Genomic DNA, 50,919 nt, shown 5'->3' on the forward strand with positions numbered 1-50,919 from the left:
TTTGAGTATATCTTTTTATAGGACAACACTGATAAAATGCCACTTTGACACAATGAAAAGTTGTCTGTGTACACCTTATACACTGCTCAAAAAAAATAAAGGGAACACTTAAACAACACAATATAACTCCAAGTAAATCAAACTTCTGTGAAATCAAACTGTCCACTTAGGAAGCAACACTGATTGACAATCAATTTCACCTGCTGTTGTGCAAATGGAATAGACAACAGGTGGAAATTATTGGCAATTAGCAAGACACACTCAATAAAGGAGTGGTTCTGCAGTTGGGACCACAGACCTCTTCTCAGTACCTATGCTGTCTGGCTGATGTTTTGGTCAGTTTTGAATGTTGGTGGTGCTTTCACACTCGTGGTAGCATGAGACGGACTCCACGACCCACACAAGTGGCTCAGGTAGTGCAGCTCATCCAGGATGGCACATCAATGTGAGCTGTGGCAAGAAGGTTTGCTGTGTCTGTCAGCGTAGTGTCCAGAGGCTGGAGGCGCTACCAGGAGACAGGCCAGTACACCAGGAGACGTGGAGGAGGCCGTAGGAGGGCAACAACCCAGCAGCAGGACCGCTACCTCTGCCTTTGTGCAAGAAGGAACAGGAGGAGCACTGCCAGAGCCCTGCAAAATGACCTCCAGCAGGCCACAAATGTGCATGTGTCTGCACAAACGGTTAGAAACCGACTCCATGAGGATGGTATGAGGGCCCGACGTCCACAGATGGGGGTTGTGCTCACAGCCCAACACCGTGCAGGACGCTTGGCATTTGCCAGAGAACACCAGGATTGGCAAATTCGCCACTGGCGCCTTGTGCTCTTCACAGATGAAAGCAGGTTCACACTGAGCACATGTGACAGAGTCTGGAGACGCCGTGGAGAGCGGTCTGCTGCCTGCAACATCCTTCAGCATGACCGGTTTGGCAGTGGGGTCAGTAATGGTGTGGGGTGGCATTTCTTTGGAGGGCCGCACAGCCCTCCATGTGCTCACCAGAGGTAGCCTGACTGCCATTAGGTACCGAGATGAGATCCTCAGACCCCTTGTGAGACCATATGCTGGTGCGGTTGGCCCTGGGTTCCTCCTAATGCAGGACAATGCTAGACCTCATGTGGCTGGAGTGTGTCAGCAGTTTCTGCAAGATGAAGGCATTGAAGCTATGGACTGGCCAGCCCGTTCCCCAGACCTGAATCCGATTGAGCACATCTGGGCCATCATGTCTCGCTTCATCCACCAACGTCACGTTGCACCACAGACTGTCCAGGAGTTGGCGGATGCTTTAGTCCAGGTCTGGGAGGAGATCCCTCAGGAGACCATCCGCCACCTCATCAGGAGCATGCCCAGGCGTTGTAGGGAGGTCATACAGGCACGTGGAGGCCACACACAATACTGAGCCTCATTTTGACTTGTTTTAAGGACATTACATTAAAGTTGGATCAGCGTGTAGTGTTATTTCACTTTAATTTTGTGTGTGGCTCCAAATCCAGGCCTCAATTGGTTAATAAATTTGATTTCCATTGATGATTTTTGTGTGATTTTGTTGTCAGCACATTCAACTTTGTACAGAACAAAGTATTCAATGAGAATATTTCTTTCATTCAGATCTAGGATGTGTTATTTGAGTGTTCCCTTTATTTTTTTGAGCAGTGTATAACAGTGCAAATTTATTCTTCCCTGAAAATAACTCTATATACAGTCATTAATCTCTAAACCACCAGCAACAAAAGTGAGTACAGCCCTAAGAGACTATACCCCTAAATGACCAAACTGAGCACTGCTTGTCATTTTCCCTCCAAAATGTCATGTGACTAGTTAGTGTTATTAGTTCTAAGGTCTGAATAGAGAGCAGGTGTGTTGGATTTTGTAGTGTAGCTCTCATACTCTCTTACTGAAGGTCCAACACGGCACCTCATGGCAAAGAACTCTCTGAGTATCTTAAAAGACAAATAGTTGTGCTACATGAAGATGACCAAACTTAGCTGCAGCACAGTGGCCAAGATCATTCTAAAAAATAGGAATAAGGTCCACTCAGAACAGACATCGCGTTGGTCGTCCGAAGAAGCTGAGTGCACGTGCTCAGCGTCACATCCAAATGCTGTCTTTGAAAGAAAAGTGAGGAAGGTTTGAGGGGAAGTAAGGGGAGATGAGGAGGGGTGCAACTAACAGCATACTTGGATTCAAAATTGATTAGACACTGGTCCTCAAGGCAAGCTGACCTGCATGTTTTCAATTAAGCAAAACCCTGTCAATCAGCCATCAATTAAAACCATGTGCTGAATTAGGGAAATATCTAAAACTTGCAGGGCAGTGTGCTTGGAGGACCAGAGTTGAAAAAACTGGATTATACATTGGCATTTCAATCAATGCCAATGTTTGTTGCCTTGCAGCAAGAAGGTCCTGGGTTTGATTCCCAGCCCAGGGTCTTTCTACACAGAGTTTGCATGTTCTCCCTGTGCATGTTGGGTTCTCCGGCTTCCTCCCACAGTCCAAAAACATGACTGTCAGGTTAATTGGTCTCTGTAAATTCTCCCTAGGTTTGAGTGTGTGTGTGTGAGAGCATGGTTGTTTGTCCTGTCTGTCTCTATGTTGCCCTGTGACAGACTGGTGACCTGTCCAGGTGACCTCGCCTCTCGCCAGGAATGTAACTGGAGAGGCAGCAGCATCTCCTGACCCCTCTGGGGACAAGGGTGTACAGAAAATGGATGGATGGATTTCAATCATTAGAGTTCGACCAGAAAACAACATTGATTCAATGACACATTTTCAACATTGTTTACTTGAATAGAATTGGATGATTTTTTGATTGTTGATACACCATCAGCTGTCGACCTCAACCAAAAATCAACCATTCTGACTATAATTCAACGCTGAATTACTGTCGTGTGCTATCTTGGGAGAATTTCCTCATTTGATTATTTATGTTCTTGTAATGGTAAAAGCAGAATCAGCCAGAACCCAAAATGCAGTCACAACAAGAGGATGGTTAACCAAAAAGTTTTATTACTAAAGTAAATGGTGTAGTGTGGTCACACTAGTGGGTCAGGGATGAGGAATCCACAGGGGTCAGGAGTCCAGCCGGGGGAGGGGAGGGTGAATGACAAGGGGAGATCTGTGGGGGTCTCAGGGGACAAACAGACGACAGGGACAAAATCCACCAACCAGAGGCTGAGTCGTGAAACGGTCCAGGGTCATGCACGGGAGGGTCTCAGGCAGTGAAAATCCAGAATCCAGAAGGCAGGAGGCAGGGTCAGAAACAGGCAGGGTTCAGCAACAGGACTTTCAACAGCAGAAGGATTAGGCAAAAATCTGTGGTCAAAAACAGGCAGGATCAGAAAAAGCTTTGAAACATGAGACAAGGCTTGAAAGCTGTGACAGTGGCAACAGACGATCTTGCACTGAGCTGGTGATGAGCAGCTGTTTAAATAGGGCCCAGCTCAGTGCAGGTGAGGGCAATGAGCAATCAGCACAGCCAAGGCAGAGCTGAAGGGCTGGAATCATGACAGTTCTTGTATATTTTATAGATAAATTAAATTTAAAAATTCTGAACCAGATGCTTTGCTTATTTCGGTCTTAGGATTATTTAGCCGCATAGCTCTTCAGATGCACTTAGTGTGTCAATGGAAATGCTTTCTTTCTTTCTTTCTTTCTTTCTTTCTTTCTTTCTTTCTTTCTTTCTTTCTTTCTTTCTTTCTTTCTTTCAAGCCTTAACCCTAACCACTTCCTGTGCTTTAGTTACTGTTGCCAAGGGCCTTTTATGCCTTGGCACCACGTGTTCATTTTAATAAAAATTTCATTTTAATTACTCCGTTAGTTGAAAAAATTAATTTGTATTTTAATTTATCTGGGATCTGACTTGTGCTGAACATTTTTGTCAATAAAGTTTTAAAAATATAACAGGGGTGGCCACTGTCGCTTTCCGTATTTGCATCACTAAATCTGAGATCGATTTAGTGGTCTGCAAAACAGATAACCGTAAGGCCCGTATGGACCCTCAAGTACACCTCTGAGTCTGAGTCAGACAGAAATTTTAATCTCCGACATCATCGATCGTCTTATGAGCGGATGGGACCGATAGCACACGCCGAGCACTACGTTGCCAAAAGTTTCAGTGTTGGAATGATTTTATCAAAATCTAGATAACCCCCCTGAGATTAAAAATGACAGATTACGTCGAGGAGCAAAGGAATGAACTTGAAGCCATAGAATCAATCTATCCCGACTCCTTTACAGGTTTGAGTTGATTTAAAATAGTAACTAGCTTACAGCTAGCATCGCAGTAAGCCTTATTTATCTGACTGGGTTGGAACTGCTTCATTTTGTGTGATAGTTGTGATGACTTCTAGTCAATGAAAGCTAACGAGACAGTAAGTGCTGTGGCCTTTGGCCACATCCAGCATGCTCACAACGGGTTTTATAGCTAAAACAGACTAGTTTAAATCCGGGATAAACTAATAGTCTTGTAGGAGTTTGGTTTTACCATGAAAAGCAGGAATAGTTGTATAGTTTAAATGGGCTGCTACAGTGACAGCCATGGAAAACTGTCTGGACAATAGTGCACTAGTGATCCTGGTGTTCTAATGCAAATTTGCAGAAATGATCTGTTATTCATGTGGGCTTGCAGTGCTGTCAGAAGAACCCACCAGTTTCACTATTACCGTTACGTCAGATGCAGGAGAAAACGGGGAAAGTGAGTATATTCAATTTATAAATGTGTTATATTCTGACATTTCCTTATTTTTGACACCTTCTATAATGACAATGATTTATCTGAGTTAATGTATGGTTTGAAGTTACCGAATAAAGATGGTCTCAATTCAATGAGAATGAATTATTCTCATTTAACTTTCTTCTCTCATTCCAGCTGTTGAGGCAACTTTAAAGTTTACATATGTAGCAGAATATCCAGATGAGCCTCCACTGTGGGAGATCTACTCTCAAGAAAATCTGGAAGATGGCGACCTGGAGAACATTCTCACCCTGTTGAAGCAGCAGGTGTGTTCATTTATCTGAGAATAAATAGTGTTTAATTTCTTCTGCTTTGTTCATTATTTCTGAACTTTTTTTCTGGGGAAAGTGTTCTCAGCAGACTTTAGGACACAGGTGTCAAACTCCAGTCTTGGAGGGCTGCTGTCCTGCAACTTTTAGATGTGCCTCTGCTGCACCACCTGATCAGAATAATTAGGTCATTAAGGTTCTGTAGAACTGATCTACACAAGGAGGGGGTCATTAAGTCATTTCATTCCAGTGTTTTGTACCTGAGGCACATCTAAAAACTGCAGGACTGCGGCCCTCAAGGACTAGAGTTTGACACCCCTGCTTTAGGATATTTCCATACACTCAATATAAACTGACCAAAGAGCCATATTTAGTCTTGGCACTGCCTTGTGGAAGCCCATCACTCAAATATCAATGGTTTTAGGAGCTGTTGAGGCATGCAGTAAAGTTTGGTCAAAAAAACATTGAATGTGAACTGGAACACATATTGGCACAAACATTTAATGAATTGAGTCCATGCAGTTATGGTCCTCTGTCATGTCACCAAGCGGCTCACAAGATATGTTTTTTTTTTTTTCTTCCTTTAATGAAACAGTAGAGCTTTATTTTGTGCTGTGGCCTCAAGCTGCAGCAGGCAGTGTGGAAATGTTCTGGTGGGCATCCCTCTCTGCTGAGGCTCATCAGTACTGCAATGATCACTGTGGTAAACTGCAGCAAATGGCCATATTTAGAATCATGTTGAACATGACAAAACTGCAGTTCACAACATTATTTCATTTTTGGATGCTAATTTGAATCCAATAAAAATTTGTAGGGAATTGCTCCATGGAATAAGTTTCCAACCACCCCAATCAAAACACTTGCATAAAGCAGAAGAAAATTTTAGGCTACTCACCACTGATTCCTTGTTGCAAATGTTTTGTTTGGGGCTTAATGGTCTTAAACTTTTGATCAGCTGCTCAATTGCCAGAGTTTAAAAGTTAAAAATGATATAATCTTTTTTGATGCTTTATAGAGCTCTGCAAAGGCAAAGGGCAGCACCTGGGGCAGTGGGTGGGCTTTTTGGTCTTACAATAGTCCCACACTAACTGAAAACATATTCATTACATTTTTCCAATTTTCATTTGCACTTAAAGGAGAGAACAGATCACTTAGAAAAGATTTTTCCTCTGTGCACAACCTGGCTCTAAATTAGCGGTGGTTCTTGTTCAAGAACCAAATGTAACTCCGTAAACTGAAGCCACTTGTTTTATGCTGTTTATTTTCTATTACCAACATGTGTATGTGATAATCATGCAGGCTGAAGAAAACCTGGGTATGGTGATGATCTTCACCCTGGTGACAGCTGTTCAGGAGAAACTTAATGAAATTGTGGATGCAATGAAAAACAGACGAGAAGAGGAAAAACTCCGGAAAGAAAAGGAGGCAGAGGAAGCAGAAAAGGTAATTGGAAGTCTGTCTGAAGTCCAGTTTGACTTTTGATGGGTTTGCCTCTTCTATGTCCTCATTTCTGTAGAGGCTTAGGTGATATGCTCAGATTCCCTTAGATTTGTTAAGGAGATGAAGGCAGTATGTATGGACAAGTACTCAGTGAAGGATGCTTGTGTTTGGCAGGTGAAGTTCCAGGGTACAGTTGTAACAATTGAAAACTTTCTGGCATGGAAAGCCAAGTTTGAGCTGGAGATGGCTGAGTTCAGACGAAAAAAACAGAAAGAGGAGGAGCAGGCTGGAAAACCCAGACTCACTGGTAAATCAGTTTCACTGTTATGTCAAAGCCTTGGAAGCTGCTTGCAAAATAAAGTGTTATTTTTTCCTCTTTAGGTAAACAGCTGTTTGAGAGAGATCATAACCTTGACACATCGGACATTCAGTTCCTAGAAGATGGTAAGTAATGCTCTACAATAAACAGATCCTGTTGTTTAATATTATATTTAAAAAAACCTTTTTTCTCAAACTGGAGGGATTTTTCTCATAATTTCAATCAGTTTCAAGTGATAACTCCAGCTAAATTAACTTAAATGTGTCTTGTGTTTGAAGCGGACTTGCCAGAGTACCAGACTTGTTTTTACTACCTTCAGTTGGGAACCACTCACTGGAAACCAAGACTACTGGGAGTTGGAGTTTGTTTAGATTCTTCTATGTAACATCTCTATGATGTGAGGATCTGACACAAGAGCCAACTCTTACCAGAGCAGGGTGCTTCTGCTTCTCTTTAAACAGTGCTGGCCAATCGTTACATTAATGTCCTTGTTTTTTTCTCTATTCCACAATAACAATGTTTGGCCTTTCGTTTTCACAGTTAAAGCTAAACTGTTTGGAATCACAGGGCCTTGGATGGGATGCATCTTGAACAGTGATTTGTTCACTACCTTCTTCTAAAGTCTTGTTTGTTCTTCTCAGCTGGAAACAACGTTGAAGTGGACGAGTCCCTATTCCAGGACATTGAGGACTTGGATTTGGATGAAGACGATCCAAACTTTGACCCGTTAGACATGGACAGTGATGAAGACTAAAGCTGAACAAAACAACAGACAGTTAAAACCCCTGGCAGACCACTGATTCACTCATAGTTCCACCCAATTATGGCATTTTTGAAGACTCTTGGAGAAAATAGGAAAAATCTTAGTTTACTACAACAGAAGACGTTAAAAAAAATTTAATTTGAAATTTCCAAAATAAATCTTGCTCTTTATTAAATACTGACCTTCGAAAAACTATGGTGAATAATATTTCAGTTTCTAAACTCCACTTTTGTCCTGATTCAGAAAAATTTGGAGATGGACACATGCTACCAGATCTGACACCGCAGATAAAACCAACTTCTCACCTGGTGAGAACAGAACTGTTCCAACTTATTTAGCAACATTAAACTGCTGAGTTTGTAGAAAACTATAGAGAATCCAGGTCAATTGCAACATTACATCATTACACAACATTGTTGAATAAATATGTTAACTATGGGTCATCTTAAATTTCCATCTCCACTTTTGATGGTTATTTCAAATTTTGTGTAATTATTGTTGGTCATATTTTTCATTTTCCCTCATGAATCTAAGGTAATTTTTTGCTAACCCTTTTTAAGTGATGACTTGTTACAGCTTGAGACACGGTAGATACAGACGTTTTAGCATCTTCTGTAGGGATCCCTGATTAGTTGTAACAGTAGATTTTATTTTTGAAATATATATTTTACATTTAAAAACAGTTTTTTTTTTTAATTTCATCCAACAGTGACACAGTGTGGCATTATCTAAAATTACCAGTCTAACGTAATATGATAAACAATAACTCTGTTAAAGTTAGCCTTCCTGTGTTTACTCTGTACCTTCCAGTACAGAACAGAACCAACCGGGTCGTCAACCCAGCATGCATTGCACAGGTGAAAAAATGGTGACCTCTATGGGTGAAAATATAATGAAAAATATTACATTTTTGAAGTAATGATGAATCGTTACATATCACAAACAGCAATAGAAAAAGTGCAACATATTTAGGTCAACATTTTCAACTAATCTTGGATTCCTTTAAAATACATGCAAATAACCTGATTTTAAAAGGATTCAATATTTTGTATAGTTATGCACTCTTAAAAGATAACTACCACAGACTAAAAACAGGACATCATGAAAGTAAGACTGCAAAAAATCAAACTGTTTATTTAGAAAGTTTAAAATTGGATATACATTTTGTAGTATATCAATTATAGTATATAAAAAATCATTTGCATTCATGGAGTCCTTTCAGCAGATAATGTTCTGGAGTTGAAGATTCTTATCTGTGAAAACAAAGCAAGCAGAAAAGAAGGCTGATCATAGAGAACAAGTCCTTCTTACCAGGATCACTTCCTAAGTACTTTGAACTAAAATTGGTTCAAATTTAGTTTCATGACTCAGATTCTGTCGACATGCTGTGCTTTGTGTTTGAAACACATCTCACCTGCTTCTCTTCAGGAGACAACACGCCTTGTACTGCTATGAGCTGGTACTGTTTGTGCTTTAGATTTCTGGGGAACTTCCTGACAAACTGAACAGCAGTCAGGCGCGTCTCCCTGCTCAGCAGCTTCCTGGTGTCAGATGATGAAGAGCCAGGATCCAAAAGCAGGAGGCACAGGCTGCCATTCTTCCTCTGTTCCAAACCAACTACTGTTCGGCTGTGACCTAAAGGAGAGGACACAGGGATTAAAATGTGCCACATGCTGGTCTACTGTGATTTCTAAACTGCAATATGAACAGAGAGTATCCAGTATAGCACATATTCAAGAGACATGGACATCACATCATACAATATAGAATAGAATAGAATAGATAGAAGTACTTTATTCATCCCAGCAGGGAAATTACTTCGCAGTTACAGCATAGAGACAAGACAATAACTACCACTGAGTAGTAGTTGTAGATAAAATAAAAATAAAATATAAAATGCTATAAATTGTAAAAATATGAATGCTGTTAATATAACAGCAACTTAAGAGCAGTCCTTGCAAAGATTTAAAAAAAAATGCAGATATGTATATGTAAATATACTGTATGTACAGCAAGTGTGCCACAGTGCATTGTGCAAAATCGGACTGATTAGTGCAGAACAATGATTTAGCTTTTATTGTACAGTGAGATGGCCTGTGGCAGGAAGGATTTCCTGTATCTGTCCCTACGACCGCGGAGCTGGAGCAGCCTATGTGAGAAGGTGCTCCGCTGTCTGTCCACTATGTGGTGGAGAGGGTGCTGTTTATTGTCCATAATAGACAGAACCTTCTTCAGTGTCCTCCTCTCCACCACAGTTTCCAGGGACTCCAGCCTTAGTCCCAGGATTGGAAGCCATGAAAAAAAAACTGAATGACCTCTGGGAACATTTGATGACTACATTGTACACACTGCATATAAGTTATAGTTTCTAGGGAGAATTAGACATGAAAATGATAATGCAACCTACTAAGCTATTTAGGTATATGCATGTGTCCTGGGTAATCTAATATTAAGTCAAGTCTAGTTGCACATTCCAGCAACAAGGCAGTTCAAAGTGCTTTACATGATAAAAACACACCATTTACAAAAAAGACACATTACATTACAGTACCAGAATAAAGATAAGTAATGAAAAGTTGTAATCCATACAAGAATTAAACTGTTTTCCATTTATTAGTCAAAGGTAACTGAACCAGTGGCACTTTGGCCTTGATCTAAAGGAACTCTGTGTTTCAGCTGTTTTGCAATTTTCTCGAAGTTTGTTCCAGATTAGAGGAGCTTAGAAGCTGAATATTGCTTCGCCATGTTTGGTTCTCATTCTGGGAATGAAGAGTAAACTAGAACCAGAAGACCTTAGAGGACTGGAAGGTTGACACAAGAACAACAGGTCTGCTGGGCTGGTCAGTAATTTGCAAATTAAATATTTTAAAGTCTATTCTCTGAGCTCCAGGGAGCCAGTGTATTGACTTTAGAACTGGTGTTATGTGCTCCATCTTTCTGGTTTTAGTAGAACACGAACAGCAGCATTCTGGATCAGCTGCAGCTGGAGGATTGACTTTTTGGACAGACCTGAGAAGACACTGTTGCAGTAATCAATACATTTAAAGATAAACACATGGATGAGTTTCTCTAGATCTTGCTGAGACATAAGTCCTCTCATCCTGGGAATGTTCTTCAGGTGATAGAAGGCCAACTTTGTAACTGTCTTTAAGTGGTTCAGAAAGTTCAGGTCAGAGTCCATCACTACTCCCAGGTTCCAAGCCTGATCTCTGGTTTCTAGCTAATAACTGAAGCTGTGCATTGACTCTACATCGCCCCTCTTTAGGTACAAAGATATCCTCAGTTGTTTTTCTGTTCTGCTGGAGAACGTTATGGCACATCCCCACATGTATCTGTTCAGTGCTTGGATGAGTTCGAAGTCACCTGGTGACATTTGCCCCTTTTCCACCGGCTCGGCCCGGCTCTACTCGACTCGTTTTCAGAGCTTTTCCACCGTCTTTTTTTTTAGGCTGGCCCTGCTTTTCAGGTCCCTGCTTTGGTGGGTGACGCAAGCATCGCTTCTGTTCACTGATTGGCTGTCGCCGTCATCGGACGGCGCAGCAAAGAGAGAAGAAAAACAAAGGTGCAACGTTTCAAATTCGCTGCAACACGGAAGTGATGGAAGATACAAACAAGCGGTGAACTAAAAGATGCCGGTCTTGTGCGAAATCCTGTTCCCCTGTGAAAATCTGTTCCCTCTGTGTCGGGAGCGCGCACTGCAGCCAGAGAGGCGGACCTGGCAGATCTGACCATTTTCACGGCGCTTCTGATCGATTTCTCGGTAAAACAACTCATATGATCATGTCAAGGTTGCAACATTCAGTTTAATCGGCAGCTGTTGTTTAAAAAAGAAGCAAAAACAAAATTATAAAATAAATAAATAAATGAGGTCTTCTTAGGCTTTTTGTGTTATTATTCTAAACGCCAAGACAATCGGTCTTTTTCCAATTTTTGTCACTTAAGCCTGACAAATAAAAGTCAGTCACTAAACACAGGTTTCCTACACATTGTGTGTATTTATAATTTTTCATTGCTGATATAAGAGGATGGAAACTGGCTGATAGCAGGGCACAAAGATTAAGACTTCCTGAATAGCTGTCCGAAATAACCTATTCTTTGTGGGGGGAACAGATTATTTCAGGCAGCTAAAATATATGGTTCCTCCCCCATAACTTTGGGAAATAAACAGCAACTGTTTCCAAATTCTCAAAAATTGTTATGTGTGATAGCATGCAGTATACTACAAATTTCCATCTTCTTCCGCTTATCTGGGGTCGGGTCGCGGGGGTAGCAGCTTCAGAAGGGAGGCCCAGACTTCCCTCTCCGAGGGCCACTTCTTCCAGCTCTTCCAGGGGAATCCCAAGGCGTTCCCAGGCCAGCCGAGAGACATAGTCCCTCCAGCGTGTCCTGGGTCTTCCCCGGGGCCTCCTCCCGGTGGGATGTGCCCGGAACACCTCACCAGGGAGGCGTCCAGGAGGCATCCTGACCAGATGCCCGAGCCACCTCAACTGGCTCCTCTCGATGTGAAGGAGCAGCGGCTCTACTCTGAGTCCCTCCCGGATGACTGAGCTTCTCACCCTATCTCTAAGGGAGAGCCCAGACACCCTACGGAGAAAACCCATTTCGGCTGCTTGTATCCGCGATCTCGTTCTTTCGGTCATGACCCAAAGCTCATGACCATAGATGAGGGTGGGAACGTAGATAGACCGGTAAATCGAGAGCTTCGATTTCCTTAATCCAGTAATCTGTGATATTTTACATTAGAACGGGATTTACCAGAAAGTCTACACTCTCATCTTTTCAGGAAGTATTCATCTTTGTGAAAAGGCCCTGAAGACCTCATTTATTTATTTATTTACACTCCCGACACAGAGGGAACAGATTTTCACAGAGGGAACAGAGTTTCACACAAGACCGGCTTTTCTTCAGCATATAGATATTAAATAAGGTGGTCCTTAAGGGGGTGCCTCAGGTTTGAACCTTGAGGCACCCCACATGTGACTTCTGTCTTCTCTGATGTCAAGTTACCTTTTGACTCAAAGAAGTTCCCGTTCTTTAGGTCAAACTGGAACCAAGAGCGTGCTGAACTCCTCAAAATTATCGATTCTGCTCTCTGACAAAAACCACAGCAGCTGGAAGTGGAAGTTGTGTTCCTTCTAAACAAACACACCCACAAAATTATGATCCTTCAAACAATAGTTTTGCATGAAAAAAGAGACGAAAAGTTTGACAAGGGATTTGTATCGAGGAGGGATGTGATTTTCATCACAAAACCACGACAATCAGAACCAATTATGGCACTTCAGCTTGATTATGCAGAGTCGCTAAGTAACCTCATATTATTTTAAAAGTTCATGTGAGGGTCCTCCATCTGGAAGGTTGAATTGTTTCAAAGCCATATTAGGCTATGATCTGCAGCAATCAGTATGAGGGTACAGAACAACGTGCTTGGATTCTGAGACAACCATCAGAAAAATGTTCATCTTAACAAGCTCAATCAGCTCATCAATCAGAAAGATACGTTCATGCATCGTGTACCTTGATGTTGTAGGTAAAGTGGGGGTAGGTGGGTCAGGATGAGTCGGGGGGACAGACTGCTGCTCTTACTGGACTGACAGAAGTACTGCTTGACCCAGTCAAACAAATGGGGATGGGTATTCTTGCTGCCAGTTGGCTGGTGGAAATCTATGATGCGAGCACTGCAGAAAAATCAGAGAATGTTACTAGACTTTTTTTTGTACTCTATAAGGTTACAGCTGGCGATCAAACACAAAGGACTTCATTTTCAGCTTTAAAAAATAATGACATCCATCCCATCCTCCCTCCATCATCTTCCATTTATTCAATGATGGAGGGACATTGACATTGACCAATGCCCTGAAGGGACATTTGTGTCATGGCAACATAAATGCAGCATGTCACCATGACAGCCCCACAATTCCAGTGCAACTAGCCCTAGTGCCTGGTTGCTGGGAAGCAGAGGACATAGGAACAGTAAGAAGATCCTTAATGTGCACATCCATGGCCCAGCAATATTTTCTATCTGGGGCCACAGACAATTAAAATATGCCTCATTGCTTTTCACACAGCTCAGTAAGCACAACCTACATTTTAAGCTTTGTATCAAACTAAATGCACTTTAACAAAATGTCAACTCTTTGAATCTGGAACACTGCAAAGGTGCATAAAAATCATTCTACAGCAATGTCACACCATGCAGCAAGAGATTACTTCAGAACAGTAGCAACAACACAGAGAAGCTTTCCCACCTGATTCCAAGTGAGGTGAGGAGGACGTACATCTCTGTGCCTCCAATCCAAGCCTGGGTTCTCTGCAGCCGCTTACTGAAGTGTGATGCTCCTTGGGGATCAAGCCCTTCCTTCCAGGCTTCTTCAATCATTCTCTGCACCCGAGGAATACAAGGTATTGTCTTTTCTGATGGAGAAGGACAATGCAAGGTGAACAAAACTGGAATCTATATCACTGCCAGTAAAAATAATATATTATATTTCATTAAGTTAACGTTAGGTTCCTTTGGCGTATAAAACAGCAGAAAGAGGCTTCCTGTTTTAACAGCTCTAACGTCTTGATAACAGTCAGGTCATAAGTCTCCCAACTGTACAAAACTGGGCATTAACAACAAATACACATCTGTTTAAATGAGCAAGTATACATATCTCATTCATTGTGAAGTAATGTTAGCAATTGGCATCAAGATATGCATGTAATTCTGACAAGCACTACAATATGTCAAGCAGGTGTTTTAAAATAGGACTTGTAAAAAAAAAAAGGTAATTTACATATACAGTTTTAAGGGTCAAGACTGGTTATTATCAAACTGATTTAATAGTTTCCAGGCTTTAAAACCCTGTAAACACCTGAGAACAACCACCACATGTCACATTAACCATATTGGTTGTACTTCCGAAAGGAAAGTATTTGTCTCTCTGCACACATTAAAAGCAGGACTTCATGTCTTTCTTCTCAAAACTTCTGCTCTCCTTAAAATATTCACTGTGTTTTCTCAAACCTTTCTCCTCGCGCTCAAAACCTTTCTATGTTCAGATCAAATCTCAGCTTGCAAACCTCTCTGCTGACTTACGAATTATTTTGAATCCCCGTTTAGAGGCAAATGCTCAATACATGAGTCTTCAACAAGAGGACTGATTTCTTCTCTAAACACATCCTGTTCATATTTTTTTTATTAGGAAAAAAGAGGCATTACAACAGGAATCCTTCCTACTTATGACACACAGGCCAGTTTCTCCATGACAGATCCAGATGAAGGAACTCAATTTCAAACAAAGTGTTGTGTGTACCGATGAAACTATGTATATAGTCCACCTGCTATGAGATTAGATTTTTTACATATATATATAAAATATATACAAACAAAGTGAAAACATAAATAAAATAAAAACTAGGAAAAATAAAGAGAAGAGAGGGAATAAAGAAGGGGGTTTTGGGGGACCCTCTCAATCCAGGAGCAGAGAGGGTCTTTTTAAAGATCAGGCTCTAAGTACAGAGTCAAAGTAGTCACAAAGTGGCTTAAGAACAAGATCAATGTTTTGGGGTGTCCATTGCAAAGGTGTGATCTCATCCTATAGACGTTTATAGAGAAACTCTTTGACCTAGATTTTAGTTAGCAATTTCACAGTAAAGGGGCTAAATAAATAATTAGACTTTTAGGATTTTTGTAATTCTCCCACTTAATAATTTTCCACTACATTGTGTTCATCTCTCACATTAAATTTCCCAGAAAATTATTGGATCTTCAGGTTGAAATTAGACAAAGTGTCAAAATTATAATTTTTGTCAGCTATTTTTGTGGCCTGCACTTGTCAGTTATCAGAAAGAACAGTGGGTTGTGAGAACGGGGGAAGACATGCGACAAAGGTCACCAAGGTCGTCAAGCCCACACTTGAACTTGCTACAGCCACATCAGGGTGGGCACTCCTGGTCCTCGAGGGCCGGTGTCCTGCAACTTTTAGATGCATCTCTACTTCAACACACCTGAGTCAAATAATGAGGTCGTTAACAGGACTCTGGAGAACTTGACTGCACTTAGGAGGAGATTCAGCTGTTGGATTCAGGTGTGTTGGACCAGGGAGACATCTAAGAGTTGCAGGACACCGGCCCTCGAGGACCAGGAGTGCCCACCCCTGGAAGGCCTCCTTTTCTATGGTTCGTGCTTTACCCCTGTGCCACTGCTATTCCTCTAAAATTTGAGAGGCATGGATACTCCTGATCCTTTTAGAGACAGACATAAGGTAACTTGTTGTGCACCTTGTAGAACTGAAGAATATGCGTCTATTCTGTGCAGGGATGACAGGAGCATCTGGAAATTTCTGTATCCACAGCCCCAGCCCTTATCGCCTGCAGATGAGCTGTAGTGGTCAGTGTCAACAGCCAGCCACACTTGAACACTGTCTCTGCATTCAGTTTGGTAATAATCTCCCAATGCCCTGATGACCCCTGGGAAAAAGTGATGAGAGGGTTAATGGTTCAGGTGTTGGGAACAACATAAAAGGCAACAGCAAACCTTAAAAAGCTACATACTGTAGTTATAAACAGCACCATTCATTCAGCACAATTAATAAGCACTACTATTTTTATTTTTCCAACATTCAATACACTGTTCATAGTTCCTTGCACCACAGTCTTTAATAGGTAAAAAACAAACATTTCATTATGTAAATCTGTTTCAGAGAATATTATTTGCACACATATTTAGTTTCTGGGTAACTAATAACACATACTGTTCTATAAAAGTACAAATTCAACACTATGATAGCAGCGCTATAATGAGGTACCCAACAACTTAGGATATGAATGAAGAAGAAGCTAGTTAGAAAACAGTTCCTAGCATACAGTATATAACATACGCTGCATAAACAACGCAGCATAAATAAGGTTGAACATTACAAATAAATTCAATGTGGAGTATGTCCATAGTTGCTTTTAAGAATTGTCATGAGATGTGCATGATGATAGATTTAAAGAAGACACACAAGGTGTTCCATCAGGAGGCTGGACAAAAGGACCTCTATCAGTGAGGTAAGTTATTTTCAGCTGATTTTGTCCATCATAACAAGAAAAACGTTTGGTCTGTTCATCTGTGCTGTGAGGACATTTTGTCTGATGATGGAGCTGATTATCTACTTCTAACAGGGATATTTTGTGAACTTACTGATGTTGTCTTTCTGGGAAAAAAGTGATAGAGCTTGTTATTGTTCATATGATGTTTTTCTGAATTAATATAAAAAATATAAAACCTGCTGAAGAAAAACATTGAAGTAATGGAACTCCTGGATTGTCCATTGCAAAATACAAATATGCACTATGCTTCATTAGACAGAATGAGCAAACCATGAGGGCTGATTCCTTGGCAAAAAATCTTTTAGGTAAGGATACAAAAACCTTTTGGAAAGAGGTTAAAACTATCAATAACAGTAAATCCTCCCTCCCTTTCACTGTCGATGGTGTTTCTGGGGTGAACATGATTGTGAATTTTTGGCAACACCACTACAGCAAGTTATTCACCTGTGTACAGGGTGAACCCTTCCAGGTTGACAAGGTTAGTAGTGTAGAAACTATCAAAACACACGAGGTCTATCAAGCAATTAAAGAACTGTCTGTAAATAAATGTAAAAAAAATCCATAAAAGTTATGGATCTTATTTCAGCTGAACATCTCAAATTTGCCAGTTCAAGGGTCGTCCCTCTTCTTGCCTTGTGTTTCACTGGTTTTATTATGCATGGTTTTATTCCTGAAACCTTGATGAATGTTCTTCTACTTCCTGTGATTAAAAACAAAGCTGGTAAAATTGGCAGCTCTGATAACTATAGACCTATAGCCCTAGCTAGTACACTGTCTAAAGTCTTTGAACTAATTCTTTTGCCAAAATTTGCAAAGATAGTTATGTCTAAAAACAATCAATTTGGGTTCAAGTCCAAACATGGCACTGATATATATGGCCTAATATATGTGTATATATGAATAATTATAACAAAAATTCTACGGTTTTTCAGTGTTTTTTAGATGCTGCACAGTGGTGCAGTTGGTAGAGTTGTTGTTCTTTCTGCACAGAGTTTGAATGTTCTCCCTGTGCATGGTGACTTCTCTCCGGGTTCTCCGACTTCCTCCCACAGTCCAAACACATGACTGTCAGGTTAATTGGTCTCTCTAAATTCTCCCTAGGTGTGAGTGTGTGTGTGTGCATGGTTGTTTGTCCTGTCTGTCTCTGTGTTGTCCTGCGACAGACTGGCGACTTGTCCAGGTGACCTTGCCTCTCGCCCGGAAAGTTAGCTGGAGAGGCAGCAGCATCTCCTGACCCCTGTAAGAGACAAGGGTGTACAGAAAATGGATGGATGGACGTCTAAAAGAAACATACCCTGGGTTCTGCTTGAGCCATCATCGACCCCTGAGGCCAGAGACTCCATCATATCAGCTTTCTTCAGATGAAAATCGACTGGCGCCAGATGGCCGCTGGCCACAGCTCTCTCCATGCTCCTCTCCATCTGGCGGCGGTAACCTCCTCTGCCATCCAAACCAAACTGCCTCTGAACATCAAGAAAATAGTGCTTAAAATCAGAAACATTAATCTTTTAAAGTTCTTCTTTGCTACGTTAGATATTTTAAACTAATAAAAAAAATTAATTAACATCCCAAATAGCAAGTGAATTCAATGAATTATGGTAAAAAAAGGTTGAATTCATGGTTAAAGTCGACGACTGACGGTGGGATCAACCATCAAACGATCATCCAATTCTAGCCAATTAACTAATGTAGGAAAGATGTCATAGAATCAATGTTTTATGGGCAATTTCTAATGATTGAAATGACAACAACTGGTCAATGTTGAATCTATGTATTCTGTTTGTCAGACCAATCCCCTCCCATCTTCCTCTTGGAGCTCCAGGTGGGAGATTTTTATTAAAACGTGGGGTTTATCACATTTTAAACCACACAGCCCCTTTTGCTGCTGGATTGTCTGCAACCTGATTCTGAATTGAATTCTATTTTGAGAACTTTTTGCAGAATGTTTGGTGATCTTACTTTGATCTTAACTGTGTTTATTGAAAAATAACTGCATTGTTTTGTGCCTATGCTGCAGCTTCATAGGTAAATGTGATTATATGTCGACTAACATTAAGTTAAATATTCATGAATATTCCTTGGCATGTCCTTATTAATGTAACTGAGTGTATAAATGGACCGTATAGTTTGTGTGTATGTTCTCAGACCTATAACCAGTACACTATTTAATATTTCAATGTGTTTCAAATGTTTATCATCTTTCTAACCGGCGCCTTCCTCACTCTTATTTTTGTGTTTTTCAGCTGCTGCTCAGCAGTTTGACCCAACGCAGACTGACAAAGACTGCAGCATAACTGTAAAGAAGTGGCTTCGTTATGTACCAGAGTGGGAGGGAGGCATCAAGGAACCAAAGTGGCACCAACCAGAGTCAAACTTGGGTTACCCCAACACATACTGTTTGTCTGGTTCATACAGTACAAGGTTTATCCTCATGGACGCTGTTCTTCCTGTTGTTCTGACAGTTACAAAGGAGTCAAATATGTTTACAGATCTACGCCTCTTTTCTTAAATAATATGGAATATTAATGCCATATTACATTAACATGTCATTTTTAAGTTTGCATACATACATTTTTGGAAATAAGGTAATGTAAGATAACTTTGAACATCATGATACCCATCATCTGCCAACAAAATTGTGTGTTTAACACCAGTGAAGAAACTTTTAATGGTATGTTATGATGTAGACCCATCAGACCAAAAAATATACGTGAACCAATATACAACCAACACAGATGTAGATTATGGTTGAATCAATATTGATATAGTGTCAGTTATGGTTGAAACCTTAATGTTGATTCAACATGCAAGTCACCGACTACTTTCAATATGGTTTCAATGTCAGGCTTCAACATGGTAAGATGGCGCCGGTGTGTGTGGCTGCGTGTCTGTCATTCTCTCGTTTGATCATGTTGGTACTGTTTCTGACCTGTGTCATCTACGAAACTGAGTCTCTGCTGGTGTATGATCGCAACACACTACTAGACCTCCAACCTTTGGTCCAGGATATGATGTTATTTGATGTTGCTGGCCAACAATCCCTGCCCCCGCTTTTGTCGGAGATTCCGAGTCACCTGTTCCGGGTTCCTGCGCTGCTTCCACGGAGGAGACATCGTCGTGGTAGACGAAGCGGCCGGCTGGTGAAGCTGAAATTTTATCTGACGCACTGCTCTCCTTTTACCCGATCATTGTATGGATCATTTTTAGGCTCTCGGGTGCCTCGGCGTTTCTTGGATCCCGTTGTTGTCTGCTTGGTGCCCGTGGTTGGCGTTGAGGCCCCTCTGCACCGCCGCCCTTGCCTTTCCCGGCTCAACATGCGCCGACAGTGTCTCCAAAACCTGAGACCGCTGTGTCGGTTTTCCTGACTTGTCGAAGCCCATGATCCAGTTCCTGTCAGGATTGGTCTGGTAAACGCCAGGTCGCTTGGGAATAAAACTTTTATTCTTCGGGACTTTTTTAGTCACCAAGACCTGGATTTCCTGTGCGTGACTGAGACGTGGTTGAGTGTTGGTGAGTCCAGTGCTCTATCTGAGCTTTTACCAGCGGACTGTTCTTATTTTAATTCACCACGGGCTTCGGGAAGAGGGGGAGGCACAGCGACTGTTTACAAGCAGGACTACAGATGTAAGCAGTGTTTTCTACAGACGTCTTTCCCCAGCTTTGAGTTTATGGCATTTGAGATGAGACACGTAAACCCAGTTTTCTGTGCTGTCGTCTACCGGCCCCCCAAATATAATAAGGATTTTATAAGCGATTTCTCTGACTTTTTATCTGGGATTATAACTAACTATGAACATGTTCTTATTGTTGGAGACTTCAATATACACGTGTGTTGTCCTGATAAACCTCTGGTAAAGGACTTTTTAAGCCTTCTGGACTTCTTTAATTTGGTGCAGGCTGTATCCAGCCCAACACATGAGCACGGACACGCACTGGACCTGGTCATTTCCTATGGTCTGCCTGTGACTAACCTGGAAATCTGTGACTCCGTGTTCTCGGATCACCTGCCTGTTTTATTCAATGTCAGTTTGACACCTATTGCAGTTAAAACTCGCGCTGCTGCTCGACGCTGTCGGATTATTAACCCTTCCACTGCCACTCAGTTCTCTACTGCTTTTCTTCAGCTCTGTGGATCATCTGACTTTCTCCACTCTGATACAGAAGAGCTCTGGTCCTGGTTCTATTCTTCCTCCCAAACCATTCTGGACTCGGTTGCTCCATTAAAAACCAGGCAGCCAAGGATTAAACCTGAGCCTTGGTTTAATGACAGAACTCGTGCTGCAAGGAAGGAATGTCGTCGTGTTGAACGCAGGTGGAAAAAGGATAAATTGCAGATTACTTTTCAGATTTTAAAAGACTGTTGGCGTCTCTACCAGAGCACGGTTAAAGAGGCAAAAAGGGAATATTTGGCAAATATTATTCTCTCAAACTGCCATACCCAACGTGTTTTATTTAACACCATTGACTCTCTGCTTAATATTCCACAGAATGCCTGTTTGGAAGCGTCTCCTGATGTGTGTGATGATTTTCTGCATTTTTTTATTGAAAAGGTTGGTAGTACCAGGGCTCTTATCACAGCTCCTGACTCTGACCCCTCTGTTTTGGTCCCTCGCTCGGCTGCTTTCGATCAGTTTGTGCCTGTGACTGTCTCACTTTTAGAGGACGCGGTTGGCCATATTAAGCCATCAGGTTCCCCTCGTGATCCTGTCCCTCCACGATTTTTTAAAGATATCTTACCTAGCATAGGGCAGCCTGTTCTTGCAATTATAAATAGCAGTCTGTCATCAGGTGTGGTCCCTGCTAGTTTTAAACATGCAGTAGTGCAACCACTGCTTAAAAAACCTGGCCTTGATCAAACTGTTCTGGCTAATTATCGGCCTATTTCGAAGCTGCCTTTTCTTTCTAAGGTTTTAGAAAAACTTGTGTACTGTCAGCTGAAACAGTTTTTAGATTACAATGGCATTCTGGAGGTTTTCCAGTCAGGTTTTAAAACTCTTCATAGCACAGAATCTGCTTTAATAAGAGTTTTTAATGACATCCTTCTTGCATGTGATTCTGGTAACCATGTTGTTCTGATTTTACTTGACCTAACTGCTGCTTTTGATACAGTAGACCACGACATTTTAATATCGCGATTACACCATGTTGTAGGTATTGGTGGCACTGTTCTTAAATGGTTCAGGTCTTACCTGGAGGAAAGAACAATCTCGGTCAAGATTGGTGACTCTGAATCATCTGCTGCTTCAATGCCTTATGGCGTCCCACAGGGCTCCATTCTGGGCCCACTGCTTTTCTCTCTTTATTTACTGCCTCTGGGTTCTGTCCTCAGAAAACATGGGATTTCGTTTCATTGTTACGCTGATGATTGTCAGATTTATTTGCCCCTGAAGCAAAAGGATGTACATTCTATCAAACATCTCCTGGCATGTCTAGGTGATATTAAAGCTTGGTTGGCCTTGAACCTTTTAAATTTTAATGAAAACAAAACAGAGGTGATGGTGTTTGGACCCAGTGGCTCCTGTGAGTCCTCCTCTGTTGACCTGGGACCCTTGGAGGTCTATTTTAAACCTGTTATTACAGATCTTGGTTTTAAGGTGGACAGTGATTTTAAATTGGATAGCCAAATCAGAGCCGTGGTTAAGTTCAGCTTTTATCATTTAAGGCGATTGGCGTCAGTGAAATCTTTTCTTTCCAGGCAGCATTTTGAAACAGTGATCCGTGCTTTTATTTCAACTTGATTGGATTACTGTAACGCACTTTATCTGGGAGTTAGTCAGTCGCTGCTCTCACGTCTGCAGCTAGTACAGAATGCTGCTGCATGACTGCTGACAGGAACTCGAAAGAGGGAACACGTGACCCCTGTCCTGGCCTCACTTCACTGGCTGCCGGTATATTTTAGGATTCATTTTAAAATTCTTATGTTTGTTTTTAAATCACTACATAATCTTGCCCCGGCTTACCTCTCTGAGCTTCTTCACCCATACATACCTTATCGGTCTCTTAGGTCCGCAGATCAGCTGCTTTTGGAGGTACCGAGATCAAGAAGGAAGCTCAGAGGGGACAGGGCTTTCTCTGTCATGGGCCCCAAATTATGGAACAACTTGCCTTTGCAGGTCAGGGAGGCCCCTTCACTGTCCACTTTTAAAGCTCGTCTTAAAACCCATCTATTTTATTTGGCTTTCAACTCTAGCGGGATCTAGTTTTAAATTGTATGTTTTTGTTTTTAAACTGTAAGTTTTTATTTTATGCTTTTTATTGTTATGTTGTGTTTTGATGTACAGCACTTTGTATCAGCTGTGGTTGTTTTAAAGTGCTTTATAAATAAAGTTGGTATAGTATGGTATGGATTCAATATTTCTACATAACCATATTTCAACATTAATTCACTCACAGTTTGCTGTCTGGGAAAGCATTAGGTAGTGGATGTTCACATGAAACCTGCGTGACATCAGGTAGAACACTTAAAAATGATAACGACTGAATGCCTGTTATAGCTTTAGACATACATTTGTCTAAAGCTAAAACATCCATCCATCCATCTTCTTCCACTTATCTGGGGTCGGGTCGCGGGGGTAGCAGCTTCAGAAGGGAGGCCCAGACTTCCCTCTCCCAGGGCCACTTGTTCCAGCTCTTCCGGGGGAATCCCGAGGTATTCCCAGGCCAGCCGAGAGACATAGTCCCTCCAGCGTTTCCTGGGTCTTCCCCGGGGCCTCCTCCTGGTGGGACATCTGAGGAGGCCCACACAATGAGGTGCCCGGAACACCTCACCAGGGAGGCGTCCAGGAGGCATCCTGACCAGATGCCTGAGCCACCTCAACTGGCTCCTCTTGATGTGAAGGAGCAGCAGCTCTACTCTGAGTCCCTCCCGGATGACTGAGCTTCTCACCCTATCTCTAAGGGAGAGCCCAGGCACCCTACGGAGAAAAGCCATTTTGGCCGCTTGTATCTGCGATCTCATTCTTTCGGTCATGAACCAAAGCTCATGATCATAGATGAGATTGGGAACGTAGATTGACCGGTAAATCGAGAGCTTCGCTTTTTGACTCAGCTCTCTCTTCACCACGACGGACCGGTACAGCGCCGCTTCACTGCAGACGCTGCGCCAATCCACCTGTCGATCTCCCGCTCCCTTTTTCCCTCATTCTAGAACAAGATCCCGAGATACTGGAACTCCTCCACTTGCGACAGGACACTCCCCACCCCAACAGGGGAAAGCCACCCTACCCTGTTCCGGCTCAAGACCATGGCCTCAAATTTGGAGGCACTGATTCTCATCCCGGCCGCTTCACATTCGGCTGCGAACCGGTCCAGTGAAAGCTGCAGATCACAACCTGATGAAGCCTCAAATTTGGAGGCAAATTTGAGGCTTCTTTTCCAAGTCCACAAAACACATGTAGACTGGTTGGGCAAACTCCCATGCACCCTCCAGGACTCTGCTGAGGGTGTAGAGCTGGTCCAGAGTTCCACGACCAGGACAAAAACCACACTGCTCTTCCTGAATCCGAGGTTCGACTATCCAACGGACCCTCTTCTCCAGGACCCCTGAATAGACCTTGCCAGGGAGGCTTAAGAGTGTGACCCCCCTGTAATTGGAGCACACCCTCCGGTCCCCCTTTTTGAACAGGCGAATCACCACCCCAGTCTGCCAATCCAGGGGAACTGCCCCCGATGTCCAAACAATATTGCAGAGTCGCGTCAGCCAACACAACCCTGCAACATCCAGAGCTTTAAGGAACTCCGGGCGAATCCCATCCACCCCCAGGGCCCTGCCACTGAGGAATTTTTAACCACCTCGGCGACCTCTTCCCCAGAGATTGGAGAGCCCAACCCAGAGTCCCCAGGCTCAGCTTCCTCAATGGAAGACAAGTTGGTGGGATTGAGGAGGTCTTCGAAGTATTCTGCCCACCGGCCCACAATGTCCTGAGTTGAGGTCAGCAGCACACCATCCCCACTATGAACAGTGTTAGTGCTGCACTGCTTCCCCCTCCTGAGACGCTGGATGGTGGACCAGAATCGCCTCGAAGTCGTATCGAAGTCTTTCTCCATGGCCTCTACAAACTCCTCCCATGCCCGAGTTTTTGCCTCAGCAACCACCCAAGCCACATCCCGCTTCATCCGCTGGTACCCATCAGCTGCTTCTTACATTTGTCCAAAGCTAAAACAATTAATATAATTTATACATGTTGTAATTTAGAAAACATCAACGTCAGTCTAACTACAGAATATTACCTTCTATTAGATAGAATAGAAACAGTCTTTATTGTGCTACAAAGAAATTCAGGTGCAACAGCAGCAACACATTTAAAGGTTAACAAAAAAATTTTAGAGTTAAAAATTTATACACAAAAAAGATGAACAATAATAGCAATAATTAAAGCTGCGAGCAGCCTCGTGCAGCCCTCACAGCCAAGCGCCGCTCCGGCCTATTGGCCACCGCGGGGGTTCCAACCACTGCAGAAGCTCTGGCGCAGTTTCCAGCACCACCGCCCGCGAGCCACCGCAGAAGCTGTCACACATTTTTCCCGCCCGTCCACGAGGCGATACACATGAATGCGTTCGGCAGCGCTCACTGATGACTGTCAGAAAATCTGGTGCAGATCGGTCGATGCATCGAGGAGATACAGCCGATGTATTAACTTAGGGGGCGCAGTAGAGTCAAATTACATTTCAAAGCCGCTGGGCTCTTTAGAGGTGAACAAAGGTCATACATATCCAGTTTGATGCCAATCGGATGATCTATGATTTAGAGCCAAACGTATGAATATGGCGAGGGACTGATATTCGCCATTTGGCCACGCCCACACGGTTCAGCCAGCAGCAAGCATTGACGGAGCTCATCATCAGAATCATCTTGATTAGGTCAAGAGAGCCATAGATGGAACTTTGGATAAATGTGTGGATGTGCCAAAACTTTCTCCAGCTGAACAGAAACAAAACTGAAGTTATTATTTTTGGACCTAAAGAGGAACGATCTAGAGTCAATGCACAGCTTCAGTTATTACAACTGAAAACCAGCGATCAGGCCCGAAACCTGGGAGTAGTGATGGACTCTGACCTGAACCTCCAGAGCCACATAAAGACAGTTACAAAGTCGGCCTTCTATCACCTGAAGAACATTTCCAGGATTAAAGGACTAATGTCTCAGCCAGATCTAGAGAAACTCATCCATGCGTTCATCTTCAGTCGTATTGATTATTGCAACAGCGTCTTCACAGGTCTGTCTAACAAATCAATCAAACAGCTGCAGCTGATCCAGAATGCTGCTGCTGGCGTTCTCACTAAAACCAGGAAGATAGAGCACATAACACCAGCTTTAAAGTCCCTCCACTGGCTCCCTGTAGCTCAAAGAATAGACTTTAAAATACTGTTGTTAGTTTATAAATCACTGAATGGCTTAGCACCACAATACATTAAAGATCTGCTTTTATTGTATCAACCTTCCAGACCTCTCAGGTCTTCCGGTTCTGGTCTGCTCTGCATCCCCAGAACCAGAACCAAACGAGGAGAAGCAGCTTTCAGCATCTATGCACCACAAATTTGTAACAAACTTCCAGAAAACTGCAAAACAGCTGAAACACTGACTTCCTTTAAATCTCAACTGAAAACCCACCTGTTTAGAATTGTATTTGAAATGTAATCAATTACAAATTTATTGATGTAACTTGACTTAATGATTGATTCTATATTGCTTTGTGATTCTGTGTTTGTAATGATGTAAAGCACTTTGAAATGTCTTGCTGCTGAAATGTGCTATACAAATAAAATTTGATTGATTGATTGATTGATTTCCAAAGAAAAAAACAGCACTTCCTGTTCTGAGGGGGCGGGGCTTATATGATGTCATAATATGACAATATAGGATTGTCAGGCATCCCACCAGTATCAGTCATGCAAAGTTTGGTGCAGGTTGGTCAAAACATGTGGAATCTAAAAGCAAACGTATGGCAACGGCGTTACATTTCACTTCGCCACACCGCCATTGAAAAGTCTTGGCACTTTAAAGCAAATGAGACCAACTTACTATCTGTCATCCAACACAGAATTACCTTGAGTAGGTCAAGAGAGCCATAGATGAAACTTTCCAAGGAAAAAAACAGCACTTCCTGTTCTGAGGGGGCGGGGCTTAGATCATGTCATAATATGACAATATAGGATTGTCAGGCATCCCACCAGGAACACTCAGGCCAATTTTGGTGCAGCTTGGTCAAAAAATGTGGGATCTAGAGGCAAACGTATACCAACAGCGTTGCCGCCATTGAAAACTCTTGGCACTTTAAAGCAAGTGAGGCCAACTTCCTATCTGTCATCCAACACAGAATCACCTTGAGTAGGTCAAGAGAGCCATAGATGAAACTTTCCAAGGAAAAAAACAGCACTTCCTGTTCTGAGGGGGCGGGGCTTAGATCATGTCATAATATGACAATATAGGATTGTCAGGCATCACACCAGGATCAGTCATGCCAAGTTTGGTGCAGCTTGGTCAAAATATGTGGAATCTAGAGGCAAACGTATACCAACGGCGTTACAGGTCACTTCGCCACGCCGAAGTGACCTGTAACGCCACCTGCTTCATCGCAGCTGGTCAGGGCTGGAATCCACAACACACCAACATGTCTTCTGTGTCCGGACACAGTTTCATGTTGATTAGGTCAAAGGGGTAAGATACCGACCGTTCACAGTAAAACATGACACTTCCTGTTCTCAGGGGTCGTGGCCTAAGTGCTGTCATCATTTGACCATTGGGTATTGTAGGACACCCGATGATGATCAATAACTGAAAGATTAGTGGGTCTGTGTGTTTCTGTGTAGGATATATAACAGTTTCGTGTTTCATGGCGAGTAGGTGAACTTTGATCCCTGGTAAACCCCCTTCAGCATGCTCAAACACACACCGTTTTGATAACTTTGAATCGGACATGCCTTATGATCAGACTGACCGAGTTTGAAGCCGATCAATCGAAATCCCTAGGAGGAGTTCGATCAAATACGAAGGCTGTAAACGTCAAAATCTGGGACAAAATTGGACCTTCAATCCAAAATGGCCGGCTTCCTGTGATAGTTGCCTTATAACATTAAATGTAAGTTCTGAGTGTTTTGGGGAGCTCTACAAGTGTACCAAATTTCACGTCTCTACGATGAAGTACGTTCATACCATTGTGTCTTCTGAAAATTGCTAGGTGGCGCCGTTGAGCCATTTTTTTTGCGATTTTTGCGACGACCTTAAAATACGAAATTTTTAAACCGCCTATATGCTTCCGCCAAGTTTGGTGAGTTTTTGAATATGATAAAGCCCCCAAAAAGGCGCCCAAAGAGGGGGGCAGATACAATAGGCCTTCGCAGCGCTTTGCTGCTCGGGCCTAATAATATAGTGTACAAGAATATAACAGAAAACACTGTGCAGTTTTTAGAAATAGGCATAGGACTCATAATCCAAAGGGTGTGTAACTGAGTTGGATCATGTTTTTAATATATTAGTTTGACATATTCAGACCTATCAGTCAAGATAGAACATGCATGGGGAATCCAACCTGCAGCTTCTTGAACTCCTGTCTCTCCAGCTGGGCCTGCTCCTGCTTTCTCTTTAGCTCCTCTTTGTGTTGAAGCTCTTTTGCCAGCATTAGATCGGAGTGAGGACTTCCTGCAGCAACACATTTAACTTTTGTTTTTACACATACATCTTAAAAATATGCTGGATTGCTAATACAGTAAATCCAGATAGTTATTACTGTCATTTCAGCAGCCTTACAATGCCAGTGTCCTTTCAGGATGTTTCCTGTGTCCCTCTCATATAAAGAAGTCCATCCTTTTCTAAATTTTCTCAGTGAAGTACCTGGTACCAAGACACCAGTATGAATTGGACCTAAATAAATCATGTGGTGCATAATCTCAGAGACTGTGTTGCTAATTAGACAGCACAGTCACCTGTCAGCTGAGTGAGGAGTAAATCTATGTGAGCACATTCTTGAGAGGCCTCTGTGCTGAAATGTGCTAACCCACAATGTTCTGCACATCCAAAGGTGTAATCCAGCACTGACAGCAGAACTGAATCCCTTCAGTCATCATTTGTTATTGATGACTAAAGCCATGAAGGACAGAATTACAAACAGAGAACAAAGAAACTGCTTTAAAAACTGAATCCCAGAATGTACAGCACTAACTCACTTTCAGTTTCTAGAAAGGCGTGTTGGTGTGGTTTATGTTTTAAAAGGTGGATCATAGTGCCATTTTATAGAGCAAGCAAGTAACTATGTTACCTTCAGTTGTTATAAAAATGCTGTATATGGTATATAAAACATAACTTAAAAGAAATATGACTTTACACAGCTCCTGCTCTTTCCGACATTCCACCTTCAGCATGTCATCACCACAATATGGGTTGCTGGGAGTTCTCAGTTGGTAAAGCTGGTAAAGCACCATGTGCAGAGGCTGTAGTTCTTGACATGGTTGTCCAGGGTTTTGTATTTTGTCTTATGTTTAATAGTTGACTGTATTGGTCCCCAATTGTGTTGATGAAGTGAATATGACAACTAATTTTGGTTTTGTTACTTGGAATTAGGCCTGTAGCGATAAACGATAAATCAATTAATCGCACGATAAATTAAAACTATCGACGTCATTTTAATTATCGGCATTATCGTCTCATCCGGCCCTTTTCTCTTTCTGTTAATGACAATGAATGAAAAAAGGCTCAACTCCGGTGCTCTCCATAGACTCCCCCCTTCCTCATTTCCTTAGAGTAAAGCCCAGCGCACACTACACGATCTTAAAGCTGTCGGCCCATTTTCAAAACCTGACAGACCACACATTAGCCGACAGAAATCCTAGGTATAACGGTTCCACCGGTCCGTTCCTGCCGTGTGGTGTCCAACAATGGCCACAAAATAATGGTTACAAGTCCAGTTAACACATTTTAAAACCAGGCACTAATCAATCTACCTGCAATGCATGTTGCTAGTGTCAGTCCTGACTGAATGAAAATCATTAGAACCTACAGTATTTACGTCACGTTAACGAAGAACAGCTGAAAAGTTACCGGGTTTATCAACTGCGATAGTAATTTCACTCCAACTCCTCCCCTTGTCATTTCTATATTCTTTGCATGTTGAATAAACATTAATGCTGTTTCCACATATTATCTCCGAAGTCCGTGTCAGCTGTTTGGGATTCCCATCTGTAATTTCCCCTCAGAAAACACTAGGAGAATCCTTGCTTTCTGATTGGCTACCTGTCACATTCAACAGGCTGCGTTAAAGCGCCCAGTGGGGAAAACCCCTAATTTGGATCGTAGCGGCAACGAAGATCTACCGTAACACACCACACAATCTTAGAAAGACCAACATTCTAAGATTGTTGTAAGGGGAAAAATAGGAGCAAAAAACCTTGTAGTGTGAACTATTGCATCAGGTAGTCGATGTGCCCATTTTCTCTATTTAAATTTAATTATTACTGAAGGGCAATATAATACACAGACTTCATAATCTGCACTGTTTTCATTGAATGCAGTATTTATTTCCACTCTGGCTTTATGGTGTTTAGTTTTTTTTCAAGTGAGTTTTTTGTTAATGGAGACTGAGAATCCATTTTATTTTTGTTTTTGGTTGTTTTGTTTATTTTATTTATCAGTTCAAGTGATAAATATTCTTTTGAAAATAAAGTGTATCTATCTTTGGCAGGAAATCGCATACATTATTACATCATTTCCATTAAATCAGTGTAAAAAAGTCTTCAAACAATATTATCGTTTATCGCAATAATTTTTGAGACAATTAATCGTTCAGGAAATTTGCTATCGTGACAGGCCTACTTGGAATGTTAAAAATCTGAACCATCCTGTAAAAAGGAGGAAAGCTCTCACATCTTAAAAGTTTGGAAACTCATCTTAAAAACCCAGAATATCTGCGCTTCAAATGTGGGTGGGTGAGGCAGCTTTTCCACTCGGCCTTTCAGGGCAAAAATGGACCCTTTACACCGTCTTCTTCAGTATTAGATTCCAATGGGTGTTTTTTTATTTATAGTAAAAGGTAAACTATATAACAACAATGTCAAATTAGCTAATGTAAATGCTCTAAATTTTGACAACCCCAATTCTTCTCAATTCTTTTTTTGACGACCTCCAATTCCTTGTTTAAACTCGCATCAGCTCATTATGGGTGGGGATTCCAATCTGACCTTGGACTGGTTCGATTGTCAGTGAGACTAGGTTATACCACTTCTAAATCAGTGTCCTATTTACAGTCTTTTCTTGCAGAATATGGTATTCAGGTATTTGGCTGTTTTACACCCAAACTATAGACAATATTCCTTTTTTTCTTATGCTCACCAAAGTAACAGTAGAATTGATTATTTTTTTTAATAGACAATAAACTTATTGCAGATGCCCAATCATGTGAATATCGTACCATAGTAATATCTGACTGGTGCTTAAACCTCACATACCTGAAGCGATGGCTCCCAGGAGGCACTGGAAGTTTAATTCTTTTACTATCTGATGAAAACTTAATAAAATTTTTGTCATACCAAATCTACCTGTTCCTGGATGTCAGTGTGGCCTCTGAAGTTTCTATTTCAACTGTATGGGAGGTGCTTGAGGCATACCTACAGGTCCAGGGAATATCTTTTGTTGTCAAAAATAAAAAGAACAGTGTGGCCAAACAACTGGACTTAGAAATGGGATTTTTCTATATAGAAAAATCTGTATGTCTATAAATCATTTTGGAGTATTGAAAAGAAGTGCTGAGGTATTCCAGATTTCAACGAAATAACGCCTTTGCCACTTTGGCACAAGTACGTTCAGAGGATAATAGACTCCGAACAAAAATCAGATGACCCAGCTTTCCACCAGCATTCAAACACACCACTTATGCACGAATATGAGGCTCTCTGGAAGCATAAAATTAGTCTCAAAAATCCACAGTTTTCTCTGTGTGTATCAGGTGACTTGTGCATACTTATTTAATATTTGTAGGCATAGGAGGTTTGAATTTGTAATTATCATATTTAGTTAAAAAAATCCAAATCTGTGTGTGTAGAAATTTTATGTTTGTAGAAATTGTAATTGTGTCCGTGTACTTTTATTTTGTGTTTGGAATTTCTTAATATTTGCGTAGGCATTTGACCACACATTTACAAGTAACCTGAGTTACACACTTTTTTTTTATTTTAATTTTTTTCTGTTTACCACTCATGTTTCACACATGCAGTGTTCCAAAGTTTCACACTTGTTCCATTTCCTCCCCGTGTTTCTTTCAAATGCCTATTTTAAAAAACTTGATTCTATTATATTAACACGTTTGGAATGGAAAGAAGCCACGCTTGTGAAAAGACCATCTTCAGAAATCAAAACAAGATGGTGGAGTGGCCCTTCCAAATTATAGGCACTATCATCGGGCAACTAATTTGTGATGTCTGTCATTCTGGACTGTTAGGTAAATTGTATATTATTATCAAATATTTGTTGGTTCATGCGCCTTTATAATGTTCTTGTCTTAAATGCTTTTATTTGTTTCATCTTAGCATAAAGAATGTTTCTGTGTTGTTGAATTACTTTGATTCCTTTCTCAGAAGGCCTCTCTGAGGAAGAGCAGAGAAACTGTTTTCAATATGGTTATTGCTCAGCAGAAACCTCTGCATCCTTGACCTGTTAGATAGCTATAAAACCATCGCTGTGAAGACGTACAACTTGCTCTGTGTTATCCTGTGTCTGGAACAGAATAACCTAGTGTGTAGATACCATGTGTTTTGTTAGTGACTAGCATTTGCGTTGCAATCAAGTGACTGAAGTGTTTCCCCACCCCTTTGAGATGCTCTCTGTAACAGGGATCCTAACAGCAATAAAAAGGGAGAACGGACACATATGTTTTCAGAACGGAAGAGATGTGTGACTGAAAACATATCTCTAGCTGTTCTCCTCGTGAGTACAAAAGAATCTAACTCTCTTGTCTTTCTTGTGTTTGTTAAATCTGTCTCAATAGGTGTTTGAACCTGACAGGACATATTATTACTTTGATAAAAGAGGCCCTATTTGGGTTGAAATGGAGAAACAGGTTTGTGACTCATTTTCTATCTTCAGTAGTCGGAGCATCTGTACCTTTTTCCATGAACTGGACAATCACTATTCCAGTTCAGAATTTACTCACAATTTAGGAAATACTTTTTTCTTTGAAATATGAGCCTTTCCAATGCAATACTATCCAATGTTTTTTTTCCTTCCTTGACGGTAGATGCCACTTTTAATATTTGGTTCAAAACGGGCAAAAATGTGTCTGTTTTGCACAGCTGTCTTCCAAATTCAATCTCCCCACATCTCATTTTTTTAGATACCTCCAAGCCAGGCATTATGTTTCAGGCTCTTATTGTTCCCAGATAAACCAACTAACAGTATAACTGACAAATTGATATCATTTAATTCAACTAAGAAAGGACCGATTTCTGCCATTTAGAGACTCATCTCACATTTCCTGTCATCACAATCTTCAATAACTCTGTGAAGAATCTGAATTCATCTGAGTTACAACATTTAACTTCCTTTTGGGATCAATTAAATATTTTTGAATTGAACTCAATGAGTATACACACTCCTCACCTGATTGGTCCCTGGACAGTTCATGGTCAAAGTGTAGTTCTACATGTTCCTGCAGACAGAAGCTGTTGCTGTAGACAGCTGAGCACATTGGGCACTGGAATGACCTCTGTCCTAAAAAAACAGGCAGAAATAAAACAAATCAAACATGTCCCAGTTAATACAATAGTTTTATAGTTTTAGCTCAACTGATGAGAAAAGAGAGGAAAAATAAAAACCATCATCATACAGTAAAGTTTCTACCTCTGTACATGGTTGACTGGGTTAAGTATTACCTTCAATAGTTTAAATGGAAGAAATTATCCATCCACTGTCCAGTCTGAGTCACGTTGACAAAAACTAATTGATGATCTATGCACCAAAACCTATACGTACGGCTGTAGTGTTTTCTCAAAGGCTGGTTTCAGAAGAGCACCGATGAGATAAATACATTTGAAAATATGATTTAATTCAATTATGTTGGATTAGCAGAGGAATTCACCTCCTAAGTAACTTGTGTAATAAAATATCCCATTCAATAGAGCTGTGTTTGTTTGTGTTGGGTTATGACTGTATATGCTGATCCATGTACTGCAAAAAATATGCTAACCAGAGGTGGGTAACTAAATGCATTTACTTTATTGTCGTTGCACAAAGAAACGACAGTGAATTTTGCAACAAAATCTAATTGCTTAGCTTCCAGAGTATACAGAAAAAAAAATACTGAAAAACTGCGACTATAAACACTTTTACGTCTATAAAGATGAAGGGCTATGAGTTTTTCCACTCAGCCTGGCCTCCAGAATTCCCTGGCCTCCTTGTTTCTATTAACGTTGTTAACGTTTACAACTCCGGCGCTTCTTTCAGCGTCCGACCATAGTCCATGCAGATCCCAGTGGTCCTAACAAATCCGGTGGAAGTCACTCACCTATCAACACGACATCAATAATTGTGGAGTGGTTTTGCACCTCCAGCAAAACCACTTGTCCGTTTGTTAAGAGAGGTGAGAGCAGTTGCATCCGTGTGCACCGCCATGGAAAACCAACAAGTGAGTAGTTAAATAAATAAAGAAAATGATTGAATTAATTAATTAAGTATCTAAATTAAGTTGTCAAATTTTCAGCAAATTTATAGCAAATCAGCCCATCAACATGGGCAACATTTCCGGTTGCCAAGAGAGCTGAAAGCTGCTGCATCCGTCCAAGCCGCCATGGTAACCCTTCGGTCTGAACTGAAGTAGCAAACATTTCAATAAGTGTGGAAAGTCACTTCATCAAGGAAATGATTGATGAAGCAACACATCATCAATCTAATCAAGCTAAAACCTGATATTTATTTATTTACTTATTTATTCTGTCAAGAAAATCCGAGCTCATCCCACTTCCCCATGCTGGAGATTTTAGTTTAACAGTAATAATAAATAAAGTTATCTTTAAAATGAATCACTCAAGTGACATCAAGGCCCAACAGTAGACTTAAGTGTCAATAAAATAAATCTGGTTGTGTGTGTTGTTTTTGTCTCATGCAAACTTTGCTTTAATTCTACTTTTCTCTATCTAATCATAAGAAATCATAGTCAGTCAGAGAGAGTCATTAAACAGGAAAAGCAGGTTTCCTGGAAAAAGAGGAAGTAAGTTTCCAGCCTGCAGATTTATAAAAAATAGCTGAGACTATTCCTTATTTTAAATCATGAAAGTTTTAAAGAATGAAATCTAAAACATTTTGAGTAATTTGATAAGATTCAAAGTAAAATACTTATATTAATATTGGTTTACTTGTAATAATACTTACACGTACATTTGTGGGAACAGTTACAAGAAAAACAAGTAACTGTAACTTTGGCATCAAATAATTAGAATCATGTATTATTCTTGGTTTCTTTTCAGAAAAACATCTGTAATAACTCACATTAGGATTATAATAAGTATAATTAATAAGTTATGGTTATAAAATCATAAATGAATGATAAATCAGAGAAGCTGAAGAAAATAAATGTGATATAAGTTATGGTTATAAAATTATAAATGAATGCTAAATCAGAGAAGCTAAAGAAAATAAATGTGATATAAATGTGATTTTGACATTGAACTTGAAATGGTGTAAAAGGTGTAACTGCAATTAAACATCACTGATATGTTGGAGGTAGAGAGTAGGTGAAAGGTGAAAGGAAGGGAAAAAGGGGAACTAACAGGAGAGCAGAGATGATCAACGCCTTATTTGGAGAAAAGGTGAAAGGCAAGGGACATAGGAGGTTGAGCAACCCTGAGACATTAGCACAGACATCAGGACATAATGTCTGTAAGACAGTGATGGATATGAGATCATCTGTCTAAGCAGACAGCCAATGAAAACGCACCAAAAGGTGGATAAACCCTATAAAAGGTGGGTGCAAAAGAGGAACCGTTCGTTGGATCCTCCGGGCAGCTTCGAGCCAAGATCGAGATGGACAAAGAACTCTGCAGCTGAAGAAGAGCTGGGGCCACGGAGGCGAAGACTGTCCTGCTCATGGGGACCAACCGGTCAGGCCCACAACCTGTGGCTTCGAATCGCACTTCTCTCATCGGCTGGGTTCAGACCCCAAAGACAAAGATGAAGACAAAGGCAAAGACAAAGAAGAAGAACTGGTGCCTTTTTTCCTGCCAGCACCAAGTCCTGTGTGACCTCACCATCCATGCGGAGAAGAAGCTCATCAGACCTACAGAGATCCCTGCCTTCGTCGATCAACATCTTCCTCCTCCTGCAGCAGCACCTTCTTCATCATCAAGCCAGGTCTGGGGTTCGAAACACCAAATTCCGTCCGTCTCTCTCAAAGGTTCCCTTTTTTAGTTCTCAGTATCAGCAGTAGGGAAAGATAGACTAGATGATTGATTTTACTTATTTGATTATTTCTGCTACTGAATTAAGCTGTACTGACCCTTGCAAAACTGCCTTACTAATAAAATATTTAGCATAAAGAAAATCTAAAAGATGTTGTGGACATTCAGTTAATGAGTCACCTTAAAGTTCTTTGATGGTTGTAAAATAGCTGTGATGTTTGATTCTGGAGAGGAAGAAGTGGAAAATGTTTTATAGGTTGCTGGTAGCCCAAACGTAAAACAACATCCTTGGGACTCGCCCGAGTCACTAAAACCTACCTGGTTCAATAACAAATGCAAGTTGTAAAATAGAGAACGAGCGACCGTTAACAGGTGTGCTCTGTGAAACTAGTTGGCTGTAGGCTGCTCAGTCTGGCTAATTCACAGGGGGAAGAAGGGTGGGACACCTGGATGTAGGCCGTTAAAAATCAGGTGAATCGTTTCTCGAAACCAGCTTAAACAGAGTTTACTTCAGTTCTGGACAGGGTAAATCCCAGCAGATTTAGAAAACTCAATTAACCCGTTAGAAGGAGAGCTGGTAGCACATCTCCCCTCTCAGAAGAGGAAGCAGAGAGTGAGAGAGTAGAGAAAGGAGGGGGGGGGGGGGTGTTGCGCAACAACAATTCTTAACATCCCAGTTTGTTCTGTGTTTGCTGCTATTTTTTTAATTTGACATTATTAGAATCAGCAATTCTGATTCTATTAAGGTTGGCTGGGAAAAAGGGAAAGTGTGTGTTTGTAAAAAAAAAAAAAATATAGACTGTTTTTGGGACATTGAGAGAGACAGCTGGTTGATGCCGATGCCACAGAGAGAACTTCTCAGATGCAAAGCTGAATATTATTTTCAATACATGGCAGCAACAGGGAAATCTGAGATGTAGAACAATTACCTGAGTGCTGTCCCAAAAGATGCAGCTCAACATGTTCCTGCAGGAGGAAGTCGCAACTGAAGACCAGTGGACACATGGGGCAGGAGAATAGCTTCTCTATAATACAAATAAAGCAACTATTCAATTTTATACAAAAGTGGAATTTAAAAAATAATCATAAAAATTATAGTTACCTGCTGATAAAGGCTGGGTTTGGTGAAGTTCATCTTTCAGGACATTCACATTATTTTGGTCTGAGATTTCAGCAACCTGTGTTTTTGAGGCTGCAGTGGAGTTTGCATAGTCTCCAGGTGATGAATACTGATGCTCTGTGTTAACAGCAGAGGCAAAGTTAGATGTAAGCCGTCCTGCTTGATCAACAGCTCTTAGGGATTGACAGGTTTGGGACTCCTTGGCTTCACTTCTACTTGCTTTTGTCCTGTCAGATAAAGCTGAACCACATGGGTGGCGAGTTGGGTCTTGGATTATTTGCTGCTCTCCAGAATGTGCAGATTTAATGTGGAAATAGAGCCCAGCATTATCAACTCCTGACAGAGTACGGAGGGGACAGTGCAGATCATTTTCTAGGTGGCAAAGAAAGAGATGTGTCTTCATGTCTTCCTCCAACAATATCTCCTCACCACAGATTTCACAAGTCAGCATAGCTAGAGTCTGCAAACACAGAAGCAGAATATCTAGTCCAAACCTTTGGAAAGGTGAACCAATTAGTGTGTTTAGATTTACTGCCACATCATGATAAAATGTAGTCAACAACAAAGCTCATTCTAAAATATGTCACAAAGTTAATCAGTAAGATGATTAACTACTACAAGAAAGTAGAAAATAAATAGAATTTGCAGTAATGCTGCAAAATATGTTGATTTTCAGTCCCCATAGCAATAGCAATGTCTGTGATACTGCAATTGCCTGGATATCATACACTGGGTGCAGGCTAGCTTCACTGAATAAATCTCCATGGTGATTTATATGTTACCTCTTTTGTGAAACTGAGTCGAGGCTCAGATATCCAGAAGATCCCAGCTTAACCATTATCCTGGTTTTGTGAAACAGCCTTCTGAGGAAACTCACCGTCAAAACAGTCTTCTCCATAAAATGTTTGCCTCAAGTCAAACTTTGGTCAATAAGTAACAGTAAAATGCTTCATGGAAAAATTCATGCCGTTTTGCATAGAATAGCCAACTATGTACAAGTCATTGATCATGTCTAGATTGAGAAAGAAACTGTCTTCTATTAACACAATGCCATGCAGTTTGTATTCGTCCACCTCATCTTGCCAGTTTTTCCTGATATGATGTTAACAGACGTTTCTTTCCCACTTTAATAAAAACTTCAAATGAATGATAAAATGTGTTTATCAGAATGTACAACACCAACAATACTGACTGGAATACTGTGCATTCTAATCATTTCTGTAAAATAGGAATAAAACCATACCACAGAGTAATAAACTTACATGAATCCCCAAAAAACTAGGGATAACTGGGAACAATTTTTATTCAATATAAAATCTGTCGTCCATCCATCCATCCATCCATCCATTTTCTTAGTACATCGCAGGGCAACACAGAAACAGACGGGACAAACAACCATTCACACACACTCTCACACCTAAGGAGAATTTGGAAAAAACAATCAACCTAACAGTCATGTTTTTGGACTGTGGAGGGACGCCGGAGAACATGCAAACTCCATGCAACTCCCCGGGCCGGGAATCGAACCCAGGACCTTCTTGGTGAAACATTGCTACGAACACCACTGTACATCCCTTGAAATCTGTCGTGTTATTTCCTATTTTAAGATTCATATGCCTGACGTTTGTAGCAACTCACCCCATGTATTAGGAAGCAAGATCACCAGCCCGTTACAAGATGGCAGCTATATTGACGTATCAATTAAAAACGCGGCAGCAGTCAAGGCGAAGTTTACGTGCACAAACATGCAGTGGAGCGCTCTCTAATGTTTTCACTAAACAGTGAAAACGCACCAGACACGTGATCGTGGGTAGAAAAATTTGGGAAGGCCTTTTTGAATTTAAGGTGAAGAGTTTAAATCTACAGTAGCCGTGACGGTAACTGCCAGTAGCCGACGCTATCGGATGTCAAAACCTGTTAATCGGTAACAATGTGAAACTTTTCCCGCTGCTTTTCTTAGTACAGTGCTGAATCCACCTGAAGCAGACTCACGTGTGCACTGATCCAGGCGAGGTTCCTGATCTACAGATGTTTTAAGATGAATCTGACGATACAATATTATCCATCAGAATTGCTACTTTTGCTTTTTCCTTCTTGTTCTTCTTCTTCTTCTATTCTTAAGTCGGTTGGCAAACAACTTCAGGTGCTGTACCGCCACCTTCCACATTGGAGTACTTGTACTTCTTCTTCTATAGATTTTAACGGGAGCTGGCATCTATTATTGTTGCACTACTGCCATCTATTGGATCCTAATAGCTATACCTCAAGTTCTCATAACGATCCCACTATTTTTTTTTAAAAACGACAAATCTTCTTTTTCTCCTCAATACTACGGAGCCCTCGAGAGAAAATGGGAAAAAAAATTCTTTTGCGTTTCCTCGCAATACTTTTGCATTCCCTCAATACTGTACTGATTAGTTCATAATTAGTTAACTAATCAGTGGCATTAGTGGCATAATTGAATACTGTAAGCCTTTCTTACGGCTTAGAGTAAGAAAGCCGTAAAAACTTTCGTATTAAACGTATTAAAACTTTCTGCTTCAATATAAGGTTATGCGAGGTTTTTCCATGAATGTTAATATCTTTTTGTGAAATATCTGAAGTTTTATATATTTTCTTTAGGATAGAAAGGCACCAAAAACCTATGATATAAACAGAAACTTTCCATACGTAGGAAAGGAATACAAATACATCCTAATTTGGGCTATTTCTGAGTTATTATCGCGGGGTAATACGTCAGTAATACGTACAGTTTTAATTGTGTCTCTGTTGTGGTGGTTGTCTGAATGGTCTAAAGGCCGTTTTCATGTTCAGTTCTATCTCAACCTTAACAGACATAAACATGCAATGCATAAATCAACTTTCTTTTTCCCTAACCCTCTGTGATGGCTAAATCCATGGCCACACTCTGATGTCGGTAACTCTTTTTTTATGCACAGTTTATTTTTTCATATAAACACAACAACACTTTAGTTTCAATAAAAACATTTATTAGTTGATTTGAATGCATTTGTTCTATTTGTTAGCGCACCCATTTAGTTAAAAAAAATTTAGTTAGCATATGTATTTATATCAACTTCAAGTTAATTTTGTTTGCTTTAGATGAATTCTGTTGGTTTTCCCGCCGGTACTTACCTGCCTTGGAGTTTGCCAAACAAAAGGATGGGGGCCAGAGCTCAGCAGGCTTAAATGCTGATTGGACTGCACCACTAGTTCCTGCTGGCAGGGGGAAATTGTAGTTTCTTTGTTTAGATAAGTTTTGTGGTTAAGTAAATATTAGTATTTAAAGTTTAATATTTTTGATTTTCAGTTTTGGGTCTTTAGTTTAGCTAGTTTTGTGTTATTTGTAATTGTATTCTGTTTAGTTACCCCTATTGTGTCTTAATTGGTCTGATCAGCCAGTATATAAACCCCTGTGTGTCATTTCTTTGTTAGGTCAGTTATGTTTGTTTGTGCAGCCAGTTTGTTTACATTTTTTGCCTGAGTTCAGTTTTGTTTCTATTACCTCTTTTATGAGCTCAGTTTATCTTTTGTTATTTATAATCTTTGGGTTAAAATAAAAAACCCTATTTTTCTAATATGTCCTGTGACTCCTCCTGTTTTTAACTTGGTCCGTCACACCCTCCATAAAGAAATATAGATTAATAAAGATAATAACTGGGTAGATTTTGTAAATTTTCATTTTCAGTTATATATACAGATGGTTCAAAAGATTTAGTTTCGGGTAAAACAGGATTTGCTTATGCTATTCCTGAATTAGATGTATTTATGAAGCAAAGAAGAACTGACCATTTAGCTCTGTATATAGTGGAAATGTTAGCAATACTGATGGCCTTACAGTGGGTAGAACAAAATAAGATTGAAAGAGTTCTTCTTATATGTTCAGATTGTCATCATTAATGTCCATTTTAAATAGAAAAAAATGGAAAGTCGTATGGAGCTGATATGTGAAACTTATGAAATTATATTAAGAATCACATAAGCTCAAATAATGATCTGCCATGCAATGACAGATTGCTGTCTTTAAAACAAGCTACAATTATGGAAGCAAAAATAAATCTGAATGGCAACAACTGTGGAAGAGGAGAACTAAAGGTCATCATTTATTTCATATGCAAAAAAAAGTAGGAAAAATAGGAAAAAATTGGAGGAAATCAAAAGGAACAAGAAGTAATGACAAGATTACGGCTCGGACATATAGGATTAAATAAAACTTTACATTTGATAGGTGAACATCCAACAGGTAGTTGTGAGTGTGGTGTAGATCTGGAAACAATAGAACATGTAATAATTCATTGTGAAAAATAAAGAGTAAGTAGAGAAAAGCTAAAACAAGAAATTAGGAAATATGACATAGATACATTAAAATTGAATAAGATATTAGTTAAACATAATAAAATAAATAAATCAGTTATTACATTTTGTAGGAAACAGGACTAAATATATATATATTTTATTTTTTTCCCCATTATTTTAGTACTTTGTGCTAGCCTTTGTATCTAATTGGATTTGTCAACAGCATAGTAGATGGCGATAATACAGCTTAAACATTAGATGTCACCAGCCATTAAAAATCAGAAAGAAGAAGAAGGCTTACGATAAATGAAGAAATAGAAGTTATAGGGGTTGAAGTATGGATTAGTAAATCAAAAGCATCAATCACATGATATAATTCAAGCACTCATTAAATATTTAAAAGATACAAAATTAGCTGAGAGGATTTAGTATGTATTTGTGTGTGTGTTTGTGTGACTGTATAAGTATGTATATAAAATAGTTATTTTAAGATTTGAAGATATATAGGAAAAAATGAATTTCTGAATTATATCTCCGTCCAAGTTGATGGCGGTAATACACAAAGTATGTAAACTGCCTGAAAACGCTATAGAAGAAGAAGAAGGTTACGTCGATTCCGGCCTAAGCCGGAAACAGGAAGAAAACTCTGAAGATTGCGCTACAATGGAGGCGACTGTGTTTATCCTATCGCTTGTAGACTGTTGTGCACTGATTTTTCTTTCGGTTTACTTTGTATCCTTTCATTGTATATGTTTCTCGTGAATGTTTAAAATAATTGCTTGAAGTAGTCTTCTCAGCTAAAAGCTAATCGGAGCTCCTGTATTTGTTTTTCTACACAATCTGTGTAGGCTACACCTTTAGTCACTTAGTTAGCCCTGGATAATGAAGCATTTCATACAGCTAAAAGATCATGACTCCTCGGAACTTCGTGGGGACACGGAAGCAAGTGGCGTGTCGCGGGTTGCTGCTGCTAGACAGCAGTAATAGACTCGTGAAAACGACTAAAAATGGTTTATCCCGGAAATTGTAAATATTAACTTTTGCAGAATTTCATAACCGAATAAAGCGGTTTCTTCTTCCTTTAGTCCACTTTATTTGTTGCAACTGGAATTGTGGAGGAATTATTGTCTCTTACTTAGCATTGGAACCTAGAAAAATTGCAGCACCATAATAATCAATTGATACATTTCAAGAAATCTTGTTGATAACATTTTTCAAATTATCTTTGATTAGTGTTGACTTTTTAGGTGTTCGAATGCGTGACGGTTAACTGACCTGCAATAGCTCCTTTATTATCAGTGTCCTGTTCAGTCCTGTAGAATAAAACACTTTTACTGTTTAAAAAAGAAAACAAGATATTCTTCCTCGATCCAACCCTGGTCAAGTTAAATCCCAAATTTCGGGTTCAATATAAACATGAAACTACGGTTTACTTGGAAAATTTCTTCTGACCTTCAAACACTTAATTTTCTGTTGGTCTAAACTTCACTTGTGTGTCCTGACCATGATTTTAACAAGAATGGAAAAATCTGGACATTGAATTAAATGCTGAGTAAGTATATAATATCAATTGAAATCCTCAAATATGAGCCTTTAGTAGAAATAAAACTCTGAGGGGACAGTGCTTCAAAGAGCATCATCAATAGTCCACAGATTAATCCAAAGATAGGAACACTTCTCTCTCATGTATAATTTTCTCTATGATAATTGACAGATTGTACCACAATAATAATCAAGAAATAACAGATGTGTCAGATGACAGAACGATATAGAAAATACTTTAAAAAAACCAGCCGTTGTAATATGTAACACCTTGACATTAATTTCAAGATTATCACGCTATCTGATCTAGAATGTGACTACATTAATGCCCGAGCATGCTGCTCCAAGCTGAACAAAGTAAGTATCATCTCTGTGTTCTTGATTTCCAATATAAAGGCATTATTTTTCCTTGTGTTTATGTTCCATTTTAAATATATATGTTTACAATTAGTTATATGTCCTGAAATTTGTCTGTTTTTGTACAATAAAAACAGACAATAAAGATGTTATTGTTTCCAGTGGGTAATTCCAGAGATGGTTGGTCAGTGTCTCTCTATGATGCTCATGCTGGTTTCCATGCACTGGTTCATTTTCCTGCTCAACTTGCCTGTAGCAGCCTGGAACATCTACAGGTAAGCCATGTTTTTAAGCTAGTGAATGGCTAACTGTTTGAGTGTAAACATTTGTAGTTGATATATCACAATATAAAAGCAAAGAAATTCACTACAGGGTAATATTATAAGAAATGTTAATTTATATATTTGGTCTGGTGTTTTTACTGAACACAAACAACAGCGAAATCATTTCAAAGTCTTGAGGCTGATAATTTGATTCTTTTGTGTTAAAAGATTAAGTATTTCCTTATTCGTAAAACCAATACCAGCTATAACTTTACAAGACCCTCAGCATTCCTCATTTTAGCACATAAAATGAAAAAGTTATCATAAAATTACACTGAAGAAGTCACACTTAGATCAGCGAGGGCCAACCTAAAGCACACCATCAAGACAGCAAAACATGCCTACAGTCAAAAGATTCAAGGATTCTTTCATGATGCCAGCAACACCAGACTTAATCTGAAGAAGCCTCTGACTGAAGACACTTTTCCCAAGACAGTCTCATGAAGAGGATGGTCAGGGTTGTCCATAACCTTCTTGATTTTATGAAGACTCTTTCTCTTTGCCTCATCATCTCCAGAGGTTCCACAGTCATCCCCAGAACAGAACCAGAGCAGAACCAGCCTTCTTTATCAGACTGTTGAGCCTTTTTAGGTCCTTGGTTCTGATGATGCTGCCCCAACAGATGAAGGCAGAAGAGATGACACACTCAACAACAAGATCTGCAGCGTCTTGGCTGCAAACCTTGAAGGATCTTCGTTTCCTCAAGAAGTACAAATATTTGCCCCTTCAAAGTAAATGACCTAATCCAGCATAGGTCCAACCAACTGGTAATCTCGCAATGAGTGGGATGGAGATGAGCTGAGTGCAGTGAGTGTGTCTCCAGTGATTGTAGTACAAGACAGCTGGTTCTGGAAGGTCCATTCACTGGATTTCAGAAGAGGAAAGAACACTCCAAGATAAATCAGAGAAAAAGCTGTTGGAAGGTATCAGTCAGGGAATGGATATAACAAATCTGTAAGGCCCTGAACATCCCCTGGAGTTCAGTTTAGTTTATTAACAACAAATAAAAGGAATATGGCTCGTGTAAATCTGTCAAGAATCAAATCAGGTCATCCTCACACACTCAGTGACCGTGAAGAAGGACACGAGTGAGAGAGGACACATTTGATGTCAGAATTTATTGAGATGCAGCTGTTGTTAGGCAAGTAGGATGAAGTTTGCTAAACCATAAAGACCATATGCCACACATCTGATCTGAGATGGAGACATGAATACTGTATTTCAGTACATGTTGCAAGCTTCTGTTTGACTCCTCTTCTGTTCCCATAGATATGTGAAGATTCCTATGGGAAACATGGGTGTGTTTGACCCAACTGAGATCCACAACAGGGGTCTGCTTAAATCGTACATGAAGGAGGCCATGATTAAATTAGGATACCACCTGCTCTGCTTCTTCATTTATTTATACAGGTAACAAAACCATCACATGCTGTTTATAGACATCTAATTCTTTAGATAATGTCATTCAATATTATGTTAGTAAATTACACAGTACTATTTTTTCCTCCATGTATTTGCAGCATGATCCTGGCTCTGATCAATGACTGAGGCCCTCAACAGAGTGACCACCCTCACATCTGTACTGTTTGGATGAAATGTCTCAGAACACTGTTGATTTGTGTTGTCAGGATCCAGGGTTTGCAGTTTGATACAGTTATGTGGTTAATATTTAACCATTCAGTGCTTAACACTTTCAAAGTAGCCAAAAATGTCTTTTTGTATGGTAAAGAACCCTATATTATTTTTGTCAATACTTTTTTGACATGAGGGCAATCACATTTGCTTTTCATTGTTGTGATTTTTTTTGTCTGTGCTTCAATTAGCTGAAACAAAAAATGTAAGACATAGTCAATTACAAAACATTACTAATAAGTAATGCATACAACTGATCCACTTAGCCTACTTTATGTAGTTTCATTTACATACAATGCTCAACATATGAAACATCAGCCTGACAGAAAGATCCTGCAGTGATCACAGTTGCAAGTAGAAACTGTTGAACAGCTCACTTTATTTGCAATAACCCCAATTAAATATGAGATATGGTCTACTGCTAAAAAATCCTTTGGACTCTGTTCATAGGGCAAGACCAGGTATTTGTATGACCAGGTTAAGGTTTTTAATGTTTCTTATCAAAACCCAGTGATGTAAAAACAAAAAGAAATGCCTATATGGTTTTTGCTATAAGATACAAAATTATTAAATTGAAAATTGAACATTTATGGTCAACAGCTCAGCAAAAATGTCACTTAGTTTGATTTTCATTTGCCTTTGGAAAACCATGTTTTTATGTTTCTGGCTGCACCCTACTATTGCTTTTTGGAACTCTAGTTGGCGCTGTTTTCCCTCTGTAACTCAATTTGCTTTCAAAAAAGAATGTGCTTTGTTAATGGCTCAAGTTTGCTTGAATAGTGTAAATAAAGAAATAAAAACTAGGTATCTGTCAAGATGTGTCAGACTGTGATGAAATTTTAACAGGTAATTTCATGGATAAAATATTAATTATCTTCTATTAACCCATTATGTAAAATGAAAGACAACAAAACCTATCTGATAAAAATATATTTACATTGTTCCGCCACTGTTCAATTTGTTGTGAGATTGGTAAGCAATACAGAACATCATATTGAAACTCAAAAAGAGGAGACTGTGAAAAAGAGTATGTGTGGATGCTGTTATTGAGATGTACTCCTATGTTTACTGTCCAGTTCCATATAAAACCTGTAATGGGCTTGTTGCCTTCACCCCCTTTACAGTGATACTCCTATCATGTTTGTTAGTCTAGTCTGTAGAAAGATGGCTGATTATTGATGGAAGTCGTAAAGAAGAAGTAATCATATCACGTCTTAGAATTGGTCATACGTGACTTAAGAGTTCTCTTTCTCGAATAGGGAAACATGAAATGGTGATTTGTAATTGTTGTAATCAGATGGAAACAGTGGAACACGTCTTATTATAATGTAATAAATATTCAGAGGAATGTCAGAATTTGAAGTCAATATTAAACAGAGAGGAAAAACGATTTTCTATGATAAATCTTTTAGTGAATTAGTCAAAATACATTAGAAATCAATTAATTAGATTCTTTTAAAAAATACTAGGCAATTTAATCAAATTTACAAAGTATGCGTGTGTGTATATGTATGAATGTACAGTACAGACCAAAAGTTTGGACACACCTTCTAATTCAATGGATTTTCTTTATTTTCATGACTATTTATAAGGCAAGAAATCCCACTTATTAACCTGACAGGGCACACCTATGAAGTGAAAACCATTTCAGGTGACGACCTCTTGAAGCTCATCAAGAAAATGCAGAGTGTGTGCAAAGCAGTAATCACAGCAAAAGGTTGCTCCTTTGAAGAAACTAGAATATAAGGGGTATTTTCAGTTGTTTTACACTTTTTTGTTTAGTGCATATTTCCACACGTGTTATTCATAGTTTTGATGCCTTCAGTGTGAATCTACAATGTCAATAGTCATGAAAATAAAGGAAACTCATTGAATTAAAAGGTGTGTCCAAACGTTTGGTCTGTACTGTATGTGCATACACATGCATATATTTGTATGTGTATAAATAGGCACACATACACATACCATTGAGTTATTATTAAATTCCCTCTGAATATCATTGATGACCACACTCCAGTCCGGTAGGTGACGGTAAATATGTTGGTTGCCATCCACCAATAAAACACGAAAGAAGAAATTGTACCAATGAATGCCTGGAAAACAACTGTCAGTATTGAAATGTTTGCGTAAACACAAATAAATGCTTTGCATCCCCCGGTGAAACAGCGAGGTACGTTTTGGTTTTCACCGTGATCATTTTGCCCAGGTCCTTCTTGAAAATGAGATCCAGATCTCAATGGGGTTTACCTGGTTAAATAAAGGAAATAAAAAAAATAAAATCATGGTGATCTGGATCAAAAGGAAAATAAAAACGCTGAAAATCACCAGTCAAGCTGCACTGAATGTTGAGCGGAGGGGCTGCTACAGTCAGTAAACGTAGACTTAGTAGTTTAAACAAGACCAGATTGAATCATGAAACGACTGGCCAAAAGGACATCGGTCAGTTTTTGTTTGGGTGGTTCCTCTATCTTTCGTCTCACACAAAATCTCAGTAGATGGCGGTAAAGGGCCCTAAAGCTGGGTCGCAATAAACAGAAGAAGAAAAAGAAGGAAGAAGAAGAACTTCTTGTTGACGTGTAGGTTGGAAAGTGTAGCTTTAGCATGTATCAAAGTGTACTCTTTTGTTATTAATTATTCAAAAATGAATTGGTTCGGTTTATTGCAAAGGTTTTTAACAAAACGCTACTCAAGATAAACTGGAGAAACTGCAAAGGTAGGGAACTTATGATTCCGTGTCAAGATGGGTACCGTGCAGAAAGTTGTAATTCTGATATATTACTGCTATGCCAGACAGACATACCAGTGACACAGACTGACGAGTTTTTGTGACAGACTCCGATCCTGTAGCGTTAATGATGCTACACATAAAGGGCAGGCGTCATGTCGGTGTTCTGACTGGAAAGTAGAGCCATTACAATTAGGAGGAGTGTTATCAAAAGTTTTTGGACAATATGCAATTATATTAATGAATTAACTTATACCTAAGGTTTACGCATTCTTATTGCCAACGAAAAATAAATTAACACGCCAGTGTTTTAAATATGTGAGTGAGAAATGTTGTTCTAGGTACGAAATGGAAGTGCTTATTGGATCAGTTTGTCCGCCATCTTTTCCATACAAAATGAGCGTTAAAGTGTAAACTCAAAGACCCCCTATACATCGTTTTTATGTACAGGAGATATATCGTTATAATTACAGTGAATATGTTTCGCCACATATAAAGTTAAAGTACCTGCCTGTAAACACCCTTGCTTGTTAATTGTTCAGCCCTCTCCTTTAAGTCTGTTACATTTTTTGTTTATTATTCTTTTTCTGTCCCTGACCTCAATTTGTAATATTTCACAGGTTGGTTTTTTATTTTTATCAAAATATGTTCAGTGGATTTATAGGTTTTTCTAAGTGTATAATTTAAATCAGCTGTATAATATTTGTTTTATATTCTGAAACCTGTTTTAATTTTGCTTTAAAATTGTATTCGTGGGAAAAGTGTAATCAGCCTGAAGGCAAAATGCAGTCACATTTTCTTCAGTTTTGTTTCTTCATGCTTTTTATTTTGCTGACAGATTTCATTGGGCTGCATGTAGTGATTTTTATGTTGGGTGTTATTTTCAGGTGTGTCAATGGATAAATGTTAACCTCAAAATTTGACGTGGTTGGTTTGGCTGATTCAGGCGTTTGTAATTTTAGCTGGTGTGGCCCAACAAAACAATACATTGTTGAACTTAAGCTTTATGTTTCCATACTTTGTATGCAACCACACAAACTACTGTAGTTAACAACTAAGCAAACATACGAAAGAAAAAAAGAATTGTACAGAATTGCTGCTGAATCCATTTGCATGGACCAAAGTCTTGTTTATGCTGTAAAAAATATATTGAAACAGAATTTATTTTAGTTATTTAACAGCAAATTGACAGGCAAATAGAATCACTGGATCAAAACTTTAAACAGTTTTAAAGTTTTGATCCTGCTTAAAATTTTAATTAAAACTTTAAGCAGTGTTAATTAAATAAAAATGATTGCAAAATGATATTAACATTTCTGCTCAGTGTTTAAGTATTACCCTATCTACTGTTTGGCCAAATAGTAAAAAATAACTCTTTAATTGTGTATTTATTTCTACATGATGGCTAAAGTGTCCCCTAGTGGTTGGTTTTGCACAAATAAAGGAACTTTTATCATATTAATTAATCTTAGTTTTTTGCAGTTAGCTAGAAAACATCCTGTTCTTTCAAAGAAATTTTCCACTATTACCAAAATGGTACAGTTTTTGTCTTTTGTCACAGACTCACAAGACATCAGTCTTGAAATTTTAGTGTTGTGACAACTATCTTGTGTTTATTTGTGTCACTGTATGCATAACCAGAAAAGCTTAATGCTTTGTTTTCAACAGGTGTGGTGAAATAAGGACGTCTGTGATAAACTATGGGGAAGAAGAAGATGCTGGATCTGTATAGAGCCCCATTTCCACTGTACACTGTCAAAGTGGATGCCACTACAGGGCTTGTGATAACAGCTGGAGGAGGGGGTCCCTCAAAGACAGGAATAAAAAATGCTGTAGTAAGTACTGATGATCGTTTAGATCAGTCTTTCTCAAAGTGTGGGCCGCAATGTACTGCATGTAAACAACTGTTAATTTGCCATGCGACGCTACAGTTAGCTTACCAAAGGATTGTGCTTAAAAATAATAATGGACAAAGATAAAAAAAACTAAAAAGAAAACCAGAAGATACCAGTGGAAAGTTTCTCAGGGTGAGGTCCAGAACCTTTGGTTTTGAACACTACAATACACACCATGCTACATGCATGTAGTTATAAGTCCGGTGAATGCGTTATGACGGGGAAGAGGTGGTGCACAGAGGTGCGCCCATGCTGACCAACTGCGTCTTAACACCTAAAATATAAAGTTATTTTTATTGGGCTAAATAGAATGGCTGAAAGAAAATGTTTGTTTTTGCCAATGAAACTCAAGCCTATTTTCCGTTTATTATGCTTCTAAATTAGAAATATCCCTTAAATGCTATTAGTGCACAGAACACTAGTAAAGAAAATTTTTTGATTTCCATGTGTTTTCTATCACTGGAAAGCTTAGAATTCATACTTTCAGAATCTGAAACTCAAAATGCCCATAGAGTTGCTCATGGTTTTATTGTGGCTAATCACATTTACAAAACAACGCCACCCTTCATATTCGGAGGTACAAAGACAGTGAATTAAGAGACTGATATTTTCATTTCAGGTTGTATATATTAAGATATTGTGTTATTGGGGGGGCAATTACAAGTTAGGTGGTCCTTCAGTGTTTTTAAATGGGGTAAATAATCTTCAGTCTGAAAAAGTTTGAGAAACACTGCTTTAGACTGAAGTCTCTCAACACTACTGAGCTAGAACAATACATTGGTGTTAATTGTTGTGAGTCTTAATTTCTATTTACAATGTTTAAATTGAAATATCAGGTCAAAGTAGCTACTAATTTTCAGGTTTCAAATTCAGAAATACTTTATTGATCCCACAGAGAAATTAAATTAAATTCTACCTTCTCCAGTAATTTGTTTAAATTCTCATTAATATTCTGCTCACTATATACTGGATAATTAATAAAGGTTAAACACAGCAGGTCTGACACACAATAATAAATATTGTTATTAATTTATACTCTCAGAGGAGTCTTTGTTTGA

General features: G+C 39.7%; 4 protein-coding genes across 12 annotated transcripts in view; 3 read left to right on the plus strand and 1 right to left on the minus strand.

Moving 5' to 3' along the window:
* The first annotated feature begins 4,022 nt into the window (after positions 1–4,022).
* rwdd1 (RWD domain containing 1) lies at positions 4,023–7,969 on the plus strand. 2 transcript variants are annotated; one of them, XM_005813776.3, is made up of 7 exons: positions 4,023–4,232; positions 4,594–4,689; positions 4,864–4,994; positions 6,297–6,440; positions 6,612–6,744; positions 6,819–6,881; positions 7,398–7,969. In XM_005813776.3, exons 1-7 carry the CDS (start codon positions 4,160–4,162, stop codon positions 7,508–7,510), a joined length of 753 nt encoding a protein of 250 aa, XP_005813833.1. In that variant the 5' UTR covers positions 4,023–4,159; the 3' UTR covers positions 7,511–7,969. The 2 variants fall into 2 exon arrangements, with proteins under 2 accessions (XP_005813833.1, XP_005813834.1); XM_005813777.3 differs by having other exon boundaries at positions 4,026–4,232; positions 4,624–4,689.
* Positions 7,970–8,627: 658 nt separating this feature from the next.
* Positions 8,628–39,246, minus strand: zufsp (zinc finger with UFM1 specific peptidase domain). Of its 5 annotated transcripts, none has more exons than XM_023330574.1 (11): positions 39,084–39,246; positions 37,074–37,551; positions 36,901–36,996; positions 33,180–33,290; positions 28,126–28,235; positions 17,892–18,060; positions 15,785–15,973; positions 13,768–13,933; positions 13,037–13,197; positions 8,934–9,154; positions 8,628–8,772 (listed from the first exon to the last, which is right to left on the minus strand). In XM_023330574.1, the coding sequence occupies exons 2-11, from the start codon at positions 37,540–37,542 to the stop codon at positions 8,725–8,727; spliced, it is 1,740 nt and encodes a 579-aa protein (XP_023186342.1). In that variant the 5' UTR covers positions 37,543–37,551; positions 39,084–39,246; the 3' UTR covers positions 8,628–8,724. The 5 variants fall into 5 exon arrangements, with proteins under 5 accessions (XP_023186342.1, XP_023186343.1, XP_023186344.1 ...); XM_023330575.1 differs by having other exon boundaries at positions 37,074–37,951; XM_023330576.1 differs by having other exon boundaries at positions 38,730–39,246.
* A 2,772-nt stretch (positions 39,247–42,018) lies between these two features.
* On the plus strand, positions 42,019–46,056 carry cnih4 (cornichon family AMPA receptor auxiliary protein 4). Of its 2 annotated transcripts, XM_005816123.2 has the most exons (5): positions 42,019–42,119; positions 43,218–43,286; positions 43,449–43,561; positions 44,879–45,019; positions 45,130–46,056. In XM_005816123.2, exons 1-5 carry the CDS (start codon positions 42,051–42,053, stop codon positions 45,155–45,157), a joined length of 420 nt encoding a protein of 139 aa, XP_005816180.1. In that variant the 5' UTR covers positions 42,019–42,050; the 3' UTR covers positions 45,158–46,056. The 2 variants fall into 2 exon arrangements, with proteins under 2 accessions (XP_005816180.1, XP_023186022.1); XM_023330254.1 differs by lacking the exon at positions 42,019–42,119 and having other exon boundaries at positions 43,424–43,561.
* Positions 46,057–47,742: 1,686 nt separating this feature from the next.
* preb (prolactin regulatory element binding) overlaps positions 47,743–50,919 on the plus strand; it is a 13,991-nt gene continuing 10,814 nt past the window's right edge. Inside the window, exons 1-2 of one of the 3 annotated variants that reach the window (XM_023330816.1) lie at positions 47,743–47,817; positions 49,635–49,801. In XM_023330816.1, coding sequence (XP_023186584.1) covers positions 49,667–49,801 — 135 coding nt within the window. In that variant the 5' untranslated portion in view covers positions 47,743–47,817; positions 49,635–49,666. Of the gene's footprint in view, positions 47,955–49,634; positions 49,802–50,919 lie in introns of all 3 variants that reach the window. The other 2 variants (XM_023330815.1, XM_005816125.3) reach the window with 2 other exon arrangements.

This window comes from Xiphophorus maculatus, chromosome 3 (genome assembly GCF_002775205.1).
Source record: "Xiphophorus maculatus strain JP 163 A chromosome 3, X_maculatus-5.0-male, whole genome shotgun sequence".
NCBI classification, from domain to species: domain Eukaryota; kingdom Metazoa; phylum Chordata; class Actinopteri; order Cyprinodontiformes; family Poeciliidae; genus Xiphophorus; species Xiphophorus maculatus.

Bases quoted from the DNA above. Each gene is read 5' to 3' on its own strand.
- rwdd1 (XM_005813776.3), top strand. From the start codon at position 4,160: ATGACAGATTACGTCGAGGAGCAAAGGAATGAACTTGAAGCCATAGAA. The intron at 4,233-4,593 runs GTTTGAGTTGAT...GCAAATTTGCAG, and splicing joins CTATCCCGACTCCTTTACAG to AAATGATCTGTTATTCATGT. The intron at 4,995-6,296 runs GTGTGTTCATTT...ATAATCATGCAG, and splicing joins TCACCCTGTTGAAGCAGCAG to GCTGAAGAAAACCTGGGTAT.
- zufsp (XM_023330574.1), bottom strand. From the start codon at position 37,542: ATGCTGACTTGTGAAATCTGTGGTGAGGAGATATTGTTGGAGGAAGAC. The intron at 13,198-13,767 runs GTGGGAAAGCTT...ATTTTTCTGCAG, and splicing joins CTCACCTCACTTGGAATCAG to TGCTCGCATCATAGATTTCC. The intron at 9,155-13,036 runs GTACACGATGCA...CCTCTCCTTTAG, and splicing joins ACTTTACCTACAACATCAAG to GTCACAGCCGAACAGTAGTT.
- cnih4 (XM_005816123.2), top strand. From the start codon at position 42,051: ATGGAGGCGACTGTGTTTATCCTATCGCTTGTAGACTGTTGTGCACTG. The intron at 43,287-43,448 runs GTAAGTATCATC...TATTGTTTCCAG, and splicing joins GCTGCTCCAAGCTGAACAAA to TGGGTAATTCCAGAGATGGT. The intron at 45,020-45,129 runs GTAACAAAACCA...ATGTATTTGCAG, and splicing joins TTCTTCATTTATTTATACAG to CATGATCCTGGCTCTGATCA.